General features: G+C 36.5%; 3 protein-coding genes and 2 long non-coding RNA genes across 9 annotated transcripts in view; 3 read left to right on the top strand and 2 right to left on the bottom strand.

Annotated features, from left to right (window-relative positions):
• LOC147488093 (uncharacterized) overlaps window positions 1-2,142 on the bottom strand; it is a 2,617-nt gene extending 475 nt beyond the window's left edge. The window contains exon 1 of the mRNA XM_086571560.1: window positions 1-2,142. This exon is cut by the window's left edge and continues 97 nt beyond it. Coding sequence (XP_086427686.1) covers window positions 1,007-1,867 — 861 coding nt within the window. The 5' untranslated portion in view covers window positions 1,868-2,142 and the 3' untranslated portion in view covers window positions 1-1,006.
• Window positions 2,143-3,639: 1,497 nt separating this feature from the next.
• On the top strand, window positions 3,640-5,247 carry LOC147488092 (hypersensitive-induced response protein-like protein 1). Of its 2 annotated transcripts, XM_086570916.1 has the most exons (3): window positions 3,646-3,978; window positions 4,149-4,313; window positions 4,695-5,247. In XM_086570916.1, exons 2-3 carry the CDS (start codon window positions 4,295-4,297, stop codon window positions 5,084-5,086), a joined length of 411 nt encoding a protein of 136 aa, XP_086427042.1. In that variant the 5' UTR covers window positions 3,646-3,978; window positions 4,149-4,294; the 3' UTR covers window positions 5,087-5,247. The 2 variants fall into 2 exon arrangements, 1 of the variants encoding a protein (XP_086427042.1); XR_015201143.1 differs by lacking the exon at window positions 4,149-4,313 and having other exon boundaries at window positions 3,640-3,978.
• A 25,800-nt stretch (window positions 5,248-31,047) lies between these two features.
• On the top strand, window positions 31,048-64,605 carry LOC147488089 (mexicain-like). 4 transcript variants are annotated; one of them, XM_086571019.1, is made up of 11 exons: window positions 31,048-31,323; window positions 35,087-35,125; window positions 52,518-53,031; window positions 53,135-53,272; window positions 59,625-59,706; window positions 59,775-59,853; window positions 61,027-61,064; window positions 61,171-61,357; window positions 62,260-62,367; window positions 63,916-63,971; window positions 64,320-64,605. In XM_086571019.1, the coding sequence occupies exons 4-8, from the start codon at window positions 53,259-53,261 to the stop codon at window positions 61,183-61,185; spliced, it is 228 nt and encodes a 75-aa protein (XP_086427145.1). In that variant the 5' UTR covers window positions 31,048-31,323; window positions 35,087-35,125; window positions 52,518-53,031; window positions 53,135-53,258; the 3' UTR covers window positions 61,186-61,357; window positions 62,260-62,367; window positions 63,916-63,971; window positions 64,320-64,605. The 4 variants fall into 4 exon arrangements, 3 of the variants coding, with proteins under 3 accessions (XP_086427145.1, XP_086427143.1, XP_086427144.1); XM_086571017.1 differs by lacking the exons at window positions 59,625-59,706; window positions 59,775-59,853; window positions 61,027-61,064; ... (2 more) ...; window positions 63,916-63,971; window positions 64,320-64,605 and adding an exon at window positions 55,106-55,386; XM_086571018.1 differs by lacking the exons at window positions 35,087-35,125; window positions 59,625-59,706; window positions 59,775-59,853; ... (3 more) ...; window positions 63,916-63,971; window positions 64,320-64,605 and adding an exon at window positions 55,106-55,386 and having other exon boundaries at window positions 31,118-31,323.
• On the top strand, window positions 31,403-34,012 carry LOC147488091 (uncharacterized). The gene is made up of 2 exons (XR_015201361.1): window positions 31,403-31,882; window positions 32,989-34,012. It is a non-coding gene; the product is annotated as an uncharacterized LOC147488091 (long non-coding RNA).
• LOC147488090 (uncharacterized) lies at window positions 42,464-43,713 on the bottom strand. The gene is made up of 2 exons (XR_015202584.1): window positions 43,382-43,713; window positions 42,464-43,060 (listed from the first exon to the last, which is right to left on the bottom strand). It is a non-coding gene; the product is annotated as an uncharacterized LOC147488090 (long non-coding RNA).
• Window positions 64,606-72,089: the final 7,484 nt, after the last annotated feature.

The following is a 72,089-nucleotide window of genomic DNA, read 5'->3' as shown; positions in this document are numbered from 1 at the left end:
TTTTGGCCAAAACAACAACCGTTCTTAATTCGAATTGTTAGAGATTTGTTGGAGAAACTCGAATCGGGCACTCGAATTGTTGGAGATTTGTTGGAGATTTGAAATTCGAATTTGGGGTTAGGGTTTCGAAGGGTTTGGGCGAAAGAGACGACCGGTAATGGTAGGTTGTTGCCGGTTTCGATTTGGTGGGGGGGGTGTATTGGGCTTTATTGTTTGGGCTTTGTTGTTTGGGCTTGGGCGGAGGCTGCCCGATCTAATATGAGTGGCGCCCAATACAGCACTCCTTTTTTATCCTCTTTCCAGCTACCTTCCAAAAATGTCATCACTTGAAGGACTTCAGCTTCAACCTGTTGCTGGGACGCTAAAAAAGCTACCATTGATTGAGTTTCTGTCTCCATTTGGACATTCGAGTCCAAATTTAAAATTTCTTCATCTTGCTAGCAACTCAAAAGTATTCTTCTCTACAGCAAAATGCTGAGATTCATTCTCTCTGTTCACACTACTATTCACATTAATTTTAGATACTTGTGTTTTCTTCTAGTTGCCCTGCTTCTAGAGCTGAAGTGTTTGCTACTCTCGTACCACATGTGTTAGCAGTAGGAGTTTTGTGTTGTGATTGAAAGTTGTTAGTCCTTGTGACACGTGAAGGAATAGTAATTCCACCCATTCCAGAAGCTTGATTACTCTGTGAACCACCTCTTCTTACACTAATCCACTCACCCCCTAATTGATCTTGCAAGGTTTGATTACCACTGAAAGGAGTGTTAATAACTCCATTACTGTTAGTCATATGGTGAGATGAACCACTAGGGCCCTTCGTTCTCAACTGAGGGCCTGATCCTTGTACATTAACAGGTGCAACACTCTCTGACCTACCATCATAAAAGTGTCTTGTCGCCGTAGTATTAGCAACAGGAGTACTAAACCCCTCAGTTACTCTCCTCGCTGAAGCTTCAATAGCTTGCACATGAGTTCTAACAGCCCCCACCAAATTTTGATCATTGGTTTACAAATGACTAGCATTTTGAATAGGCACTGCTGGAGAATTTTCTTGCGCTTGGACAATTGCTTTTGTATCTACCCTCACATTAGGTGCTAGTACTTCTGTAGAAACTAATGCCTCATTTAGACTATTCTCTGCTCGAGGTTCCCACACATTCACCACTTCATTATCACACTTACTGGTTATATGCCCAAACATATTGCATTTAGAGTATGCTGGTGGTTTCCAAGAGTATTCCAGCCCAACGTTAACAACTCTGTTATCAACATCAACTGGTACAGAACTAGGATCCTTAAAAGGATCGGAGCTTGGGATGGTTACACATACCTTAGCAAAGCTAAGTATTTCCTTCTTAGCAGTGGCATCATCCATGCATGGAGGTCCACCCACCAAGTTAGCGAGGAACGATAATCCATTCAAGGTCCTGAGTTCCTTAGGAACGTTCGGAAGCTTAACCCATATTGGAACTGTCTGAGTTTTGTTTTGAAGGACCTCGACTTCTACTGACCAAGGCCTGATTACAAATATCTTGCCTGCAATAAAAAGAGGATCACCCTCAAGAACCATTTGCTTGTCTTCATCAACTGAGAAGTTAATGAAAAACAGGTCACCGTCAATAGTGATATCCATAGTACCCTTAAGTTTCCAGACTTTTTGAAGAAAACTTTTCACATAAGGAAAAGCTAGGCGTTTCTCCATGAAATAGCCTACAAGGACATCCTTCCACTCTTCAATACTTTCATCTATGATATCTTGTGGAGCCAAAGCAACCCCATCAGTATATGAAGGCGTGAAGCTTTGAAGACAAAATTTTCTCTGAAATAGAGAACTCCATGACAAAGCAGAATGAGAATTTCCTTCCATGCTCTAGAACAAAAGCTTGTTCCTTTACCGTCTTGTTTCTGAAATACTGTACTATAAAAGGAAGGTTTAAGCTACAAAGGAAAGATAAGGATCAGTCCATAGTTAATCATAGCAATTTTCTCCCTTATAGCAAGCTCCACATTAAAAGGATCAGCTTAAATCATAAATTGGAGTTTGAAAAGCAACTCCTGGGCCTCCATGACTTTAGAGTGAAGAGTGAAATAAAGCTTTGACCAGTCTAAGCTTTAATTTTAGAATCTTCAATTTCTGGAGAAGAATATACATAAGATTCGCTATGACTTGCTTATTGCAAACTTCATGTAGGATATCCTTGGACTTATGATGAAGCACCCCAAGAGTTAAAAAATCTGATAAGGCTAGCCTTCCGTTTGAAGTCAAAGCACTGAAGAAGAATAGGACTACAATCCTGATAGGGTTATATACTAAAAGCATTACTTTTATATTAACTCTAATTCTTTATATTTTAAATGAAAATCATATGAGCAAATGTTATGTATATTATATATGTTATTAGTTATATGTATGTGTCTAATACTTTATGTTGTAGATGATATAGTGTGTGGTGACACACAAAAGATCATATCATCAGTATCTTATAAAGTATAAGTAAACGTTCACAATCTAGATGAATTTGGACAAACCATTGGTATGGTTGTAGTATAATCTGGTATTAGTCTATCTTGACTATAGGATTACACTAGTACACTTTGTGTGTATTGAACAGGACCAAGTAAGATTGTTTATTTTTATACTGACTATATAAGAGAACAAACACCTCTGTTATTATGGATGTTTGTCGTCTTAATCCGGATATAATAACGGGCACTTACGTGCATTATACATTGCTTTAAATCATCAATAAGTGAGATTTATTTGTGAATCAACAAACTCGATGGATTGGGTAATGACATTGTATATAAGGTGTGCTGTTGATTATAGAGGAAATCCGTGTCCCGCAAGAAGTCGGGTTGATGATGTCCCCCTTTAAGAGCTCATAAAGATTGTCATGTAAACCCTGCAGGTGGATTTAATCCGACATGACAATGAGGTTGAGTGGTACTACTCAAGGACATAAGAAGTTGATTAATGTAGTTGTCAGTAACTTGACTTAATCAACGGGCATTCGATATCTTAACATGGGGAGATCAACGAGCATATAATATGGAGCCCATAAACATAATACATGTAATTTGAAATTATGACGGTAGTGCAACAATGGCCTTTAGTAGAATAATCTATTTGTTGACGGACTTGAGCCGTGTCTTCTGGGCGAACATGGGAAACCCAAGCCCGTCAGGAAGCCCAACCCTAATTTCTCCTCATGGTCCTTGTTGTAGCCTATAAAAAGAAACCATTCTTCTTGCCCTTTTTTACATCAAGAAAAAACTCAGGATTGCTCAAGAAAAGTGAGATCCAAAATTCGGTTCCAACTTTGTGAGTGAGAGAGGCCAAGAGATGAAGAAGGGATTGGTAGATCGTTGCCCACACAATGTCCATTCCAAAAATAAGAATACAATAGAAGATCAAGAGGTTGCTGATACGTAGAGCTTGAATTCTCAGAGTTATCACAACTGATCAAAAGTATGAATTTCTAACCAAAATCGTGAACACCCTTAATTCCACTGCGTATGGGTTTTCACGGTTTGTAAATCATTCGATGCAACCATAACGGTTCCAACAAATCCGAGACACCATGGGGTAGGAACTCAGTTTCAGTGGCCACAAACTAAGACAACCACCGAGAGTTTACCAGACACCTGTCAATTTTAGACATAATTGTTGCCCTACCAACGGAGTTATTACACCATGTGAAAAATAAGCCTGTAAACTTCAAATCAAGAAACCCAATTCCTGATCTTACTCGCTCACATACATATATATATTTTTATATTTGATCGTATAAAAAATTACAAGCATCTTCAAGATTTTAAAACCAATACTAATTGAGAAATATATGGTGGCAAACTATTGATGGAAGACTCGGACTGTTGCCTTCAGTTATCAGGGCAACTGTACCAAAGTTAGACCTGGATTCAACCTTTGAGCAGAAGAGTGATATAGGAAAAGCTGTCGAACGCGATCTTGAGAAGGTAATGTCTTATTTGTTTCCTTATTCTTCTGTACTGATAGAATGTATTTTATTACTGATCAAAAAATAGATTGGCTTTCAATAAAAGTTTTTTTTTTAAATGAAAAGATAATATAGGATGGAAATGTAGCAAGATTTTGTAGTTATCTAACCACCAAACAATTTGTTCAGCATGCCTTTCAAGTCTGAACTTATATTAAGAAAGAAAATTCGGACTTTGTCGATATTGCAAATCATGTCTGTATATGGTTATGAGATAGTCGAGACTCGAGACTCTCATTGTGGATATTGAGCCAGATTCACATGTGAAGAGACCAATGAGTGAGATTAATGCAGGTAGGCTTCGTTGCTCAGTTTATAGCATTGCCAAGTTCTTCTTCTTATTCTATTATATCCTCTTAATTAAAGTTTCCTTTCACTTATCAGAAAACTGTTATGTTAAAGGAAACTTTAAATATGAAAGATGAAATACTATTTATGCCAGTTCACGATTATCATTTATATTTAGTTTTGTTGTGATTTTTATATGAACAAAAAAGAAATGATAATGTGATCAATTAAATGTATTTATGTCGTGTGAAATGTGGAGAAGATTGAAAATTTATCTCTGGGTACTCGAAAAAGGAGTCTTAGGAGAGATTCCATTTCTAGATTTATTATAATCTCCAATGAATTAGAAGTGAAAGGTTTTTCCAACTAATCTTGTAACTGTCACAGCTGGTAGACTTTGTGAGGCTGCAAATGATAAGGCCGAAGCAGAGAAGATATTGCATATCAAGCGGGCTGAGGGAGAGGCAGAGTCCAGATACCTAACTGGGGTTGGTATTCGCCAGGCTATCGTGGACGGACTGGGGGACAGTTTGCATGACTTCTCTTCGAGTGTCCCAAGAACATCATCCAAGGAAGTCATGGATATGGTGTTGATGACCCAGTACTTTGACACAATGAAGGAGCTTGGGGAAGGTTCAAAGTCCACTTCGGTGTTCATACCACATGATCCTGGTGTGGTTAAGGACATTGCCACACAGATTAGAAATGGCGTGTCTCTCGGGCAAACGTACACCACCAATGACCACTATGGTATAGATACTGTATGGCTTTCAAATTGAATGGTTTTTTCCTTTCTAGTTTTCTGCTCACATCTGAATGATATAGTTATGAAATACGATGAATCCTCTTGTAAGTAGAATGGTAGAAACAGGTACAGTTATAAGAAAGAAAGAAGTGGACATATGTGTAACTGTCTAATGATTAATTTTTGTGTGGACAAGACTGTTGCATGGTTTCAATTCCATGAAGAATCTGGAATTTTAAGAGTAGAGCTAGATGTGTAATTGTGTATCCACTTGATTGGGTTTGGGTAATGGACATGGGCGTCTGCGTTGGAGTTTTGAGGAGATGACTACGAGGTTTCCAAGGTGCATTTGTGTTGTTGGCATGTGCATTGCAAACAACTGTGATTTTTACGTCTGCAAGTTCATTTACTACTAGGGTATGCCCGTGCCTACGGCCCGCGAGGCGGTCGACGTGCCTGCGGCACTACCTCAACGCGCGACCCCCTGACACTGACAAATACCTTGTTAAAACAGTGAAATAAAAACTCCTCTTAGTAGAGGTATTGGTTTGAAGGATCCTCGTCTGGCACAGACAAACTCGACGCGCCTTCGGCACTAACTTCTTCATTATCTTTTGACATTATCGCTTGGAGGAAAAACAAAGTGAGCAGACATGAACAATGCACGAGAGGCTTCCTCAGCAGCTCTACTGGACTCATTACCTTGATCATAATGAATTGACTCAAACCCTGCTGGACCAGGAGCAGCTGCTGAAGCCGTTAGAGACACAACTTCCCATTGACAAAATCCACTTATAGACCCAGCCAATTCGAATATATGATTGTTTTCAATATCCAATGATAAGGACCACAATAACTGGTAAACCAATCCAACATAGATTGCAAGGCATGCACATACCGATTAAATTTGGTTGACTCGAGAAAATAAACACAATAGAAGAAAGTTCAACAAAAAAAAGAAAGCACACCTGCTATTAACTAATTTCCTAAATCTAAGCCTCTGGCGGCCAACACCAACAACGCCTGAAGTCACTAAAATAACCTCAAACCCTCGCTAAAATAACCTCAAAGGCTCAAACCCTTGAGAGTGTAAATCTTTAAGCTGCATGTCATTTGGGTAAAACAAGAGGAAATAAATTATAAGCTAATTCTGAAAAATTAAACTGTTCCAATCCGAAAAAACGTAATAATAGTGAGTTGTTTAAAATGGCGACCGTTCATGCAAGTGTTTTGTCATTTTCACAGGGACAAATTAATGAACTCATATCAAACTCATTACATGTCATTTCTCATTTTGTTGTAAGTTCTCTCCATAGATGGAGTAATACAATGGATAATTACAATCTGATGGCGATCAGATCCACGGGCATGAAGCGAAATTAACCTAGATTCGTTCTAAAATTTCTTGGATAACACTCCCAAAGATTAAGCTAGATCACACTTACCACAAGTAAACATAACTGAAATCTCAAAGAGACAATTTAAAATAGCTCATAAATTTACATTATTTGCATAAATTCATGGTCAAAGTCTAGAAATTACCATCGGACTCACTAACACTTTACGGAATCCCGGAGACATCATCATCATCTTGAACGCAATTGTTCGCCATTGGTTCTGCTTTCTTGTCTATTTTCCATGGAGCTGGTGTCACCTTCCTTCATAGCCGACAACGCCATATTTATATCGATCTCCCTAAAACCGGACTTACAATTTGTCGACGTTTAGGTGGTAGTTGTACCAACAAATGCTCTTTCAAACGCCTTATCTATTCATGAACAACAAACGAAGTTGCTAATCAGATATTACTTTAACCGGGTATAACATAGCAACCCTAAAAAATAGTCTAGGCCAGGGGCAGACCAAGGAATTGAGTTCAGGTGGGTGGGGGGTGTTTAATCGACATGCAAAACCCAATAGATGATGCCGGTTATTAGGCATCTTTTTCGTGATATACTATAGATTCTTATCTTCTTTAGTTGCCACTATCTCTGAAGTTGGTTTTTTTAGGTTCAGGCGTGGAGGTTAACCAAAAAACAAGGATTTAAAACTTTTTTAAAAGTTAAAACAAAGTTTAACAAAATTAAACATTAGAAACCAAATACATAGAAACAAAATTCTGAGCTGATTTAAAGTATTAAGTATAAAGAGGGATTGTATCAAAATCATTACCACCATGTACCTTTTCAAGAAATTAAATGATCTCATATTGTAGCCCTTAGATATAATATGTAAGATTCTAAAAGGGGGGCTAAATATCTACTTTGATGTCATTTCCAAAATCCTTAACATAACTATGCATACAAATCTAATTAACAGCTTGAGGATGGGCAGCAAAACATTTTCCTTCGTAGGGTTTGCCTCTGGTTTTAGGGGAACAACCACAAACTTTCCACTATACCAGTTGGGGGGATTTAATCTGGTCCACTACGACTGATTTGACAAAGAAATCAGGATCAATCTTCAACCAAGTAACTAAGTAAAACCTTAGTTACTGAATGATAGTAGAAAAGAAATCCAATAGAGAGACGTAGCACACCATGACAGTTTGTGTAAGTAACACATTCAACTCCTCCAAGCTGTTAATTTTGCACAAAAATACCATTGCACCAAACTGAACAGAATTAAAATAATATTAATATCAAAACCACATGATTTTTCAATTTTATCTTTTTTAACTTTTCACAGCGTCTCAGACTTAAATGACAATAAAAGTGGAAAATCAGCAGATTGAATTTTTCTTTTGGAATAAAGGAACATACAACAACAACAAAAAACCGCCATATGCAAAGCTCACGTGCTTCCATCAACTCTAGTGGAATACCTGGAAAACCTTCCCTTGAGCACCTTGAACCATTTTTGCTTCACAGTATGTTTTTGCAAACTCATATTTACTCATTCCCAGCAAGCTAGGCCTACACAAAGTGACATCATTGTTAATGAACGACAGAGGACATCCAAAAAATATAGAAAATAAAAAATTCATCTAGGTTAGTCATACTTCCAATATAAGGCACATAAAGACTTACCATAACATATCTAGCTGATGAAATATGTCATACGGCCTATGATCACCTAGGAGGAAACACAAAATAGAACATAATAACGCAGCGTGATAGAGTAATGTTATATAATGTCAGAATCTTTGATTTGCTAGGATAGAAAGTTGACAAATGGTAGAAGGGCCTGTCAACCTGTATTTTTCTTATTCTTATTTTAATTCTAACAGTTGCCAACTGCGGGAACATTTTTTTCTCATATTCTTCATGGCTCAAGTTATTTTGTTTATGTTAATACCTCAATCTCGTTGATTGTTGACTATCTACACTATTCCGTATTTTCATAGATTGCCGACAAGATGAGAAAAGGGGTGGGAGTGATGCGGCGGTTAGGGCAAATGTTGGAAAGAGATTAGAAAAGAATATATGATCTCATGGATCCAGACGTTATGGATGGAAATAGCATACCAGCTAGGAGTCGTTCTTTTTGCCATGTCACAACTTAGAAAAGACAATGGTAACCACTGGATGGAGTCCCTGTGGGCCCTACACTATTGTGTTTTATTAGATAGATGTAGGATTTTGGCCCAGCTCTGAAGTTCGTACTTTGAATTGGGCTCGAGCTCGGGCAGACATTAGACCTGGGCTGGGGAGGCCCAAAACCATTATCAATGTCTAACTTTAAATATAGAATTAATTTCGGCTTTATAAACGGGGATGCAGCCCGGACTAATTTAATATAATTATCAAATTAAGATGTAGAAGTAGGTAAATATAATATTTATCCCAAGTTTTCCAGGTTCGAATCCTGCTGCATCCCCAATTAAGATGTAGAAGTAGGTAAATATAATATTTATCCCAAGTTTTCCAGGTTCGAATCCTGCTGCATCCCCAATTTTTTTTCCCCATTTTTAAATAAACTGTTCCGCTCCGCAACCAACATAACACAGACTTCACTTGCGAACTCCCTGATCACTCATTATCAAGAACTGGAAATGTCACATACGTATGTGCCATTAAATATTTCAACCTTAATCATGCAAGATACCCTAAAATCAAAAGATGGAAACATACGGTACTCCAGTTAGTTAATCATAATTGAATGTCTTCATTTCGAAACTGATAATCAGTTGGTTAAATAACAAGAAACTGGGAATACTATATTCAACCAAATAGAAATAATTGTAAAAGTACAGTTTCTGATGGACAAGCACCCAGTCGAAATAAGACATATTAATATCCGAACTTCCAAAGTTGGGGAGTATTACATTCCATTGGCGATTACTAAGAATAATAGGGCACATAGAGGGTTCAGAAAATACCCAATCAAAAAATTAACAATGCATCCATTACACAACTTCAACTATGTTTAAGACTGCCGCAGTGGATCCTCCAATCGATTTATTGGAAAGAAATATTTTTTGACATTTCACGAGGTGTCCTAGATAGTAAATTCAGCCAGCTCTTGGTATGAGATAACCAAGAGGTCGCGGAAGAGAAACCATTTGACGTTCAATCTCAGAATGAAGCAGAGGTGGGGCCTATTTTTGATATGGTAAAACAGACCCTTAAGCTGGAGCATTGTAAGACCCCAATTATTTTATTATTATTTCGTAACAATATTTAACATTTCAGAATTTGATATTTATTTCTTGGTCAACGGGCTAGTAAACGTGGGCTTGACTTTTTGATAGAAAGAGAAAAGAGAAAAATTTAGTATTTTGAATTTTGTGTAGAGATTTTTAATTATTTGGAAAATTTTCAAAAGATATATTAATATAAGGTATGTAATAAATATAATATTTATAAGAGAGAAAAATATTTCATAGTTAGGAATATAGATATTTGGTAAAATAGGAAGTTTCTAAAATGTTAATCATAATATAAATTCTTTATAATGGAATGGTTTATCAAAAAAAAAAAAATTAAGGGTTTTCAGAAAAAATAAGTTTTTAGAACTAAACCGCTAAAACACAAAAAAGAATGGAGACAGAGCGGATTGTGCAAGCTAGCTTGGGATGGGTTTTCTCGCGTAATTTTTCTATATACACTTTTCCGTGATACAAGGTGAGTAGTTATATTTTTTTAAATCTATTTCACCAAACCTACGGGTATGAAGCTTTACTGCTGTTAGAGTTTTGTTTCCGCTCAGTATATTTTTGTTATGCTTACTGTCAATAATCTTTTCTTCTTGTCGTATTGATAAACTGTTAAATCTGAAACTCTGGATTGATTGTTGAAGCTTATGGGCTGTTAATGGCATCGCGAGCCCAAAATAAAAAAAATCGTCCTGATTTTTTTTTTTTGAACTCTTTTTTTTTGTTGTGGTTTTGAATTTGTTGGTTGATGTCGGGGGTTAAGTGTTTGATGTTGGTTGTTGGTTGATTGGATGGGGCTGTTGAAGCTTGAAGGAGCGTTAATGGAGGTGCGAGCCCCAAACATCATCTGTCCTGTATACTATTCCGAACTGTGATACTGTTGTGGTGGTGTTGGTATATTATTTGAACTGTTATATTGTGTTATGTGTTGGTTGATTGCTGATTGGTGGTGGTGGGGGGGTTTGAGTGTTGTTGAAAACTGGAATGAGGTGTTAATGGCGGTCAGATCTATGATTAGGGAGTGATTTCGAAGTTTAAATATTTGAGCTTTGTGTTTGTTAAAGGGGCAGGGTTTTTCACTAGGACCAAAACCGCTGGGTTGAAAGGGGAGAAAGAGGAGAGGTGGTGGTGGCAGGAACGTGGTGGTGCACTGGAGAGGGTGATTGCAATCGCGATCCAGTGCACCCAAATCTATTATTTTTAGTTTAGCTGTTTGGTTGGTTGGGCTTGGGCCGAAATATTTGTTTTGTTTTCTTTGGGCCAGTTCCTTTTGATTTGTTTTTGGGCCGGACCACCTCAGTTTTTGTTTCTTTGGGCCGATTCTATTTTCTTTTGTTTGGCCTGGGCTCACATGATTTAAAGTGGGTCAAGTTGAGTCATTTAAATCTGTTTTGACTATTGGGGCCACGTTATAAAAGCTTAGGCCTTGGTTTTGGGCTGTGTTTTGGTTAGTTGGATTTGGACCATGGATTGAAGTGTTTTACCTACGGGTTTGTGATAGGACTTGTTTGGATGAATACCGAACTGTTGACTGTTGAGTGTTGACTGTTTATTGTGTTACATTGTTATATTATTTTTTATGGACTAATCCCATAGTAGAATGTTATGGAAGCCTGTATAAACTGGTTTATCATTATCTAAGAAAGATTTGACGTTGTTATTGTGAAATTTTTGACACGTGACGAGATTGAAATTTTAGGAGACATAATATTCCTAAAACGCTATAAAAAAATGTTATGCGGTACATTTGGAGCAATTGTGACATTATATGGTATGTTGAAATTATTGTTCTGTTAAATGATATCATATGTTAGGATATCTATTAAATGCAATATCTTTGAGAAATAAATGTAAACGCTCCATCATTATATCGGTGAGATGCTACTATGAGGGGTAGTATAATATTTGTGGATATTTTCCAAGGGATTGTGGCTTAGTGCAATAATTTATTTGGCACGTAAAAGAATGAAAGTTGTTATGAGATATATACATATGATACCTGAATAAATTACGTAACGAAATTCCTAGAACCTAGCTACCACAACTCATGTAATTAGCCCATGTGAAGGGCGTATGTGATATGATTGGCCCTTGTATAGGGTGTATGAGATGTTGATTGACCCATGTGTAGGGCAATCGTAGCCGAATAGTGGCTTGATTATCTCGTTCGCAAAATTAGAACGAGACGCGCGATATTTTATGGCAAATAGTGGTAGTACCCACGTAATGACGTTCGTGTGGGGGTTACCTGGTATGCGATATCCCGTTTAGGGTAATTACGCATGGAGTGGTTCATTACGTGAGCAGAGGCATGTGGATGTACATGTTCGACATTGGGGAGCGATTGTAGTAGCCAGGGAAATTAGGTAAGATATAGAGACGACGTGATTCTAGAGACACTTGAAGAAACTCTAAACAATAATTGTGATGATATATCAAAGTGTATATTAAATCTATAATAAATGATTTATTGTAAGTTATGTTGCATTCACAATGGTTTTGTAGAAGGGTGGGTTGAATTGATTATTTATGCAGGTGTGACCCATTCTGTGATTAGGCTTACACTAGTGTAAGTATAGAGTAAGTTTTAGTTTTGTTATTTTATTATTCGATACAGTTGTTTTAGTACGGTTTGAAGCTAAGGCGCCTCAGTGGAGGAACTAAATGCCTTATTATTATTGAATTGGAAGCTAAGGCGCCTTAGTGGAGAAACTACCTGCCTTAATTATTGTAATTAAGAATGTTGTATTAGTCGTTGGAAGTTAAGACGCCTCGGTGGAGGAACTAATTGCCTTATGGATTGTGTATATATATATATGTATAAGTATATTTTGTATTTTAGGACTACTCATACCAACATTGTTTATAATGCTGACCCGATTTGCATGTTTGCTTATCGGGTGTGTTCATAAAATGAACATAGTCGATGAGTCTTGACAGGATTAGTGTTGAAGAAGGTTGGTTGCTGCTTGTGGTTTGTGTTAGCGTCGCATTACAAGATATGTTTTGTTTTCCCTTAAGGTGTAATAGATTTTCAGTTGAGACAATGTTTTTGTATTTTCAGTTGTAATTATAATTAAAGAGTTGTTGAAAGAAAATTTGTAACTTAATCCTATTTGTGAATTTTTGTAATGAAGAGGACTTTTGTTTATTTGAAATTTTTTATGGGTTTTTGGAAGTTGAGAGTGCATCACACCTCGAAAATCGAAGAGTCGGGAACAAATATTGTTTTTCTGATTTTGTCGAAATTCGGGGTGTGACAAGCATAGACTTCTTTTTTATTATTATTATTATTAAAGTTTGAGATAGAGGACCACCAGTGGACAAGAAGCATCTAGATTGCTTATGTTTTCCCGGCCCGTTGGTTACATAACTCTGCAAAAGCACATCAGTAACAACTAACAACCATTGGTCTATTATTGTCATATTGTAAAAGAGGTAGGGAAGGCTGGGATACGGAAGAGGGGGTGGGGAATTGTAGATGCCAAATGTACATTGTGCTGGCTATATTATAATTGTTAATATGCTTACGTAACCTACAGTTGGTGATAGAGTAAGAACATAACTTGAGATTGCCGGCCAATCATGTCCTATAGATAATATATAAGTTGATAGGTTCTCATGATACCTAAGAATTACTTTTGATCAGTGCAATGGGAAGTAATTAGCAAATGTCTGGGAGGTGTTGTTACATGCTACTCAGAGTACAAATATTCAAACTTGAAAGGGCGGAAATGTGAACAATGTTTGAGTCAGGTATATATGGTACATGAGGTTATTTTTTGAATTTTGTTTTGGCTGTGTTTTTCTTCTGCTTGATATGTTGGAAGTAGTAGAGTGCTCACGAATGTATAAAGGAATGCCCGAACGTCAGTTTCTTAGTGGTATCAATGCTCAATTTCCTCGTATAATCTCTTTAGGTACATCTATCATCTATTTGATTCTTAATATTTCTTTGAAATCGTTCGACAATCTTATTTTACTCCCTGAAGAGAAGTCGGTGTGGATTGTGGAATGACAACTTTTATGCTGCAAGTGGTATGACTACTCTAGGTCCCTGAGTTGGTACTGGCCACCGTTATGAAGTTGGTGCGTGGTTCAAATTATCCTCATGGATGCTGAGGCGCAAACTTTGTAAGTGATTATTGAAATTAACTGTGTAGGGGCTGACATTGAGAGATGGATCGACTAACCAACTGTTGTGGGCAAATCATTCTAGTTACAAGGAATGATCTTCTCTTTTCAGTAATGCTTGAAGGAGATTAGGAAGTATTATGGTTAATTTGATCAAATTTGAAACTTTGTGGAAGGATGTGTAGAAGCAGTTGTATATCTATCTGTATATAGATTGACGTTGTTTCCCCCCTTTGGCATGAATAAGTTGATATACGTGGTTGGCTCTTATGAAGTACGGATTATAGCTTTACCATCATTCTCGGGTGCAGCATGCCTAACCCATGCACATTGTTGTTAGTAAACCCACTTTTTTATTGGGAATAATGTGGAGTGACAGCAGGGTTAGCCATAAAACCTTTCAGAAACTCGTCTCAAGAGTTGCACTATGACGTCCTTAGAAAAAACAATTGCAAGTTTGTTATTAGACTCTATCGAAGTTGCTCTCTATGCTAATTCATAATCCTCAAGCACCCCAATCTTCTCAATTGCCTTTCTGACATTCTGACCTCCCTTGTATGGTGATTCTTCGTGAGACCGTGAATGTTGTGAGATACAAGAAGAGAATGCTAAATATCAACTAAGTTTTTCTTTATTCTTTAATGCTAGTTTACAATGTTTTTTCATTCCTCTCTGGTTTACATATGAGAAAATAGAAAAATGAAGTGTGCAAATGAATCTCCTTCTCTCTTTCTGCATCTAGTCTTTCTATAGTTTCTCCACATGGTTTTATCCAATAGCTTTGTAATATGTGTCCATCATCTTCCCTTCTCTTTTACCAGCAACTTATATGAATATCTCGACACTCTTACTGATATTGTATTAGACAATAATTGAAATAATGGGCAATATTGTTAGTGTACGATATTTGCCCACCACATCGCCCCCTCTCGAAATTTTCAAATTTATAAATGAAAATTTGAATATTTCGAGAAGAAATATAAAGTAAACTTGAAAATCATTTTTTTTATTGTCCATCCGATATTGTTCATAGATACTACACATCGGCACTGTGCACCCGATACTGTTCATCAGCATTGTACACCCCGACACTTTTCGTTCGATATTGTTCATAGTTAGCATCATCCGTTCTAATAGAAACAAATTCAAGGTTTCTTGTTTGAGCGAATCTGATCAAGAGAAAATTGATTGGTCAATTGAGTTTTTTCTTACTTTCCACCATTAAAACTTCTTATGAAACCTTCAAATTCCACCATCAAAACTTCCAAAAACCAATTTCCCAATCTATGTTCAAGAATGATTCAAGGAGTATTACTGGTTCGATCCAGAAAATGAGATTGGAGAAAAGTTCTTCGTAAATCAAAACTAGCTCCGAAGCGAAACTGGTGATAAGTTTCTTCCAAACTTTCGCAACAAGGAGTTGATGAAGATAAATCACCCAATAGAGAAAACTGGACAGATAAGTTCCTTGAACTCTTTCTTAAATACGATTTCTTTCCTCATCACTCATAATTAAATCCGATTTTCTGTATTTTATTTATTTGATGGCTTCTTGAAGAAGATTAATTAAGATGATGAATTGATGGAGCTACGTACTAGAAACAATGATTATGCATCTTGGTTGAGAGGATGGGGTATCGAAGACTCACTGTCGGGCTTAACAGCTCAAGTAGTTCTCAAGTCTTGATAACCTTCAGAAATTGAACGAATCAAACAACCAAATTTGATACCAAACAAAATTTGATTGAGTTTAGAAAATTCGATACTAAACCATTGCAAGATCTTTTTATGGTATCTCTTGTTCTTGTTATAGTTCATTTTCCTCTTGTTGTTTGTTTATAATGGTTAATAATGGGAACAAAGTGGACGAATCCCCACAGACGGCGCCAATGTGAGATACAAGAAGAGAATGCTAAAGATCAACTACGTTTTTCCTTATTCTTTAATGGTAGTAGATAGAGAGTAGAACAATCTTTGATAAATATAGGCATATAATCTTGTTTAGTTTTACTTACGTTTTGAGTTTCATCACTTTATTCATTAGTAAAACTAGCAATTTTATGTTTTATCAAATGGCGCCGCTGCCATCTTAGTTTCACTTTCGCATTGTTTTCGTAGTATAAATACTTTTTTTAAAGTCCCATTACCCACCCACACTTGTTTGATTTATACTGTGGTTGTCCGTTTCAGCATTGAAAAGTTCCGCGAAAAAATACACGGAGTGCGACCGCACCCAGACCGAGAGCACCTGCGCCCATAAGCCTGGAACCTTGAGCGCGACCCGCCCTAAAACACTGTAACTTAGAGTTACACAGAGCGATCACGCTTCTAAGCGCTTACCAGCTACCGAAATGACTTTTGCCGAATTTCCACAGGTTTGATTCGAACTTTGATTTTTCAAGTTTTTCAGTGTTCTAACTAGTTATATACACTGAACACGCGTAAACAAGACGTTATTCATAAGCGAAGCAAGGAAGCAATCAGGTATTCCTTTCTTCCGCACCTCGCATCTCCTGTTAGAGGTTTATACTAGTATATCAGAATTGTTTGAAGTGTTGATGTGTTTAGCTAAATTTGGTCTTAGCCTTATATGAAATTAAGGTCTGGTCGAACAAAAACACAACAACGTCAACAAACGATTCTATCTAGTATACCACCTACTACACCTCTAGCTACTATTTCACACACACCACCTGACACAATGCCCAACGAAGGAGAGACTCCTCTCTCGGACTTTTATAAAGCCTTGAGCGATAGCCCCAAATCTTGCATCGTTCTAGCAGACCCAGTGGGGGATTTCCGAATCCCCCCAAATATTTTTAATTTGTTACCAGTTTTTCATGGTCTACCCGTTTTTCACGGTTTAGACCATGAAAAACCCTATCAGCACATGCGTAGGATTGAACAAGTCCTAACAACATTCCACCATCCTACGGTTGGTGCGGAACAAATTAAACTCAGGGTATTCCCTTTTACCTTAGCCGATAAGGCGGCGTCTTGGTTAAGCGCCCAAACGCCTAAATACGTGGACTCGTGGGCTAAACTTGTTCAATTTGTTTATGGAACATTTTACCCACCCCTAAAGACGGATGAGATGCTTTCCAAGATTCATTTCTTTCGACAAAATCCTCATGAATCATTTTGAGGAGGCTTGGAATCGTTTTCACCGATCTCCTTATAGAATGTCCACATCATAACTTAGCTTAAAGACACGTTAGTTCGTGCCTTTTTCAAAGGACTTCTACACCACCATAAAGAAGTCCTAGACATAATGAATGGGGTAGTTTCTTAAGCAAAGGAGCCCTCGGAGGCTTATAAATTTTTAGAGGATCAAACTAAAGCTTAAATAACAACCGGGGGTAGTGGACGATATCCACCGCTCCGCTTAGTTCATCAAATACAGTTAAGGCCGCCGGTATGTTTGAAATTAAACACGATCCCGAGCTTAAAACTCTAATCGAATCACTCACTAAAAGGTAGAGGCCATTTACGTTTCAACAAAAGCCTATCCCCGTCATGAATGTAAATTCAAATCCATGTAGTTTCATTTGGAGCCCTCAAAGATCCCGAGCTTAATCGGTCCTATAGCCTATGAACGGGCTTGTTCCATTAATAGTGAACCTAACGCCCCTTGGAGACAAAATCCCAACTTCGGTTGGAGAAATAACCAACACGTCACACCTCCAGGGTACAATAATCAATATGTTAGGCCAACGCACAGTTTCAACCAAGCTCCACCACGACAAGGACAGGGTCATGGTAATTTTAATAATTATAACAACCAAGTACAACCTCGACAAGGTCAAGAACAAGGTCAAGGTAGTTATAATAATTATAATGCTAATAGAAGTATCGTTCCGGTAAATAATAATTATCAAAATCCACCCATAAATAATTCACGTGAAATAGTTCCAGTCACACCACCCGGGACTACTACACCCACACAACCGGATCGTCTTGACACCTTCATACAAGTGAGCCAAAAACTTTTCCAAACCATGGCTCAATCTAACCAACAGCTTCTACAATCCGTTAATAATTTAACCCAACAGTTGGCCCAAGATAAAGCCCAACCCAAATGTGTGTTGCCAGTCACTTAATACCTAATCCTAAAACAACAAACACGCCTTTGAGGTAATCGATAATACTAGTAATGAATATGAAAATGTAGGTGAGCTAAATGCCATCACCACTCCGCTCGCAGAGTGGTTGATAACAAAGTAACTATGCCTATAGTTACCCCACCAAGATAGCCCCCTACAACCGCTATTTTACTAGATACCGAAATAGAAACTCAAGAGCCTACCACTGTAGAGGTACCAGTTACAACACAACCTAAGAAACAGAAAGCCATGGTTAAACATCCAGGTGATACCATTGCTAAATATAGACAGAAATCACCGTTTCCACAAAAATTAGCCATGTTAACTAGGGATACAAATTATGAGCAGATTAGGGACGTTTTCAAGAATCTAACTATAAACCTTCCCTTCCTCGAAGCTATTAAAAAGCTACCACACCATGCTAAGTTTCTTAAGGAGTTGTGTACTACTAGGCATAAGACCAATATACCAAAAGACGCCTTTTTAACAGAACAATTCCCAACTCTATCTGAACATAATGGAATTGTTAAGTACAAGGACCCTGGTCATCTTACTGTACAATGCACCTTAGGAGATTCTTATACGACGACCGCGTTATTAGACCTGGGGGCTAGTGTTAACTTACTTCCGTTTTATTTGTATAGACAAATAGGTCTAGACAAGATGCAACCTACTAAAATGACGTTGCAATTAGCTGATCGGTCTATTAAGTATCCTAAGGGTGTGGTTGAAAATGTGCTGGTAAAAGTTCAGGATTTTTACTATCCGACTGATTTTGTCATCCTCGATACAGAAGTCGCTAACGACTCTGTCCCGATCATCTTAGGCCCTTTCCGGCAACTGCCAATGCGCTCATTAATTGCCACAATGGTTCGATGTCCATGTCTTTTGGCCATCTTGCTGTTGAAGTATATGTTTTTAAAACAAAGACACATTTACCAAATTCGTCTATGGATGGAGAGGTTAGCATGATCGAGAGCTTTGCTCGAGATTATTTCAACAACACGTTCCCTGATAATCATATGCCCAAATTTCTTTCCTTTGGAAGTTCAGACTCTAACATTTTCATCCCTACACTAGTTGATACGCATATTACGGATGAGGATGACATAGATGACTTTCTCAAAGATATAGAGGACTATCATAGTAACGTGGATATGACCAATCTAGATGAGGAATTCGATGAGTTTCTTAGAGCAGGTGATGATTCACCCTATCAAGAACTACTTTGCACAACAGCCACCTCGACTCCCCTCCTTCCACCCTTTCAAAGGAATCTCGAGTTTGCACTCGACCCTTTTGTTTCTTCTGTGCTTCATAATTTTTTAAATCCACCTAGTAAACAAATACTTCAGAAGAACAAAGCATTTGACACCTTCATTTTCAGACTTGAAACAGTCCCTACCTACACCATGAATGAGTTTTGTGCTAAACCCACATCCTCATTGTTTACATGCTTTCCTTCTACAACTTATCCATATCCACCATATTCTCCACAACCATTCACTTTTCCACACTTATTCACTAGAACACCCTCTCGTTCAAAAATGAAAAAGAATGTGCATTCTAGGTTACGTTATAGGGTTATCCGACTTTGCTTTCATTTCACTAGGTTGCGTAATAGGAAATCTTGGTGCTTGATTGTGTTTGGATATGTTTTCTGTGATATTTATTTATGGAATGATCCACAACTATTTCGGTTGTTGATATATGATAAACTGCATGTTCATACATATGTTAGAAAAAGTCTCGAGTATCTGACTATAAATGACTCAATTTGTTGTGTTTGGTGCATTCCTTTCATTTCCAGATATTGGTGAGTGCACCATTAAGGTAACCGGGCCCTCCCTATGGAGTGTGTGGCTGTAAGTACCGGATCCTAAGTCCACGTTTAACATAATTCACGTTTTCCATTCTTGCATGTTTTCTTGGATTTTTGAGTCATGTTTCTCTATGGGGTGAATTATATATATATATATATATATTAAATAATAAACATAGTAATCTAGGAAGTCTCGGGAATCTGACTTTAAAAGACCCACTGCTAAAAAACAAATTTTCTAAGCTTTGTTGTAAAAATTTGTTTGGGGGTGGGGTGTTCGTGTTTCCGTCCTAGAATGTTTTATGTCTCATTAGAGTTGCTTAGGCCGTTTAATTGTATTTCGATTCGGGTTGACATAATCTTGAATTTACAGTTCAGTCGTTCGCATAACGTACGTCATGCACGCACTTCGAGGCGTTTTCCACTATCTTATATGTCATTCACGGTCGGAATAGAGTGTTTTATGGATCATTGGATTGGAAATTCTCTCCTGATCATTTCCATTTCTCATTCGCAAAAATCGGACAGGTAACGAAGCGGCAATTTTAGTTTGAAGTTTCGCGAAAAATCGAAAAATTCAAAACTTTCGAATTGGGCTTGGGCCCAACCCGCGCGCACCGGCAGCGCACCCGCGCCCTTACCTTTGCCCCAACAGTCGCGTTCATCCTTCCAAATCGCCATTAACGACCACCAAAGCTCCAAACCTAAAAAAAAAAAATTAAAAAGAAACCTAATTAAACCAACGCCCACATTCAAATCAACTTCAAATCTTCTATAAATCATTCCACCACCACCTCCACCAAGTAGAAAAAAAGCCAAAAACCACCGGAAATTTCAAAATTTGTGAACTGTCGCACCACCACCGCGCCACCACCACGGTTTGTTTCAGTCGATCGACTCAAATTCCAACACCACATCCCATTTAAACCCCCACTATATTCCAAACACTAAAATGGCTCAACAACGTCAAATTTTGCCGGAGCAAGCATTTACTGGCGACCACTTCACACCATTTTACGGTGAAGAAATGATCAGTAGAGACTGGAATAGCTTGTGGTACTCTATCGAAGCCTTTTACCACGAAGACTTAGTCCGACGGTTCTACAACACGAGGGAGTTGGAGGGGACTAGAATATTTGTTATGGTGGCGAAGAGGAGGAAGGAAGTAACTACTGGGTTGTTGGCTGAGATTCTAGGCATTCCGCCTAGAATCCATCTCGATGTCACGTTACAGGAGTCCCAATATAATGGGGTAGAGCCGTTGATGCACGTGACAGTTACCGAAGGGAACTACAATGCGAGATCGCATTGTGTTCGCCAGGCATCCCTCAGAACCAACCAGCTGGCTGCAGCTCAGTGGATTGGTTGGAACGTCCTGGGGAAGGAGAAGGTCAGCGACATCGGTCTGAACTGCCTCAACATTTTATGGATATTCCAAAAGCAGAAGTACGAGTTCTGTATCTTAGAGTTTTTGCTTAGCATGATTAGGGGAGTGGGAAAGTTGATGGCACCTCTCCCTGTTTTAATAACCAAGATCATGTTGAAGTTGAGAGCAACTCCGGCGTCTGATAGGTCTTACATCACCCTACACCGAAATCCTCGCATCTATAAGGATTGTGTCCAACGAGTTTGGAGGTTGCCTGAGGATAGAGAAGAGGAAGAGGAGGATGGTGGAAATGAGAATGCCGAGGAGGATGGGGGAAATGATAATGCCTCGGAGGATGAGGAGGACTTGACTTGTTTTGATGCGGATGCCCTGGAGAGGTGTTGGTCAGATGCAAAATGCATGGCCGTAATTCATTGTGGCATGCGTTCACTCAACACTATCTGCGAAGACCTCCGGACTCAACAGGCTACTATCCATCATAACTTCGAGATCCGTACCCAGAGGGAGGACGAACGGTGGGAACAGATGAGGGCCGAGCTAGAAGCTCAGCGCCAGTTCCGGGCCGACATGCTTGCACGATTCCCACCTCGCAGGGATTCTCCTTCTGAGGACACACCATCGAGACACGAGCGCCGTCGCCGAAAGACGAATGGTGCTGGCTCATCGGGAGCTCAGGAGCCATCTCCTGAACGTGTGCCCTCCGCTACCAGTACCGAAGTGGTTAGGGATAGTATCATTTGATGTTTTTTTTTATTTGTAGTTTCATTATTGTTATTTATTTTAATGTAAGTTTAATTCCGTAATTTGAATTTTGTAGTGAAATGTACTTCGAATGAAAATTTTAATATAATGAGGTTATTTTCATTGTGCGTGGTTGTTTAATATTGATCCCACCCTCCCAAATTGTTTGGGGGTGGTGTTATCTAGTCCAGCATGATTTTTATATGACCCTCGTTTTAGAATTTATTGTGGAGTCAAGGTGAAAATATAGCCGATTAGGCATATCTATGAATAAGTATCATAGTAGAATGAAATCTCGATAAAATAGGTAGATTCTATACTAAATTCAACCTAAAAGATACTAGGTTTGTTTTAGAATCAAGAATATGAGTTGTTTCCGTTTTCGGGTTTGGAAATTTTAGGATTTCCTGAACCGCCGAGAAAAACTTTTTGGCAACTTCCGATCCGTTTAGCAACTTAAAACCTATATAAACTTCATTCATTCTACACTCACAACTCACACTACACCTAACCTCCATCACTCACCTTTCACTCCCACGATTCCCGTTTTCGCCTCATTTTTCGATCTTCAAGACCTCTCGGGCCGCTTCAAAGAGGAGACTTTCTCGCGCTCGCATTTTTTTTCAGATTTTTGTCGAGCGACTTTTCGCTTAAAGGTGAGCGACCCGCTCAAACACTGGAATTCCAAAATCTTCAGAGCGCACTCGCGCCCTAACTTCCGTGGACCAGAAAAATTCCAGTTTTTCTGCGGGGTGTTCCCGGATCATTCGCAGCTATTTCAGAGCATAATTTTGAGATGACATCTCCTACATTGATACCGGAACAGTCTTTCGAAGATTTGTTCCAAAGCACTACTTACGGTGCTTGGTTTCGCGAAGCGATCACATACGTAGGCTGGGAACCGCTTATGGTAAGACCTAATGCACTTTATTCTCCAACACTAGCATCTTATTTTTACGATAACTGCATTTTCTTTGAGAGACCAGATGGGGAACACTTGTTCTCCATCAACATTGATAATGAACCAATGGAAATTTCCAGGTTCTTGCTAGCATTTGTTCTTGGACTTGCTATGCCCGCTGAAATACAAGACCCATGGTGTTATTGGGTAGATAATATGTATGTCTACACTTATGAGTTTTTGCATGAGTCGTATGGCGCAGGCATTTTCCGTATCGAGGACCAAGGGAAATATAACGTCGCCTTTGGTAGCCTATCCATGAACATCGGAACTGTTATGTTTTGGATCATGCTAAACATTTTAGGGGAATGGCGTTTTTCCGTGAATGATGCCACTTGCAGCGTCTTCCTTGCTTTAGCCACGGGACGTATGTGTCATGACCTTCCCGAACCTTGATGTCTAGTTTAGCTCGATCCCATAGCATGAGGCATAAGTACCTTCTTATGCCATTTCTAATTTCCGTATTATGCTATGTTTCTTTCCCCTGTTTTTTTATCGTACACGTTTTCACGGATTGGATTACGGCCGACACCGTAGTAAGACCCACAAATAGTATTATTCGATCTTTCCGTTGGTAATGACTTGGCAAGGGTGGAGGATACAACCTCATCAGGTTGCACCCTACACCCCATCGGACCAAGTGGCTCTTAATAGGTTAGCAATAATAGATGATAAATGGCGGAAGCCCGGCAAAATTATCATGGCATGGCAGATCTTGAAGGAACCTCACTTCTTTATAGAAGAAGAGGATGAGGAAGATGATGAGTAAAGCAGGAGATAAGGTAAGTTTTAATTCTAGTTAGTGTCTGCTTATGTCCCAAGCAATTTCATTCTTGTTAACCCCATAATGGGTAGAACTCGGATAGAGTTAAGGCGTCAATTTTATTTCCTATATTAGTACGCTTTTAACTTTGTTTTCATAGATGTTCCGAATTTCACGCGCGTTTCAATGATATTTTTCCTACCCTCTTTATTTAAATGCTTTGAGGACAAAGCATGCTTCAAGTTTGGGGGCATAGAAACACGTGTAATTAAGGCATCTGTTAGGATATAGATATGTATAATATGCATTTGTTTTCTAGTTAAAATTTTAAAAATTCAAAAATATAAATAAATAAGTTATGTTATACACTTAGGAATATTGGTATTGTTTTCTTTCTCTATGATCTTAGCAATCTAGAAGTCTCACGTAGCTTTTGCATCAGAATAGGGGGGGGGCATAGAAACACGTGTAATTAAGGCATCTGTTAGGATATAGATATGTATAATATGCATTTGTTTTCTAGTTAAAATTTTAAAAATTCAAAAATATAAATAAATAAGTTATGTTATACACTTAGGAATATTGGTATTGTTTTCTTTCTCTATGATCTTAGCAATCTAGAAGTCTCACGTAGCTTTTGCATCAGAATAGGGGGCATAGAAACACGTGTAATTAAGGCATCTGTTAGGATATAGATATGTATAATATGCATTTGTTTTCTAGTTAAAAATTTAAAAATTCAAAAATATAAATAAATAAGTTATGTTATACACTTAGGAATATTGGTATTGTTTTCTTTCTCTATGATCTTAGCAATCTAGAAGTCTCACGTAGCTTTTGCATCAGAATAATTTTTAGAAACTTAGGTTAATATGTAGGTAATAATCTTTGCATCTATTTATAAATATATTACATGAGTATCGATGATTGTTAGCAGTAAGTTTCTGAAATCTAGGCTAGAGTACTTATTCTACAAATCCTGTGAGAATATAGCCTAATGCCTTATATGAGCGAAACATTTGAGAAATGACACAAGGGAGAAGTAAAATCCGGATAGAGATATCACACGTTCACTTGCTTGATCACTAAACCATATCCTCGAGAATTTAGGCCCTCTTTGGATCGATATAGCCGTAAATTCAAACCTATGAATTATTTTTTCGCTAGTTAAGCCCCTCTCGAGCCATTCTTTAGCCTTTCATAAACCACAAATCCTTTTACCCTGCATTACAAAAAAAAAAAAAAAAAAAAAAAAAATCAACCTACCCAATTTAGATAAGTATGAGAATAGAATGAGGAAGAAAAAAGAAGAGAAAAACCTGTGTAAACAAAAGTTAGTTAATTGCTTCAGAAAATAAAGAAAAGAAGTTTCCATCCAAAGAAAATAAAAATAAAAATAGAAATAAAATAAAAACTCCAAAAAAATAGAATAAAATGAGTCAAAAGCCAAAGAAAAAGAAAAAGAAAAAAATATGGCTAAGGATGGAAACAAAGTGTAGAAGCAAAGGTAAATAACAAGGTTTTCTCTAGTTATATAATTGAAGACTCTATTATCTCAGACTTGTCCTTTTTGAATATCCATTTCCTTCCTTCTTAAACCATCTCCTAATCCCCGCAACACCTAATAAAGACCTCTAGCTCAATTAGAAATAGGTTAGTGTGATAGTAAGTGGCAGATGTGTTTGATCGACTCAGGCTTCCTTGTTGTCATTGAGATTATAAGGTAAAGTGTGCCTTGTACGCATTAATCGGAGTAACGGCTTGAGTGGAAACATCGAGTGTTGTATCTTGACTATTATTGTGAGAACCTACTTAGGGACGCTTATTCCGAAGTTTCAGAAACGGACCTGCTAGACATTTCATAGTATTACTCATTGTATATATGTTTATTATAGATGATTGATTATTATGCATATATTAGTTTAGGTTTTTTTACTTGGTTATTCTTGTTCATAGCTAGTGATATGTATAGATAGTTTGGAGCATGAATAAGGAAACAATAGTTTTATTTCTTTAGATTTGTAGTATAGATGAAGTTTGTGAGTACCTTCACTGGAAAACTCTCACGAGGCTATAACTCGTCCACTAGGGAATTCCTAGTGGTTTAAGGCCTTGTTGCATATGGTCAATGCAATCGCACTCAACGAAACGAGAGTAGTTAGAACTCCATTTTTGGTCACTTATTCTAATTTCTCATCTTTGCTTGAGGACAAGCAAAATGCTGTTTGGGGGTGAGTATTCCCGCCTGTCACGCGGTTGACCCGGGTTCGATCCCCGACAGCGACGCCATTTGATAAAACATAAAATTGATAGTTTACCTACGAAATAAACGATGAAACTCAAAACGTAAGTAAACTAAAATTATCTTATGAGCCTATATTTTATCAAAGATTCTACTCCTAGTCCTTCCGCATGCTGTGTTCTCTACGTATAATTACTCTAAACTAATCTAATGAGAGATTTACGAAATGGCAACTAGACTACGATGCAACTACCCACAAGATGCAACTAGTCGGCTATTAGAACAACTATGATATGGGAATGCTACGTTGATTCTATGATAAGGAGTTAGAGGGGGATTGATTCCACCTTAACTCGACTTAACCCTACTAACGACGAATTGTCGTAATCCGAATTGAACTGCTTCGCAGAACAATCTGGTTACTCCTAATCCCTAATTACACATGGCATTTTTACCAATTCATAACTAGCATGTGAACGATTACACCCATTCTCATGGTGAACTAATCGTTTCTAGAGTGGAAAGGAAATTACGAAATTTACTCTACGACGATAATCGGAATCAAGCTTTCATCAAGGCTTCTCAACCCCCTCAATGGAGGTTTAGCCGAGAATCATCACGCTATCATTCCCAATGGAATTCAAACAAGTCATGATATAAAGATTGAAACTTTGCTTATTTAAACTTAATTCAAAACTACTAATGCAATAATTGAATTTAACTAATAATGACAAATAATTAAATCTACGAATTGAAATTAAGATAATTAATGGAAATGAAACTAGATTATGGAGAACACTATTTTATTAATCTAATGAATAATAAAACAATGATTCAAATACTAAATTAATAATCTAACTAATCTAGGTCTAGCTATCGACGTAATAAGGGAATTTAGATCTACACAATTGTAAATGACAAGAATCGAAATTGACAAACTAGCTATTTTATTAATCAAACTAATTAAGAATAATGATTCTAAGAATTTAATCTAAAACAATAATTTAATTTAAACTAAACTTAATTTTATTACATGAAAACTAGATCTATAATTATCTATAGTTTTAGGTCTAACTAACTACCATTAACAAAGAGTTAAGCTTTTGTTTTTATATGTTAAGATCCAAAAATCGTGCATGGGCTTGGAGCCATGTTTTGGGCCAGAGAATCAGGCCCAAAACCCAATTCTTTCAGTCTAAAAAGGCCTTTTCAGCTGCAGTTGGCTTCAACAGACTTTTTGTCCACTTTTGCTCCTCTGATTGGGTCAAGGCTTGGACCATTGGAAAGCTCTTTCCGAGCCGGTCGTTTTGACATAAGGTAGGCCCCATTCCGAGGTCTGAGTCCAAAGATATGGCCTTCGGAAGTTCTCACGACTTTGTGTGTCAAGTTTTCGTCTCGTCGACTTTTTAGCTTTTGACCGGGCTTCAGAAAGGCTTTGTCTTCTTGAATCTTGGCCTTTAATCATGGAACTCCTTAGTAACCGACCTTTGCTCCTTTATCTCGCTAAAGTGGCACATTTCTGCATATAATGGACTTTGAAGCCTGAAATGCATAAAAACACGTAATCAGTGTTAACTCTTAATTATTACTCACATAATTGGTCTAAAAGTATGACTGTTACAGGGTTAAAACTACAGTTTTGGGCTCTTATCAGTAGTTTACAATGTTCTCTCATTTCTATCTGGTTTACATATGAGAAAATAGAAAAATGAAGTGTGCAAATGAATCTCCTTCTCTCTTTCTGCATCTAGTCCTTTTATAGTTTCTCCACATAACTTTATCCAATAGCTTTGTGACATGTGTCCATCCTCTTCCCTTCTCTTTTACCTGCAACTTATATGAATATCTAGGCACTCTTGTCGATATTGTATTAGACAATGATTGAAATAATGGGCAATATCGTTAGTGTAACGATATTTGCCCACCACAAACGTGTTTTCATGTCTCTTAACTAACTAGTTAAACCATTCGCGGCATTGCCTTTTAATATTTTTAGTTTATTTTATTGAAACAATGGAACCATATTATTGTTAGTAGTATACTAAAAAAGCAATGCTTTGAGTATAAGTGGGAGATTGATAGGGTTATATACTAAAAGTATTATTTTTGTATTAACTCTAATTCTTTATATTTTAAATGAGAATCATATGGGCAAATGTATGCATATTATATATGTTATTAGTTATATACATGCGTCTAATACTTTATATTGTAGATGATATGGTGTGTAGTGACACACAGAAGATCATATCATCAGTACCTTATAAAGTATAAGTAAACGTTCACAACCTAGATGGATTTGGACAAACCATTGGTATGGTTGTAGTATAATATGGTATTAGTTTATCTTGACTACAGGATTACACTAGTGCACCTTGTGTGTATTGAACAGGACCAAGTGAGGTTGTTTCTCTTTATACTGACTATATAAGATAACAAACACCTATGTTATTATGAATGTTTGTCCTCTTAATCCGGATATAATAACGGGCACTTACGTACATTGTATATTACTTTAAATCATCAATGAGTGAGATTCATTTGTGAATCAACAAGCTCGATGGATTGGGTAATAACATTGTATGTAAGGTGTGCTGTTGATTATAGAAGGAATCTGTGACCCGCAAGAAGTCGGGTTGATGATGTCCCCTTTAAGAGCTCATAAGGATTGTCATGTAAACCCTGCAGGTAGATTTAATCCGACATGACAATGAGGTTGAGTGGTACTACTCAAGGACATAAGAAGTTGATTGATGTAGTTGTCAGTAACTTGACTTAATCAACGGGCATTCGATATCTTAACACGGGGAGATCAACAAACATATAATATGGAGCCCATAAACGTAATACACGTAATTTGGGATTAGGGCGGTAGTGCAACAATGTCCTTTAGTGGAATAAGTCATTTGTTGATGGACTTGGGCCGTGTGTTTTGGACGAACATGGGAAGCCCAAGCCCGTCAGGAGGCCCAACCCTAATTTCTCCTCATTATCCCTGTTGTAGCCTATAAAAAGAAACCCCTCTTTCTTGGTCATTTTACACTAAAAAAAACTCAGGTTTTGCTCAAGAAAAGAGAATTCCAAAATCAGTTCTAACTTTGTGAGTGAGAGAGGCCAAAAGAGAAAGAAGGGGCTGGTAGATCGTTGCCCACACAACGTCCATTCCAAAGATAGGAATACAACAGAAGATCAAGAGGTTACTGATTCGTAGAGTTTGGATTCTCAGAGATATCACAGCTGCTCAAAGGTATGATTCCTAACAAAATCGGGAACACCTTTATTCTGCTGCGTATAGTTTTCACGGTTTGTAAACTGCGACCATAGAGGTTCCTACAATTATACATACCAATTTGATATGTTTACAATCCCTGTTTTGTGCAGCACATAGATTGAATTTTGGTTTGGATGTTTAACGTAGTAGGTAGGATCATTGGAGGCTTATCCTATGCACAAATTCTTAGTTATAGAACTGCAACATTTAGCTCGACGTTGTGTGCGACTAAATGCGCATTGCAACAAGACTTTCACTATACTAGATGCGAAAATCTGGAATTAATAATGTGTAATTCCGGCAACAACATCCCATCCTCGACTGATGTATGTATATAATTTTTTGAAAATGTGGAATATGATGTCATAAATAGCCATATTACCTTTCTGCCTCTATGGCCTAGAGTAGCGTGTGAGTTGCGATGGTGTGTCGACGCATAGGCTAAAGATAAGGGTGATAATTTGGCCCTCAGGCCCTCAACCCGCCCCTCAAAATTGCATGTTCAAGCCCTCAAAAGTTGGCCCTCACATATTTGAGGGGTGGGGCAGCCCGACCCTCGTGCTTAAAAGGGGCAGGTTAGGGCCTAGATTTTGAAGCATGAGCCTGGCCCTCATTAAGCCCTCACCAACTCTCACTTGGCCCTCATGCATTTTCTTGTTATGTTACATTATATTTATGTATCATATTCTAATTATCTAAGCTGTATAAAAAAACATTTTTCTTATTATTTTACATTATATTTATGTATTATATTATAATTATTTAAGTTGTATAAAAAAAAAATACTAAATTAGTTTTCAATAGAAAATAAATTAGAACGTACATAACTTAACATATGGGCGTTTTTTGTAATTGATTGAAGAATAGGTATATAAGTCATACATAAAAGCAAGTCCAACATAACACATCATAGTTAAGTATGAAAAATGTAGATATTTTAAGAGTATTATCTCTTCCACCATCTCTATCTTTGTTTTTTGTTTTTTTTTTCCTAAAGGCATCAGAATTAGTTTTGTATACTTAGTTAAAATTGATATACATAATAAAAATATGATAAAAATAAATAAAAAATCACAAAAAAAAAAAGTAAACTAGTAAAATATAATTAGACCGGGCTTGACCCGGCTCTCATTTGGCCCTAAAAAATGAGGGTCGAGTCGTCGAGGGGTGGGTTAAAGGCTTGAGTTTTCATGTTTGACCCTACTCGACCCGACCCTCAATCCAAAATAGAAATAGACTGATCCTACCCTTAATCATGAGGGCTTTTATGGTTTGAGGGTCGGGCTAGCACGTCCTTGCCCTTTTATCACCCCTACCTAAGGACACAATCACACAAGGAATGAAAATGGTTACTAGGAGCGAAATAAAAAAAATGTCCGAGTACACTACAATTAGAAAAAAAAAAAAAAATCCAAAGGAGTCTCAGAATGACCTGAACGTGTTGTTAAAATATAAAAGATTATCTTTGCAAAAAAAAATTAGTAAAAAAAAACAACCACTGAAATCCATCGTCCAATTTATCTTGCTTTTTTTTTTAAAAAAAGAACGATAACGCATTAACGTGGCACGAAAAGTCAAAGTAGATTACAACGTAACACTAAAAGAAAACACAACGCGAGAGCAGTGGATAGGCTCTCTTTCTATATATAGATTTTTTTTTTTATGAGAGAGAAAGAAGGCGTGGGGGGTTAGGCTTTGGCATCCGAGAGAGAGAGAGGCAGGGCGGTATAATTGACTTTAGTATAGATCTAGGGTTTGAAGTTCTCTTTGAGAAGATGAAATTGAGTCGATATGGAGTTTATTCATCCCAAACAGAGACGATGGTGGCCTTCTTTGTTCTTCCGAGAGAGCTGGAATTAGAGAGATCAAGCGGGCGAGAAATCTGCACTCTTTATTGGGGTGGAAGATGAGTCGCCCTCGAAGGGTTCTATCAGGTGCGTAAGAACAAGATTTTCTCAAAAGAATGGATTTTTTACACATATTTCATCTCAAACTGAGGCGGTGGTGGTGGTATGGTTCTTGAAAGAGCCCGCGGTTCAGAATTTATCGAGAAGAAAGCCGGAGAATAAAATTGGAGTCTTTTAGAGGCAAAAAGAATGGTTCTTTATTTGTTTCTTCTCAAGCGGGGGTTGTTTAGATTAATAATCAATATTCATTTAATTAATTTCATGGAGGAGCGTGGAATTACTTAGAAGGGTGTGAATTTTCTCAACGATGGACCTTTCTTCTCAAACTGAAACAAAAACGATGGTGAGTTCTTCTTTTCCTTTGACACAGCAGTAATGCCCTTTCTTTTAGCTTAAAAGATATTGAAGTCTGTTTCTACCTTTAGGGTGTGTTTGTTTAGTGGCAAATGAGGGTGGCAAATAAAATTTTCCCACTAGATGCACCATTTGCCAGTGTTTGGCTGCATTTAAGGGTAGTGGCAAATACTATTTGCTATTTGCCGGCAAATGAAATTTTCCCACTAGAAGTGGGAAAATAGAATCTAGCTCCCCCCCTAAACTCTTTTGCCAGCATGAAAATCACTGAAATTTTCCCACTATGACCAAAACATTTGCCACCATCAATCTATCGCACTCATCTTCTTCTCTCGCTCGCATCTCTGTGTCTCGACAAGTAATCTCTCTCTCATCTCTCACTTCGCTCAATTTCTCACTCAAATAATTCAAACAACAATCTCTTTAATCAAACAAATAATTTTGACTCAAACAAATAATTTTCTCACTATTTTTTTTCTCTCATTCTCAAATTTGGATTCGTTCTCACTGTAATCTCTCTCTAGCTCTCGCCAGCTCGCTGCCATCAGGTATGATTTTGGATTTGATTTATCTTTTGGGGTTTTGATTTCGTTTTTGGTTTTGATTTCGCTTTTTCTTGTTTATGTTTTATCTTGAATGGTTCAATTTTGCACTAGTATATCAGTCTCTCTTAACATTATATCTTGATTAGTATTTAACAATGTTTTATCTCTGTAAAAAAATTATGATAAGATCATCATCATATTATAAAGATTGTTTCTAAGTCTTGGTTGTGGGAGAGAAACTGATCAGAAATTAAGAACACCATGCATCTCGAAAACGAATCTTTTTCTCTCCACAATGTGCAATTAATGTGACATTGGAGCTCGCATGTTTTTCCTTTAAGATGATGAAAGATGTCTGTTTTTTCCCCTTGTTTAATAAACATAGATTACACCACATAACAAGGTTCTCACCCATTTCATGGTCTCTCCTTCCTAGAGACAGAGATCAAATATTCTGAAATTCACTATTCAGTATAGAATGCACAGTCATTATCGAAAAAAAAAAAAAAGTATAGAATGCACAGACATATGCTCACAGCTCATATATGATGCCTAACATTATACGATGTTGCTTGAGGGTTTCCATTTGATCATGAAGTTATATACACTAACTATAATATGCATAAAAGGAAACTAGTTGAGAGCATAAAGTTTTAGAGAAACTAGTCGAGAGCATCAAGTTTTAGCTTTCGTGAATTATTATTATTTTATGTTTTTTCCTTTCGCCTTTATATCTTCTAGTTTCCCTTTCGTGATCTTTAGCAAATGATGGGGTGTTTTAGCCCCTAACATTGCCTTTTTAGCACTTCGCCGCGGTGCATAAACAATGAGAGTAGGTTCAAAATATATCCGATATATAACCCGGTAGACCCCCATAATTCTGTGCACCATTGTTCGGAATCTTTTTTTACAAGAAAGTAACCTTTTCGCTTTAAACTATTAATACATGCACATCGCCAGTCATAAAGTTGAGCATGCCCCGCTTCAATTTCACACCCCCAATGAGTGCTCGCCAAAAGCATGAACAACATATGATGTCTGCTTTTTATAAGCTATAATATTTTGTTTCCCTACTGCATTCCATTTTCAAAGGTAACACCTGCTTTTAGAGGGTTGAATATACGCTTTGTGAGGTTACACTTTGGAAAATTTTCAAAGACTAAGGTGGTGGCCAAGGCGCTTGCTGATGTGTGTGTTGAACCGGGTGGAGTGGGTGTGTTGAGTGTGCTGGACTAGTGTTGAGTGTGTTGTTTGTGTGTTGGACTGGTGGTGTGTGTATTGAGTGGCCGGACTAGTGGTGTGGTGGTGACCGTCTTTGCCGTTGTCGCCGGTATTGTTGGGTGATGTCGCTGGAGCCGATTCGCTGGCGATGATGCCGCCAGGCTGAGCGCCGAAAGTGCCGGGTGGTGTTATGTGGTAGTACACTGGTCAATGGGTGTTTGTGTGCAGGTTGGTTTAGGTGGTTGGGTGAGTGTTGTTGCCGCCGCAAGGTGCTAGGTGTTACCGGAAGGTGCCGGGTGTCGTTGCCGAGCGTCTTTGTAAGATCTTTGGGTGCCGCTACGCTCGGTGTTGTTGCGTGCTAGGGTGCTGGCGCGTCGGCCGGGTGATGCTGCCTGTGGTGTTTGTTGTGTCGCTGCGTCCGCCTTCCGCCGGTTGATGTGAGTTTGCGGGTGTGGTGTGTGTGGGAGTCCGCCGCTATTGGTGTTGGGTGGTGCTGTTGTTGTGTCTGGCCGGTGCCTCTGTTTCTGCCTGTTGGGTGCGCTACGTGCTCGTGTTGTTGCTGTTTGGTGCTGCTGCAAGGCGTTGGGTGTTGAGTGCTGCTGCAAGGCGTTGGGTGTTGAGTGCTGCTGCAAGGAGCTCTTTTCAGTTTGGTATTCCATGTTTTGCATATATGAGTAGAGGTTTCAAGCATTTAATTTAATGGGATGTTTGGTTTTTAAAATTCTTATGTTGGACTAGGTTTTGAATTGTCCAATTTACTAGCTTAATTTGGTAGTTCCATCTTTGCAATAGTTGATGATCCTTGGTGATGTATCAAGATGATGAGTTAATGAAATGGTGTTGTAGTATGTCAGTGGTGTGATGATGCTTATTGAGCAGTCGGGATATTGAAATTTGAGTTTGTTTCTCCAATGGAGGTGTTTGTTCACCCGCCATACTTAGGAAGTTCACGTAGTTGGAATTCAATGTTCTTTATATTTTTATACTTCATTGAGTTTGGAAACCAAAAAAATAATATTTCCAAAAAGTTAAAAAATCATTTGCCACGAAAAAAAAACCATGTAAACAAACGCTGACAAAACTGGCAAATTTCATATTTTCCCACTATGAATTTTTGTAAACAAACACTGGCAAACTGAAATTTTCCCACTACAAATTAGCCTGGCAAAACTCTAGTGGGAAAATGCTGGCAAATCTAATATTTTCCCACTAGAGATTTGCCACTAAACAAACACAACCTTAAAGTCTAAATTGAATATGATCATGTCTTTTTATTTATCTTTGAAGAACTGGAAATGGCAAATGGCACTTTAGTAAATAAGAGGGGTGGGGTTTCAATTTTCTCCGGTATGCTAAGTTATCATTAATCAACTCTCTCTCTCTCTCTCTCTGTATCTTTTTTGTGGGTTCACTCAAATACTGGGCTTTGGGCCCCTTCTTTTTTCTATTTTCTTTTGGGTTCATATAACTATACGGTCTCAAAAACATGGACCTTAAGCCCAAGCAATTGATCTATATCATCTTGAGCTTGCTCAAATACCGGGCTTTGGGCCCCTTCTTTTTCTATTTTCTTTTGGGTTCATATATAACTAAAGGGTCCTAAAACCTGACCTTAATCCCAAACAATTGATCCAAGGTCAAGGTCCGGGGCTTTGTTGCACCTGGTCCACTACAAAAAGAACAACCCTTAGCTAGGTAGGATTGTGGTTCCACCACTATAAATAAGAACCTTTGCTCATTTCTAGGGTTGCTCACCCCATTTCTCATTTTAGAGCTGCTAGAACCATTTGTTCACTTCTAGGTAGATTTCCTTTATTGTTCCTTTGATTTGTTGATTTTTTTTTTTCCTACTTGTTTCCTCTGTAGGAAAAGATTTGTTCACTCTTTTCAATGAAGAGTACTATAATACTTTTTTTTTTTCCTACTCTACCCTTTTACAAGTCTTTGAACCATTTGTTCACCCTTTGTAGTTGTTTTTTTTTGTAGGGTTTGAGCTACTACTGAGCTACTGTCATTTTTCAATGGGTACTTTCCATCTTTAGTTTGTCCCTTCAAAATTGCATTTTTTTTTGCTGGTCTATGTAGCTTTTCTTTTTTGTGTGTAAATGAGCAAATTGTTCCTCCCAAAGGAACTAAAGTCAACTATGTAGTATCTATATAACTAGTGAATGCCCGTGCCAGTCGGCACTCTAGACACATTGCTTTTGAACAACACCCCAAAAGAGAGACCATCTCTATGGTAGCATTGGATCGATGATATAACCATTTCCAACAGTTTTATACTTCATAACCATTTCATACGCATACTCAAGTGAGTTTAATTATTGCAATTCTATGTATTTCATTTCTCACAAACCAACTCATTACACATACCCTTATACATTCATTAATTCAGTACATATCAGAATAAGAATGATGAAAATAAAGGGAGAGAGACTTCAATTAAGAGCATCATCATTTTTTTTAAAAAAAAAAAAATTCAGCAGAGTCTCCTTTGTATTTTCAACATTTCAAAACCTAAATCCTGGTCATAACCTGAAAATCAAACAATACAATTCTCATAGATCAACCATACCAAAATATATAACTTCATATTTATACATAACACAAATTACTTCTAAAACTAAAAGCCAACTCATTAAATATTAAAGAAGACTTTGCATAATTTTGCACTGGGGCTAATTCTAGTAATGAAATAGAAAAATAAAATAAAATAAATACTCCATTTCCACTTATCGAAGTTCCTCATTTCTCTCATTCTCCCTTTATGCATACTTTTCACACCATTCTGCTACCATATGGATAAATGCCCATAGAGCAAAGACTACAATCATGTTCTTTGAAAAATTATGGCAATTTAACTTTGTACCGCAAAACAAACCACATACACATTTTTTTAGACTTGATACATTTAGCATATTGTTTACAAAAGAGATGGTTCTCAAAATAAAATAATCTCTATTCTTATTTTTAAGTATCCACGCTTATCATAAAAAAAAACCTACCATAAAAACTTACATAGCATATATATGGATACAACATATTCTTTAATTTCTAAACCAATAAAAGTAACATTCTTTAATTTCTCACTCACCTTTTCTCATTGGTATCGATGTTCTTAGAGAAGAACTTCGGGTATAATGACATTTGTGGTACAATTTCTTGCATTAGGTGGAAGAAAACGGATATTCTTTTTGAAGAAGTACATCCGACATGGCCACATAGAGTTGCCCATGACTGAAAAACCGGTGTCCTCAAATCAATGCCAACATATTTCATCGACCGACCTTTTGCGACTTATTAATTGTCATGGCATAAGCTAGTCGAGCAGGAATTGTCGCCTTGATAGTTTGAAAGGCAACTCTGAATTTGAGGGAGCAGAGATATTCTTGGGATGAGTACCGATTTCCAATTTTCTCTCGGTCAAAATTTTGGCTTGAAGGACTTTATCTGCGACATTGAAGCACCATAAGTCGCGGTCCCATTGCAAAGGCCATCTTTAGGTGCTATGTTCTCCCGAAAGCAACATTATAGGGCATCCAGGTTTTAACTTGAGATTGAAAGGTGGTAAGCTAGAAGGGTCGAGGGAGTTCGTAAAACTTCGGTGGGATAGTGAGCCCCACTTGGATTATCAATATCATCTTCGATAATTTTATCTGCAGCCAAATACTCAAGCCGCTTCACCAGAAACAAATTCAGTGCAACCTCATTAATTGCACTCACATCATCATTACGGGCAGCAAGAATAGTACGATCAGTTAAGAAATTTGGAGACGGTGTGTCCATAACATCCAATTGGGGATAGACAGAGAATATGAGTTCTTGGATATTGGTACACTTGCGGATTCCATTCGGCAATTGTACGCATTCTTTGGGATTCGAACCAATCTAAATGAATCAAAGCAAAAAATGAATTCATTAGTTTCTAAAATAGTTCGTTTATATATGGAACTAATAGAGAAAAACCATTATAATTAGAAGGCATTAATAACACACCTCCAACAAAAAATCGGCGAATTCGACATTCTCGGACTCCGCCATTTCAAGCCGCATGTTCTGTACCAAGTGCAAAACTTCTAAATAACTCCAAAGGAAAGAGCGCCGTAGTGATGCACCAACAAATTGCTCTCTCTGGCCTAACGGGTATAAGGTAGTGTTTGTCTAAAAATCACCACCAAGAACTGTAGTGATACCACCAAATATCTTCTTGTTTCCGCAAATATCTTGAAGTGTTCTATCTACAGCCTCAACACAGTATCTATGTTGCATGGGCACCTCGTCCCAAACAATTAGTTTTGTTTCTTTAAATAGGTCACCAAGGTCGGAATGTTTAGCAAAGCCGCAAAAAGTGGTATCCATCACATCAATTGGAATTTTAAATGTAGAATGAGCAGTTAAGGCCCACCGCATAATAACAAAGATGCAATTTCGATGATGCCACCATGATAACAATAAGGCCCATCTTTGCAGTGGCCTTTGCAATTGTATTATACAAAAAGTTTTTCCTGCACGCCACCGCTCCATTCAAAAAGAAAAGTTTGCCCTTGTCACCATATATATAATCGAATCACACGCCAGTTGTAAGCATGAAGTTGTTCGTCATTAAGGCGACTCACATCAACCGCGGCCCTCTTCTCCTATGCCTTCATGTGAAGTTGGCGTTGTTCCCAAATGAGCCTATTGCCAACAATTTTGCTCTAATCCTCTTTTTGCTTTGGATGGGCGGGAAATCTTCCAATGTCTTCCCATATTCTAAAAGGATTTGTTCCACCAAATATAAGCCGTAATCTGTTATTTGCTCATCAGTTGGATCTGGGATGCCATGTTTTGTTCGAAGTCAGTGTCCAAGATCATCACATATACTCGATGCAAATTTGCTCCAAAGTAGATCTGGTCGTAACGGATGACACTCTAAAAGAATTACACAAAACAACCTCCGCAGTTGATATCCAGTTTTCATTATTGCCGTCTCTTCTAGGCATTGTATCCACTCATCATCGCCTTCCAACAGCCCACGGGCAATACATGCTTCTTTGTATGTGTTGCATACACGATATCACCGACTTTATAAAGATATGCAAAGGAGGTAGGCCCTTTACAACAAAGTAAGTAGTAAGCGTAGATAAAACCGGCTCCCCGCATTAGGGCTTGCAAAATACATCCTACCAATGGAAGGTCCCCGAGTCCTAGGAGTCCACTCTTCGAGAGTCTTTGTGGAAAACATAGTGTCGTGGAAATTTTGATAGGTATATGCTCGTGCATCCGGATCTTCAAAGACAACGCTTTAAAGAAAGTCATGTGTGTTGAAGTTTGGTCTCCGGCTCGGGCAAGAATTGCATCCATAGGTTCTTTGCTATTGAAAATAACCCTATGCATGCCTTCCAAATGAAGCGCCAATCGTTGGACACTTGGAAACTCTTTATGCATTGGATTCTGAAATAGATGCCATGCAGCTGGTTGGTCCAATGTACCTTGCATCGATATATTCTTTGAATCTCATCATTTGTTCCCCGCCGCCACCATCATTTGCTTTGTCATAGCCTTTGTAGATGTACTTGTTAATATATTTAACAGCTTGACACGATGCACAAACTTCAACATTGATATGGCAAGTCAAACATTTCGCATTGAGATATGCATTGTAGGGAACAACATCTCCATTATCAACTTTAACCATTTTATTCTTCCTCTTCACATAATATTTCTTGCCAGTGTCGCGCCTTCGGTAAATGGAGTACCCTTTTTTATCCATAATTGTTTCCTCCACAAACTCTTTTGGATAGCCTTTGGTGCATCGACCATTTTCCATACATGAAGCACTCGGATCTCGATCACCACAGGGGCCATGAACCATGCACTTCTTCACTGTTTCAAACAATGCAGGGTGGGTGTCGGGGTCTGGGAATTCGGCACATACAAATTTATCCACTTGCTCACTATTTCGGATCTTGTCATCATGTGCGAGAAATAAAAGGCAATGCATGTGTGGAAGACCGCGCTTCTGAAATTCAATGGTATAGACATATGCAACCACCCGCCAAGATATCATTCTTCAAGATTTCTTTCATAATTGCTTTTCGTTTTATTTCGAATACCCGTGCAACTATTTCAGCCGGTGTCGTCGGTCCGGTGTTCCTTGAGCGATCTTTAATTTCCCGCCAATTAGGGTTTGCGTCACCGTAAGAAAAATATCCGGTGCTTATAGTGTCGGGTGATAGCCATTGAATCTTGAAAAATCTCGTACATGTGCCTTGGACTTCCAACATGCGAGGAAGGCAAAATGAACCGATTGGCCAATTTGATCGGGGACTTAATCCCTCAAGTGCAACATCAGTCAAGCACTTGTACACATCGAACGGATGGTGTCTTGATTTAGTCTAATGTATCGCAGACGGTTCTCTGTTCATATATGCAGCCCAAGCATCAACCAAAAATTCATGCAACAATTTACACCCTAGCAAGATGGATGAGTACTCTGTGGGTCGTTCAAACAAACGGTAGGCGTAATACAATAATTGGGTGAGTCTTGCATTACTTGGAGCATTTCTCTTGACGTCCCACAACTTCAAATCAGGTGACCAACCCAAATCCCCATAAGGAAACAGAAGAACATAATGCAAAGGCAAATAAGCGGGATGACATTCGCTTATCCGTTCCAACTCATGCCCTCCTCTCAAGCCGTACAATATCACGCATGGCATCAACCTTACTCCCATCTCCAGGCAATATCACTGCAATCTCATCAGTTGTCGGAAGATTGTACCTTCGTCTATCTGAACGCGGATCATAGTGTAGATGGACCGGAACATTGTTATTCTCAGAAGCATTTTCAGTTAAAACCTCAAATGCTTGCTTATAGATATCACAAAACTTGTGGGTCCGGTAAGAGTTTCTTGTACAGTTTTCAACACTTCTCTTGACAAATTCGGGTTGCGATTGTGGCGGTGATCCAAAGCAGCTAGGGGATCATAAATATAAAGTTTAAAACTTAGGTTCCATCCCCGGATCAGGCAACAATGAACCGATTTGGTGCCGCGAACTCCCCATGGGAGTGAATGAGGTTGGACCACGCCCATGTAACACACGATCGTTAAATTTGTAAACTAAGACTGGTAAAGGCATTACACACATTGTATTGCCGAATCTGCTCACGGAATAATCTTGCACGTTTATTAGATCCTTCGAATAAAGATTTAAGTGCCGAAGGTAGTGGAGAAAGAAGCGGTAGCTTAACTTTTCCTTGTAAACAGCAAGTTCCAAATAAAGGTCGGTTGCGCCTTGATTTCGATAACTGTTCATCTTTCCAATGAAGGGCCGAACAAAATGGACAAAGAACATCCATCTTTCCCAAAAAGTGACGGCGATTTGGAACTGGAAACGCATGACCTCTATGAGAATTAAGAATTTCTTCTTCACTTTCGTCAAATCTAGTCATATCATGATCACTGCAAAAATAGACCTATGATATATCACGTTTTACGATATGTTGAAACCTAACATAAGAATGAGAACTTAAGCGCTTAACTTACATAGTGTTATCCTCACAACTTTGCATTGTTACATCTTTTGTGACTGGAGGCTGGCTTTCTATGTAAGAGATATCATACATTGATGAAGATGACCCAACTTCGTACGTTGACCTCGTCTTCTTAAAGGAATCTGCAATGTAATCAGACATAACATCTTTTTCTCTCTGTCTCCGATTTTGTTGTGCTATAGTCATTTGATCGTGATTTAGAGGCACTTGCATTTCCCTTTCTCTTCGAAGACGTTGTGCAATAGATCTCCGATTAGGAGGTGCAATAGATCTTTGACTGGGAGGCACAACAGATAACATATTGGGAACCGCAATAAAACTTCGATTAGGAGGCACAACATATAGCCTAGTGAGAACTGCAGTGGATCTTCGATTAGAGGCACAATGTGATAGCCTATGGGGGAGCTGCAGTAAATTTTCGATTAGGAGGCACAACAGATAGTCTATTGGGAACTGCATTAGATCTTCGATTATGAGGCACAACCGATGGAGAAGGAGTAGATCTTCGATTATGAGGCACAACAGATGGAGAAGGAGTATATCTTCGATTATGAGGCACAACTGATGGAGAAGGAGTATATCTTCGATTATGAGGCACATCGATGGAGAAGGAGTAGATCTTCGATTAGAGGCACATATACTAAATTGGGGGCGAGCATATCTTCGATGGGGAGGCACATATATCGGATTGGGAGGCGTAACGGGATGTCGCTCGTGGAATTGATCGCGGTGAATTAACTCCTTTCCCCTCTCTTTCATTTCTCCGGTTTGTGGTAATGAAGCGACCTAAGATACACCCGTTAATATGTTGATATAGTTGTACTCAGTAAATAACAAACAATCAATATAATGATAGATATGTAACTGGACAAATATATATGTGTGAACAAATATATGTGTGTGATAGACAAAGTGAAATCACATATAATAGTATTTCATACTGTTGCAATTCGCTCTTGCACAGCTTGAATTCGCTCTTTCACCATGATTGCCTAGGAAGGAAATTATGCAGAAAGTTAAATGGTATAATAATTGAAATGATGGTTTAATAAGGGGAGTTCTGAGAACAAAAACGGGTGAAATATTATACCGAATATTGGTTTAGGGATTTCTAACCAATTTCGTGGAAACTCAAGAGAAGCTCATGAATATCCTCCCGAACAAAAAAAATCAAATTAAGTTCAAACAATGTTGTAATAGACTGATTTTCATGATAGACAATATTCAAATAACAAATAATCAATATAATGATAGATATGTAACTGGACAAAAGGGGGTGAAATATTATACCTGGAATATTGGTTTAGGGGAGCTCTAACCAACTTCTGTGAAACTCAAGAAATTCATGAATATCCTCCTGAACAAAAATCAAATTAAGTTCAAGCAATGTTGTAATAGACTGATAGACTAATTCTCATGATAATCCGAACTACACATGGTCATCAATCTATAGAACTTGCTTCTTGGTAAGAACAAGTGTAGATGGATAATTGAAATATCTTTTTCGACGACAGAAAGTGCAAAGATGAAAATCCATCGTTCGAGTTCCATTTTAAAATAATAACCTAGGAAGAAATTGGTCACCCCTAATGTGAATAGTACAGAGGCATCTCCAGCAACAGAAGATTTCAGTGACTTTACTGATAGATCAATATGATCCTCTACCCCTAATGTGAATAGTACAGAGGCATCTCCAGCAACAGAAGATTTCAGTGACTTTACTGATAGATCAATATGATCCTCTATTTCTTCCTTGATTATTACAGTTGTAACACTAATGATTGTCAACCCACCCAGCTTCTATTGACACTACATGAATGATACTGTTGCAACACTATATAAATACGACCTTTATTTCTTCCAACAGTTGTAACACTACATGAATGCCACTACATGAATGATACCCAGCTTACATAAATACGACCTTTGCTGTAACACTACATGAATGAATGATACCCAGCAGTTGTAAACACTACATATTTATTCCAACAGTTGTAACACTACATGAATGATACCCAGCTTCTAAAACATTCAATTCTACTCTTGAAACATTCAATTCTTAAAATGGACTCACGTAATTGCTGCCTTCTTTGCTGGTAATCAAGCCTTCTTTGCTGCCTTCGCGGGCCATTTGAAGCAGCCTATTGGACCGAGATTATTGGGTGGCTGATCGTTAAGTCGAAAGCAGAGCTTGTGATGCCTACGGGATTCCACTTCTTTGCAGCACCGACTGAAGCGGCTATTGGATCGGAGATTATTGGGTGGCTGACGCGCTAAGTCGGAAGCAGAGTTTGTGATGCCTAGGGATTCCACCCTTCTTTGATGCCTTTTTGCGTACGAAGTCGGAGATTATTGGGTGGCTGATTCGCACTCAAGCAGCTACTATAACCAACCTCACAGATGTCGTGGCTAATGTGGGTGAACTGCAAAGCAACATTAGAAGATAAAGCTATCTACATGTGATGGTGCAATGTTTCCACATTTCAACATACCGTTTCAAATACATTTAGAGAACCGTTTTTACGGTCTAAGACAGAGTGCAAATAGTGTATATGTGTGGACTGGTTGTTGATCGAAGTTTGCAATGTTTTAAATTGCGACATGGATCACTAAAGAGTCTATGAACAATTTTGACAACTTAAACCCTAATATAATAACAAAAACAATATTGTCCACCTTGGGCTCATTATAACATCATAACATGATTAAAAACAAACCTTGATCATTCTAAGTTTCAGACTTACTTGAATCGATGAATATTCAACCCTTCATCTTTATTTGAATCGAAAAGGTTCGGGTTCAGATCGAAAAAGGTTCGGGTTCAGATTTTATCTTTACTTGAATCGAAAAGGTTCAAATTTCAGATTTTACTTGCTTTGCAAAGACCTTGCTTTCAAAGAGGGGAAGAGAAGGGTTTTTCTAAAGAGAAATTGTTGGGTTTTGCACAGCCGTTAGATTTGTCTAAAAAGATCTTGACCGTCCTTTGTTTATTATTTTGTCCTGTAGCGCCAAATAAAACCTTAGCTTATCTATATAGATACTACATAGTTGACTTTAGTTCCTTTGGGAGGAACAATTTGCTCATTTACACACAAAAACGGTTCATTTTGCCTTCCTCGCATGTTGGAAGTCCAAGGCACATGTACGAGATTTTTCAGGATTCAATGGCTATCACCCGACACTATAAGCACCCAGATATTTTTCTTACGGTGACTGCAAACCCTAATTGGCAGGAAATTAAAGATGCGCTCAAGGAACACCCGGACTTGACACTTCGCCTGAAATAGTTGCACGGGTATTCGAAATAAAACGAAAAGCAATTATGAAAGAAATCTTGAAGAATGATATCTTCGGCCGGGTGGTTGCATATGTCTATACCATTGAATTTCAGAAGCGTGGTCTTCCACACATGCATTGCCTTTTATTTCTCGCACATGATGACAAGATCCGAAATAGTGAGCAAGTGGATAAATTTGTATGTGCGAATTCCTGCACCGACACCCACCCCCGCATTGTTTGAAACAGTGAAGAAGTGCATGGTTCATGGCCCCGGTGTGGTGATCGAGATCCGAAAGTGCTTCATGTATGGAAAATGGTCGATGCACCAAAGGCTATCCAAAAGAGTTTGTGGAGGAAACAATTATGGATAAAAAGGGTACTCCATTTACCGGCGCGCATAAATCGGCAAGAAATATTATGTGAAGAGGAAGAATAAAATGGTTAAAGTTGATAATGGAGATGTTGTTCCCTACAATGCATATCCTGTCTGAAATGTTTGACCGCCATATCAATGTTGAAGTTTGTGCATCGTGGTCAAGCTGTTAAATATATTAACAAGTACATCTACAAAGGCTATGACAAAGCAACAGCTGGTGGCGGCAGAACAAATGATGAGATTCAGCAATATATCGATGCAAGGTACATTGGACCAACGTTTTGCATGGCATCTATTTCAGAATCCAATGCATAAAGAGTTTCCAAGTGTCCAACGAACGCTTCATTTGGAAGGCATGCATAGGGTTGTTTTCAATAGCAAAGAACCTATGGATGCAATTCTTGCCCGAGCTAGAGACCAAACTTCAACACCGACAGCCTTTTTTAAGCTGTTGGTCAAGATCCAGATGCACGAAGCATATACCTATCAAGAATTTCCACGACACTATGTTTTCCACAAAGACTCTCAAGAGTGGACTCCTAGGACTCAGGGACCTTCCATTGGTAGGATGTATTTTGCAAGCCCTAATGCCGGGGAGCGGTTTTATCTACGCTTACTACTTACTGTTGTAAAAGGGCCTACCTCCTTTGCATATCTTTATAAAGTCGGTGATATCGGTTATGCAGCACATACAAAGAAGCATGTATTGCCCGTGGGCTGTTGGAAGTCGATGATGAGTGGATACAATGCCTAGAAGAGGCGCGATAATGAAAACCGGATATCAACCGCGGAGGTTGTTTTGTGTAATTCTTTTTAGAGTGTCATCCGTTACTACCAGATCTACTTTGGAGCAAATTTGCATCGAGTATATGTGATGATCTTGGACACTGGCTTCGAACAAAACATGGCATCCCAGATCCAACTGATGAGCAAATAACAGATTACGGCTTATATTTGGTGGAACAAATCCTTTTAGAATCTGGGAAGACATTGGAAGATTTCCCGCCCATGCCAAAGCAAAAGGAGGATTGGAGCAAAATTGTTGGCAATAGGCTCATTTGGGAGCAACGCCAACTTCAAAGATGAAGGCATAGGAGAAGAGGTGCAGTTGATGTGATGTGAGTCGCCTTAATGATTTAACAACTTCATGCTTACATCGCCGCGGATCGATTCAAGATATGGTGACAAGGGCAAACTTTTCTTTTGAATGGAGCAACGGGTACAGAAAAACTTTTTGTATAATACAATTGCAAAGGCCGCAAAGATGGGCCTTATTGTTATCATGGTGGCATCATCGAATTGCATCTTTGTTATTGTCCGGTGGACGACCGCCGCATTCATTCTACATTTAAAATTCCAATTGATGTGATGGATACCACTTTTGCGGCTTTGCTAAACATTCGACCTTGGTGACCTATTTAAAGAAACAAAACTAATTGTTTGGGACGAGGTGCCCATGCAACATAGATACCGTGGTTGAGGGCTGTAGATAGAACACTTCAAGATATTTATGGAAACAAGAAGATATTTGGTGGTATCACTACAGTTCTTGGTGGTGATTTTCGACAAACACTACCTGTTATACCGTTAGGCCAGAGAGAGCAATTTGTTGGTGCATCACTACGACGCTCTTTCCTTTGGAGTTATTTAGAAGTTTTGCACTTGGTACAGAACATGCGGCTTGAAATGGCGGAGTCCGAGAATGTCGAATTCGCCGATTTTTTGTTGGAGGTGTGTTATTAATGCCTTCTAATTATAATGGTTTTTCTCTATTAGTTCCATATATAAACGAACTATTTTAGAAACTAATGAATTCATTTTTTGTTTTGATTCATTTAGATTGGTTCGAATCCCAAAGAATGCGTACAATTACCGAATGGAATCCGCAAGTGTACCAATATCCAAGAACTCATATTCTCTGTCTATCCCCAATTGGATGTTATGGACACACCGTCTCCAAATTTCTTAACTGATCGCACTATTCTTGCTGCCCGTAATGATGATGTGAGTGCAATTAATGAGGTTGCACTGAATTTGTTTCCTGGTGAAGCGCTTGAGTATTTGGCTGCAGATAAAATTATCGAAGATGATATTGATAATCCAAGTGGGGCTCACTATCCCACCGAGTTTCTGAACTCCCTCGACCCTTCTAGCTTACCACCTTTCAATCTCAAGTTAAAACCTGGATGCCCTATAATGTTGCTCAGGAACATAGCACCTAAAGATGGCCTTTGCAATGGGACACCTAACTTATGGTGCTTCAATGTGCGAGTAAAGTCCTTCAAGCCAAAATTTTGACCGAGAGAAAGTGAAACCGTACTCATCCCAAGAATATCTCGGCTCCCTCAAATTCAGAGTTGCCTTTCAAACTATCAAGACGACAATTCCCTCGCTCGACTAGCTTATGCCATGACAATTAATAAGTCGCAAGGTCGGTCGCTGAAATATGTTGGCATTGATTTGAGGACACCAGCCAGTCATGGGCAACTCTATGTGGCCATGTCCAGATGTACTTCTTCAAAAGAATATCCGCTTTTTCTTCCACCTAATGCAAGAAATTGTACCACAAATGTCGATACCCGTAAGTTCTTCTCTAAGAACATCGATACCAATGAGAAAAGGTGAGTGAGAAATTAAAGAATGTTACTTTTATTGGTTTAGAAATTAAAGAATATGTTGTATCCATATATATGCTATGTAAGTTTTTATGGTAGGTTTTTTTTTTTTATGATAGCGTGGATACTTAAAAATAAGAATAGAGATTATTTTATTTTGAGAACCATCTCTTTTGTAAACAATATGCTAAATGTATCAAGTCTAAAAAAATCATGTGTATGTGGTTTGTTTGCAGGTACAAAGTTAAATTGCCATAATTTTTCAGCAACATGATTGTAGTCTTTGCTCTATGGCGCATTTATCCATATGGTAGCAGAATGGTGTGAAAAGTATGCATAAAGGGGAGAATGAGAGAAATGAGGAACTCGATAAGTGGGCGTGGAGTATTTATTTTATTTTATTTTTCTATTTCATTACTAGAATTAGCCCCAGGTGCAAAATTATGCAAAGTCTTCTTTAATATTTAATGAGTTGGCTTTTAGTTTTAGAAGTAATTTGTGTTATGTATAAATATGAAGTTATATATTTTGGTATGGTTGATCTATGAGAATTGTATTGTTTGATTTTCAGGTTATGACAGGATTTAGGTTTTTGAAATGTTGAAAATACAAAGGAGACTCTGCTGAATTTTTTTATTTTTTTTAAAAAAAAAATGATGATGCTCTTAATTGAAGTCTCTCTCCCTTTATTTTCATCATTCTTATTCTGATATGTACTGAATTAATGAATGTATAAGGGTATGTGTAATGAGTTGGTTTGTGAGAAATGAAATACATAGAATTGCAATAATTAAACTCACTTGAGTATGCGTATGAAATGGTTATGAAGTATAAAACTGTTGGAAATGGTTATATCATCGATCCAATGCTACCATAGAGATGGTCTCTCTTTTGGGGTGTTGTTCAAAAGCAATGTGTCTAGAGTGCCGACTGGCACGGGCATTCACTAGTCTATCTAATAAGTTAGGGTTTTTTTCCCCACTACAAGACAAAATAACACACAAAGGATGGTCCAGATCATTTTGAGTAAGATCTAACGGCAGTGCCGAAAGCGGATCAATTACTTTTATTTGTTTTCGAATTCTCACTAGCGAAGCCGCCAAATCAGCTCGCTTCATTTTCACTCTATTTCACAACAACACAAAACAGGTTGAAAGAGGAGAGAGCAAAAAAGATAAAAGACGAGAGTGCAAAAAGAAAAGAAGCCCAATTTCTGATTTCGAGTCTCTTCTCCTTTTTCAATGATACACTCACAATCGAATGAGGCACGCTTTTAGTTTGGGTTTTGTAAAACTAAATTGATTAGCGTTATTAAATGTTTGTTTCGTTTCAATTTAAAGTTTAAAATTTGTGTTGTTGTAATTAATAACATAAATGATGAAGAGGGAAATGAGGAAATGTGTGAGTGTTGTTGTAATTAATAATATAAATGATGAAGAGGGAAATGAGGAAATGTGAGTGTTGCTGTAATTAATAGTGTAAATGATGAAGAGGGAAATAAGGAAATGTGTGAGCATATTTTCTACATTCAATCGACCCTTTTACAATATTCTTGATGATTAAAATGCATGTTTCCAATGATTAAACTCATGTAATCAGAAGCGAGATTATTGCACACATCTTCACCTGCCACGGCAAGATTACGCATTACATCTTCACTACCATCAGAATACAAAGTCGTTTCACTTAAAAACGGTCGGGGATAGAATGGAATATTAAAACCCTATATGAAGAATCAAACGCATAAAGATTTGGACTTTTATTAATCGACTTTGAATGACAAGAATTTGTGAATCCAGTCAACTTGATGAGCAAAATAGAATGAAAAACGCAGAGATAACGTATTTTTCTCCATCTTCGCAGCCTACATTTGTTACAATTATGGGTAATTATGCTGTTTTTATTTGTAATAATACTATTATTAGTCTTATGTTAAATTAAATGAGTATGACAATGCTATTAAGTTTTAGAAGTAATTATTGTTATGTATAAATATGAAGTTATATATTTTGGTATGGTTGATCTATGAGAATTGTATTGTGTGATTTTCAGGTTATGACAGGATTTAGGTTTTTGAAATATTGAAAATATAAAGGAGATCATGCTAGATTTTTTTATTTAAAAAAAAAATGGTGATGCTCTTAATTGAAGACTCTCTCCCCTTATTTTCCTCATTCTCATTCTGATATGTGTTGAATTAATGAATGTGTAAGGGTATGTGTAATGAGTTGGTTTGTGATAAATGAAATGCATAGAATTGCAATCATTAAGCTCACTTGAGTATGCGTATGAAATGATTATGAAGTATAAAACTGTTGGAAATAGTTATATCATCAATCCAATACTACCATAGAAATGGTCTTTTGGTGTGTTGTCCAAAAACAATGTGTTTAGAGTGCCGACTGGCACGGGCATTCACTAATCTATCTAATAAGCTAGGGTTTTTTTTCGCACTACAGGACAAAATAACACATAAAATAACGCACTACAGTAGAGTAAGGAGAGTTGGGAGCAAGATCAAACGGCGGTTGAGTGCGGATCAATTATTTTGTTCAAAACTCATCGTAGAGCACTCAAACTCCCAACTCTCCTTACTCAATTCTTCATCTTCACTTTTCTTCTCATCCTTCACTGAAACACTAACCCCACTTTTCAATTTCCAAAAACGCACTTCCTCATCTACGCATATTATTCGTTTCATCTCCATCTTCGCTGCCCACCGTGACGACAAATTTCTAGAAGATTTCTTACGATATTTAATAACTGCCTCGGCCAAGATTTCGGTCTTGCCAGATTCTTTAAGAGGTAATAATTTTATTTTAAGGTTTTGGATTGTTGAAATTTTGGTGATGGGTTTGTTTGTTTGTTTGTTTGTAGATTATATTGAGGTTGCCAAATTCATGTTAAACACCTTATATAGTTAATTATGTTGTTATTTTTTTAGGTATATTACAAGTTTATAACTGTTACCCCAAATCAGTTTATAATATAATATAGGCCCCTGATTCGACTAAATATGACTCGACTGCGTGCTGAATAAGATGCTATTTAGTCATGTTTTTATGTTAACTTGAAAGTCCATTTTCACAAGGTTTGGTAAGTAGTCTAGCCTACAATATACCATTATGCAGTTTAATTGCCATCAGAGTTTTCGATTAATCTGTCAGAAAATTTTAAGCTATGTTCCGTGTATTCATGTCTTCCGAGTTGCATTAGTGTGCAGAAACCACAAATTTTCATATACACTTCGTCCAAATCCTTCCTTATAATTGCTCAGCACAGGAACATATACTTTCCCATTACTTTTATACTAACTCTAATCACCTCCTTCATTCGATGAGCCAGTGACTGTTTCAAAAATATGTGAGCATATTTTCTACATTCAATCGACCTTTTTACAATATTCTTCAGTGATTAAAATGCATGTTTTTAATATTTATTCTCTTCTTTTTTCCAATAATTAAATTCTTGTTGTAGTATATTATACACTTACTACCACATAAAATTGACTTAATAGAGTGAGTTATTCCTTAAACTTCAGGTCAGTTAGGGTTATTTCAGTTTGAGCAAAAGATAACAAAGTTTATGTTCTACCTGAAGAGAAGTATAAGTTGATTATCAAACATAGCTTCTGACTTTTATCAAACCTTGTTTTGACAAGCGTTCGACTTTTGTGAAGGAATATCACATTATGGTACATATTGTACTGTATCAGACTATCGGTGGATTTAAAAATTCCTGTTTGTTTCTTTATTCAACTGTAAGTTTGTTGGTTCATACCTGTGTAACCTTTTGGTGGACTTAACTGGTTCTGTTTGTAGTGTAATTTTAGTTTTGGCCTATTGGGAACATAATTATCATGTATGTTTTGTTACAAGTTTTGCTAGTAAATTTTTCTTCCCATGGGTACTAGTGGATGAAATTGCAAACTGTATGGAACATCAGTATCAATTTTAATGTGCCGTTTTGGGGTTATTTTATCGCTTTTCTGGTGTATGAGAAGTTCTTTTTTGTGCAGGACTATCTTTTACACAGTATTTGACTGTTATTTCATTTCTGAAACAATCTAGTTACGTTAACAATCCAAGATGTATAAGAACAAGATAATGTAGATGAGTTCTAAAAGCTCTTTTGAGGTCATCTTGGAGACTAGAAAACTTGCTATTAGGGTTAAGGTCATGACTGGTCAGGAAATAATTTGTTTCCACTTTTTTTGTGTCTTGTTGTGGATTTGGTACTTGAGCATGTATTAGGAAATGTGGATGTTTTAATGGCCTTATCTCTCATTGTCACGTTAGACAAAATTATGTCTATTATTTGCTTGTTTGGTTTCTAATTTACGCTCATAAGATATGTGAACTGTCTATGTGATTGTTTCTCTGTAGTTTTTATGCTAGTATATGGATTTAAATGTGATGTAAAACAAGGTTAATGTTTATCAAATTACCAACTATAAGATGTTGTTTGTTTTTTTTTTTTTTTTTTTTTTTGAAGTGAATATTAGGGTAACTTAAAAAGAAAAAAAAAAAAAAAAAGGTTTTATTTTTTACATCTTATAAGACCCTCTTATAAAATTATGTCTTATAAGTTCCTCTTTTAACTTGAGCCAAAACAAGAAGCACCCCCCTTAGTGTAATCTACTTCTATTAATTGCTTCGAAAGTGATTTGTTTTTGCTGGTGTGTGTGTACCTTGTCCTTATTTGTGTGTATTCGTGTAATTGATTCTCCCACTAGCTGAACTTTGTAGTATAAACTGAGCATAGCCAAGCAAATCCTTAGTATTTACCTTGTTTGTAAAGATAGGTCTCAATAATGTCAAACAATGTGTACTACCAAGACTAATTTAGTAATTTCTTATTTTGTGGTGGTGCATTTAGTACATTTAAAATCGTGTTGTACTCGATGCATTTATTATGAGAATATTTGATACATTTGACAAATTAGAAGAAAAGTATTTTCGTATGACTTGATATTGAAGTGGAATTGATGTAGTGGCTCATAAGGATTGTAGACTCAGTGCCAGACTTAATAGTGTCAGACTGTATATAGGGGTTAATGTATAGTTATATTTTTACTACCACAGAAATTGAGTCAATAGTGTCAGATTTATTCTTTGAACTTAAGGTCAGTCGAATCTGATTTTCACTTTGAGCAAAGGCTGTCAAAGTTTGTTTTCCCGTTGGCCGAATCTGTTTTTGAGGCTGTAACATAGATTCTTGTGTTCATATTTATTTTCACTTCAAGAGAACAGTCACTAAAGAAGGCAGAAATGTCGTACTGTTTTTATTTTTTGGTGGCTTAGTGGTTTTATTCATGCATTATCAATTCTGCATCCGTACCTCGTCATCCATTTCACGTCCAAACCATTTCTATATTACATTCTAAGGGCTAGTTTATTCTTAATAGTGGATGCTTATGATCCCCAAGATTATTATGCAGGCAGTGGGTTAATAATATAGTCATTATCTAACAGTCAACAAGAGTGACAGGTCAAATATTGTGTCTTATGGATTTTTGATAAGTGCTTCAGTTGCCGATGTGTGTTTAATGGGTTTATAGATTACCACTTCAGTAGCTTGTGTAAACTTGTTATGCTGGTTCCTTGTCAGGTACCATGTCACGCTTGATGTTGAAAGGTTTTACCAGGATTGCTGCTGTTGGCCTGCTGAACAGGATGAATGGTGACAGTGAACGTTTGCAAAAGCCATCAATGCATGTGAATCCCGGTGGACTGGTTGCCAATAGGTTTTCAGAGTTGAACCTATGAATATCTTGCCCTTCCCTATAGCTAACCCTGTTCATGATTGGCCACTCTACCTCAATTTGAGGGAGAGTGGTGTGGTGGCTCCTCCTAGGCAAGTTATCCCCCAGAAGTGCCAATGTTGCGGGTTTTACCAAGCAGCATATGTTATTGAGAGTAGATACTTCCTCAAAACAGGAGAGAAAGTAGAACTGTCTATTCGGCAAGGTATTGACTGCTCAGAAACGTTTTCTGGTGTTGATGGTATTGGAAGTGGTGATATGTGGGAATATATCAAAGCCAATGGGTTGTATATGGAAAATGACTATCCTTACCATGACAAAGTACATCCTTCGCCGTGTTACTGCCAATCATTGAAAAATGTAATATTTGTCTCTTTTATTGTTTTTTGTGCTTTGTATGTTACTTTTTACTTTTATTTGCTTTGTATGATAAAAATGTTATATTATTTGGTTTTGTTCATAGATGTTGAAACCGAGGGTTTTAATCAAGGATTATGTCTATGACTCTCTTTCTTCTGTGTTGAAAATTATACTTGCTCTTCAAAGTAGCCCCGTTCTAGTTGCCGTGGATTCTTGGGACATCCATTATGATAACTACCACGTAAGTTTTATCGTAGTAATTTAGTATTTTAGCAATGTTATTTAATTATGCATATGTATTTCTGTATTTTTTTTGTTCTTCTTTATTTTGGTGGGGATAAGAAATTTAATTGCATGATCTTTGGAGATAAGGTCAGATTGCAAGATTGCAGTTATCTTGTTATTATGTTTAGGAAGTAATAACAATAATCGTTTCGGTGTTTACAATAAGAGAGCTGTGACTTGTATCAAGTTGTGTATATAATATGCATATTTTATTTAATGGATAATCCTTAAAAAGTGAATCAACAAAACCTATAGCAGTATAGTAGACTTCATTAGGGGCTTCCCAAGCATGTAGAAGTAGTAGTAGAACAATGAATCATCACACTAGGGGCTAGGGCAATTAGGTTCCAATAAAGAGGTCATTCTTTGATCGATTATTCACCTTTCTCTTTTTGTTACAATTTTCTTTTTATTTTCTGTTATTTATCAATTGCATTACAGATGTACCACTACTATGTAAAACTCAGATGTTAATTTTCAAATTAGACTTTGAACCTTTCTAGAAAATCTTTCCAATTTATTTTGGTCACCAATTGTTAATAAAGAGAATTGTTTTTGTTGGAATGGGGTAGCCTCCAATGTTGCAATCTTGAGTTGATACTCTTTCAAATATTGGTACAGGTGGATGTAGTTTTAAGTGTTTCTTTAAACATGGTTTGATACATGTATCTTGAACTAGTTTTCGAACCCGTTCTATGAACGGGTGCCGTTATATACAATTATTATGAAAATTATAATACCTATGTGGAGCTATGAGGTATAAATATTATCTTGGTTTTTACTTTATTTTTTATGTGTGTTGTTCTTTGTCTTTTCCAGTTCGGTTGTGTAACTGTTATCCACATATTCTATGTAAAGCTATGAGATATGCATATTATATTTTCTTTTACTTAATTTTTTTATGTGGACGGTTCTTTATCTTCTTAAGTTCGGTTGTGTAACTGCAGTTATCCACATATTATATGTAGAGCTATGAGATATGAATATTATATTGAGTTTCACAATATTTTTGATGTAATTCCTATGAATATCATCAATTAGTATATCTTGCTGTCACGTAATATTGTTTCAATCTAGTTATTAGATAATGATACTTGGCTACACTATGAATAAATTATGATTGAGCATTTAGTAATGGTTTCTTACTTTCTAGGAAAAAAGTGTTAATCTTTTCAAGTTTGCATCCATTATCAACTATATTTTGTGTGTTTATGTAAATCAATTGGGAAATAATTGATTATGGACAGAGTAGAGGTGTCAATTAAAGGTGGTCGAAAACTGTAGGATTTGAGGAGAAAGGTTATTCTGGGTTGCATTATCCCACAACTCTTTCGTTGTACATAGAACTTGTTGTTGATTGGAAATGATGTTATTTTTCAATTTTTTAATGTAAATGGTGTAAATTTATAAAATTTTGTAATGGCTGAAAGTAAGAGCAACTAACAACAGCTGCACAGAAGAAATGTTATCAATGCATCTCTTTTGCTATTTCTGATTATGTATGATCTGACTCTATGGTAGAGTATTTCGTGTATAACAAATGATATTGGACCACGCCCATGCAATACACGCATGTCTGGATTAACACCAAGACTTGTAAAAGCATTACACGCATTGTATGACCGAATGTAATTTAAATGACCTCGCGATTGGCATTAGATCCTTCATACAATGATTTAAAAGGTGATTCAGAAAGTAAAGGCAATTTGATCTTTCCTTGTAAACAACACATCCCAAATAGAGGTCTGTTTTTGGTTGACTTTGATAGTTGTTCATCTTTCCAATGTAGGGCAGAACAGAATTCACATTGCACATCCATTCAACCAAGATAATGTTTTCCTTTCTATAAAGTAGGTACATCTACATCCATTGGAGAGGTGAATACTCATTGCATACGATTCTTTTCTTGGCGAGCGTGTTGAGCCAATTGTTGCCGAGTAGGTACTAACCCTCGTGAGATAGTATGTTGAGAAAGAGTTGAAGAAGTAGACTTCTGAGAAACATTGTAAACGTTTATGTTGTTATTTCTTTTCCTTCCTGAATGCTAATAGAGAAATTAAGTGTCAAAAATTGATTTAAACAAACATATACTTTACAATATAAGGAATAAGATGAAAAATATTTCTTTTAGAAGAAGAAGAAAAAAAAAAACATGAATGCTAATATTAATACATGCATATGAAAATTGTCAAAAACTGTTTTAAACATTATTAATAGTTTAACCAACAACTTACAAATGAATAACTATAAAAACAAACATAGAATATGAAATGTTTGTTTCACAATATATAGAATAAGAATTCTCAATGCATCTTCGTAGTATTAAAAAATTGATAGCATGACATGTCCAGTAGCAATTACCTCTCAATTATTAATACATGATGGTTAATATTCCATGAATTAGATGAAAAATTCTTCATACTACAGTAGAAAGAAACAATTATTTTATAGCTTAGTTTACGAAAATATTATTTTTTTTTACTTTTTCGACTGTAGAGGCTAACAAAAGTACAGAAGAAGTGGATGATTAAAAAAAAAGATACCTCAATATTTTCAGCATTTTGAACGCGGAATTGCTCCCAAAGTCTTGCTCTATGAATTTCTATTTCCGTTTGGTGTACTATGAGATGGAATGTTGAGAAAGAGCTGAAGAAGTTGAATTCTGAGAAACATTGTAATCGTTTCTGTTGTTATTTTTTTTTCCTTCCTGAATGCTAATAATAATACATTCGTCCAAAAAGTGACAAAAATTGATTTAAACAAACAATATAAGGAATAAGATAAATAATATAAAAAATAACAACTCATAATAAGTTTGTTACTTTTTAGACTGTAGATGCTAACAAAAGTACAGAAGAACTGGAGAAGCTGTGCTATGAGTAAAAAAATATACCTCAATATTCTCAGCATTTTGAGCGCGCAATTGCTCCCGAAGTCTTGCTCTATGAATTTCTACTTATGTTTGTTGTTCCATGATGATTATACCTTTAACTTAAAAAATAAATGGTAATCGTACTTCAATTGATTAAAGAGATGCAGCGAAGAGAAGTTAGAAAATTATTGCTATTCACCTATTGCTTCAAAATTACTTGCTCTGCTCAGTCACAATGTGGTTGAGTTACTGTCTAATTATCTATGATTAAAGAACCACTATATAATCAATCGAGAACAAAGAGGGTACCTATTTTCTTCATTGTTTGAAGACGGCTACTGAAAAAGAGTTGAACTTGGAGTGCTTTTATGGGAGTGCCTCTCTTTTACGTATTCGTGAAAGGAAAAATAGGGGTGAAGTGAGTGAGATGTCTTTAAACAACTGAATAAAAGTTCAAAAGCAAGCTTTAAGTTTGTGATAGAAATCTCAAAGTAAAAAAAAAAAAAAACTTTGAAGAGGCCTAACTTCATTCTGTAAGTAAACCAACATGAATATTTTGTGCCATGACACTTACCTTATGACCATGCTGAAATCACTGGCCTCACTATGTTGATAAACTTGGCTTGAGGTTTTATAAGGAATGGTGAATTTATAAGTAAGGGCGGGAATAATTTGATGCATTCTAGGCAAGTGTTACCTCCTTGTACATTCTAAACACAGTTTTATGTGGTTCAATATACTTTACGTCTATCTTTATGTTTGTCTATGGAGCAAAGAAGTACGCATATATTACTCGGTGTCATTTGCCAACAGGGCATAAGTTTGTATTTTGGAGCAACATTACTATTTTCCTTTCTATATTGGTACTCGATGTTTAAATTTATTTTTTCGGTTTATTTCGTTTATTTCATTTGTCATTGGTTTTTAAGTCTAACGAATGGTGGGTTGTTTGAATTATTAGGATTAACAACTATCTTAACTTTGATGTATAAATTTGCACTTATTAGGAGTTCTGATACATCAGTAGATTTAAATAGTAGGTTAAAATGTTAAATAAGTGGCTCGGTGCAGTGTAAATTTACTGCTTTGAAAATAAGACATTGTAAACATTTGTCTAAATATGATTTTATGATGTTTGAAGTTTGTTTCGGTTAAAGTGTAGAATTTATTTCGTCATCATTCTTTACACCTCCAGCTACAAACCAATTTTCCCTAAACTCCTAGTTGTCGCTCTCTATTCTTTTGGTTTCATATTTATTGTAGTCTTACTTATCTACTACTGTAGACGCCATGGATGGGTAAGTTTCTTTAGTCAAATATTGTTTTAGTCCAATTGCTTAAGATACTTAAGAGAAAAATAAAATTTGAGTTGTCTATGTGCATGTGTTGGGGACTTGGGTGTTATCTTTATCCTAATTTATGTTTTGGGTGAATTGAATATTTTATGTTTGATTTGACAGGTTTAATAGTGGACCTGCATCAGTAGTAATATTCCAGATTATGGATTTGGAATGAGAAATACTAACTGCTGTTTTCTTAGTTTTAAAAGCTTGTTGTTGTTAGTTTTTATGTTTTTTTAGGGCATTTTTTTTTATGTTTTGAAATGTAATATGTCTTGATACTTTGCAAGTTTGAAAAAAACTTATACCATGACATATGCTTATATTATTGGATATAGTTTGGCTACTGGTAAAGTATATGGGAAATGGTTTGCTCACGATCTTTGAAGACGAAACAGATAAAAGAGCACTGTTCTTGATCTTTAGGCATTCTTTTAGGCCCATATATATTTCTAAATATGTTTTTTTTATTTTTTATTGGGAGATGATGTTCGGAATCCTCAAGATTTAATTTTTCATTGCTTCCTCCAATAAATTTGGATTAATGTCCGTCTATTTTTAGGTTTATTCGTTTTAGGCATGAACTTCAGTGAAATTAGAAGACTTCTTTTGTAATGGTGTAGTTCGAATAGCACATTAACTATGAATATATTTCAAAACAACATTATTTTGCTACAAATGAAGTAAATAAATGAAATTAATGCATATCTAAAGTTTAAAATAAGCGTTTAACAGAAAAAAAAATATTATGTGACCAACATAATAAAATTTTGGTATTCAAGTACTAATTCTCATGGGTTTCTTTTCTTTATTATGGAACTCTCTATGCCCTTCATTTCTTTAATTTTTTATTCGAGATAATGTATTTTATCTTTGTTGTGTTTATCATCAACCAAACAATCTAGCATAATATTTTTGAGGATGTCAAGTTGATTCTGTTTCTCTTCAACTTCTATTTTTTTCTTTATAAATTCTTTGAAATTGAAGTCTTCAATTTCCATATCACGTTCATCCTTTATAAACTGTATTGTGGGAAAAGCTGCTGAATCCTCTGCTTTTGCAACAGAATATGTGGTGCTTCCATCAATTTCTTTAACTATGATGTCTTCATTGTTAAAGAATAAGTCTTTCGGTACCTTTAATGTTACAGTGCTTTTGAATCGTCTGCTCTCTAATTTTGTGTTGTAGACCGGATCTTGTTGAATGTTAAGTCCCGTTTCTAAAATTTCCTTTAGCATTTTTTTTTTACATAAGCTGCAATTTTCATACGTCATTATCTGTAATAGACATAATAAAATGAAGTCAATAAATAATTGTAAATAATGGAGAAAATGAAGAAAATAGGCTACTTGGTTTTTCGATATGTGTAGTTCAATTGTTTTTTTTAGGTTAATAGATTATGTTTTACTAAGTGATTGAAAGTTCACTTTTAGTAGGGTTCTAGTTTTGTATATATCTTATATTTTGATATTTTGGAACAGTGAGCTTCTCCTTTTTTGCAGCTTCCACTCTATTAGGACCCAAGATTATGACACATGTTGGGTAATTTGAAATGTGGATTTTGAGTTTTATGGTGTGGGCACGTGTAAAACGTGAGTGGTAGTTGTGGCATTTTGAAAGTGCACAACACCAGACACACCACAATAGACGGTCAAACTTGGTAAATGATGGTTAACTAACGATAGGGTTACCTAAAGCTAAAAAATGTAAAAATGTGGGTCTAACGTTAATACCCATATTATTGGGACGACTAAAAAACTAAATCACCTTATTTTAAATTAGATTGTTTGTTTTTTTTAATTAGGTAGAAGCTTTTGGGTTTTAGAAATCTCTATGTTTACTATTAGTGTTGGGCCTAGGCCCATCAAATTTCGTAACATATGTTTTAAGCGGGATTGTATTTCAAATTTGACCTGCTACACTACACAGCCACTCGATTACTTGAAATCGATAAAAACTTGAGACCAAAGAAATCCTATCCATGAAAATTCATTCTGTATTTTTTGAAACGTTATGACTCTTTAAGTTTCAACATTCATGGCGTTTCAAGCTTAAGCTAATGTATCGTTTCCGTCTCCATTCGTTCGACATTCTAGATTCTCAGCTTCTCCATTGAAATTCAATTTTGAGAGGAAAAATCCCACACTGAATTCTAAAGCGAAAAAAGAAGACATAGAGGTATTGGTTTTCACTCATTTTCATTATTACTGTTGTTGAAACTGAAATTGCTATTGATTTTTTGCTAGGATTATTTGATTGATGCACCTGTTTCTATTGGTGATGGCTTTTCTTTCAGTGGATGTATTGCTTATCTTCATGAGGACTGTAAGCATCGTTTTTCTGATTTATAAGTTTTAATTAGTTAACCCAGAAACTTGTGGTGGTTTATACTTTATAATCCATAGGTGGAAGCCTTTACGACCTGATCCTTGGACATGGTTATTTGAACACATTTCTGTTCAGTTCATTATATCCATACACATTGTACTAACACAAATTAAAAAGATGGAGCATAAGCGTTATACATATGACCCAATCCTGAATGTGCAGTACTTCTTACATATGTTGCTGAGTATAGTAAATTATATAATGGACGATTTGATGTTGAAGTTTTTTAAGAAAAATTAATTGTGGTGTTGGAGTGATTGACTCAGTAGCTTCAACTTGAGACTTGTCTTTAATATTTAATTTTTTTTTTATCATCAGTTGAATCATAAAAAAGAGAAATCAACAAAATTATTAAATAAGATACTGTAAAAAAAATAGTTTGCCTTATCCATATTTGTTAATTCTTTCTGAAGCCTTGATTGAATATCTTCTATGGGTCATTCATTTAGAAGTGGGAGGACCCTTTTGAAATTTTTGCTAGATGTAAATGAACGTAAATTAGCTCATTCTTATAAATGAGTCAGTATCTCAGAGTGAATCCTGGGCACCCTATTGCCTTCCACTACACCAAAACAGGATATTTGTAACGCACACATTTTTTAATTTGTAACAGTTTTTTACCGTTAGTGCATTCCTACTACTTTTTTACCGTGAGAAATGATGGTAAAGCGTTAGTTTAATTGCGAGTGAGATTTGAATTAATTTCTAACGGTTTTATTTATTTTGGTCGCGAGATTTTATCGTTAGGCAAACGTTAACAGTGTAAAAAAATAATAATAATAAACTAAAAATTATAAATTTGGGAATGAGGGAAATTCTGGGAAGAAAATAAAAAAACTCTCAAGCTAAAATAAAAACTCCTCTCTCTTCTCAACCTTCTAAAATCTCTTATCATCTAGGGTTTCGCCGCTCGTGCTCTCCCACTGCGGCCCCAAGTACTCCTTCCCCCTCTGTCTTCTTTTTACACTCACTCTCTCACTCCCACAAATCTCAAATCTCCTCACTCATCGCACTCACACTCAACCAAATACTAAACCTCTTCTTTTTTCGGTTGTTAAAATCAAATTATGATTTCGTATTTACTAATCTTTTGTTTCGGTTATTTTTTAGATTGTTTTGTAACACTTCATGAGGTTGAACCCATCAAGGTAAATAATTGGGTTATTTAATTATTTTCTAATAAATTTTGATGATTTATGAAATGGGATTTAGTTAAATTTTGAATTTTTCCTTTTGCATTTGGTTTTTTTGTAGTTGAGTTCAAGGTAGAATACTCTAAATCTGCCTTGATATGACAAAATGGCAGAGAAAACAAGCAGAGGTCTAGTAATATCTGGAGATGAATTGATGCCACTCATTTCTCCATCTCATACCCATATTCATCAATTCACATCTCGAGGTACCTGTGGCTTTTTATCTCTCCCTCATTCTCCACCTTCAGGTTTGTCCTCTTTTCTTGTTTATGTATGTTTAAATGGTTTATGATTCAAAGTACATGAATGGTGTTGTTTTAATTGGTTCATTAGTTCCCATTTTAGATTTAGAAATAGCTTTACTCAAATACCCATGTAGTTTGTTTGTCTTGAAAAGTAGACTAAGTTATCCTATTTGATCAGTGAGCTAGTTTTTGTATATTGGATTCAAACTGAAATTGGGTTTTTATATGATGACATTACTATTTTCTTAAACCATTAACTGGGCTAGATTCTTCTTGTAGTAGTACAGTAATAAGTAAGGCACTTGGGGAACTTATTAAGTTATTGTGACTTAGAAATATACAATTTGTCAAGTCATTGTTGAAGGGTTGTGCGACATCATTTTATCGTTGATATATCGTTTTGTACATTATAGGTCTCTAGTAGCTTGAGTTGTAGTGGTGTTTGTGGCTTTTGTTAGGTATACTTGATTTGGAAAATTTGATTAATGATATGCCAGTCAACCATCAATTTTCTAGTTTGTCTAAATATTTGAAGGACCATAAATACTTGAATACCATCTATTTGTAATCCTTAGTATTTCTAGGCAGATGTCTCATTTTAGGTAAAAAGAGGTTTATTTGAGGTGCTTTCTATTTGTTAATGGTGTTGTTGGTTACCCTCCCGTACTTCTTGGTTTACGTCCAATTTCACTACTTATTTATACATTAATTAGTCCAACAAACCCCCCTATGATGAGCTTTTACATTGTGTCCATTGAGCTTACTAGATATGAAAAAAAAAGAAAAAAAGAAAATGAATTCTCAATGCTTCTAAAACTGTTACTTTCTTTTGCTAGCTTATTTATTGTAATCTTGGGCTAGTCTTTTGTCTCCTAATAACCCATCCGTGTATTGACTCCTTATAGGTTGATACTCAAGTTTCTATTCTTGTAACAATCTGGGTAGACGATTATATGGGTCAGATGGCTCTTTCTCTAGGCAACCTCTCCAGTCTGGAAGATTTCGTGCACCAGGTATCATCATGATCTCACCCGTGGATTAGGTTCGCTATATCTATTATTGAAGTTAACATTGCAAATTCTATTTAAGATTTTTTCAGCGTAACATGCCATAAGTAGTTTTTTTTTGCTCGGTCATGCCATAAGTAGTTGCTCTCAGTCGGTACGAAATGAAAATTTATCTTTTTCTTTCATTGGGCATCGAATTTTTCGAAGGGTTGTGTAAACTTAATGGTTAGGTTTTTTTTTTTTTTTTTTTATCACTATTATAATGAAACGTATATTTCGTATTTTACACTACCTTGGGTCTTTACGCAAGTGCATATGAACTGTTTGAATAAACTTCTAATAGAAATATGCCTGGGTTCATGAGCAAAACGGTGCCTCATACGCTAAGACTCAAGGGGCGCTCTAACATAAAATAGAGTAATCAAGTTTAAACACTTTAGAGTTGTAACAAGTAGTGAACTTGTTTGACACTAAATATAGGTATATTAATACATGCACAGCATTCTGGAATTTTCAAGTTTACATACATGCACAAACTTGTTATCTGTTTAGAGATAATTCTATCAACTATTTTCTATCAAATCTTGCATTGACCAGGAGTTTTCAAGTTATTTTACGTTTTTTACTTTGTTTGAAGTTACGTTCCTAATCAAGCGGGGCTAGTTCTAACATGTAGAGTGCAACCTGGCCCGCACATAGGCCCCCGCCACCTCACCTATATTTCAGAACAAGTCTTAATGTTATCTTCTTTCCTAGCATTAGGTCAACATGGTTGCCAATGAGAGCTTAGGTTATATCTATCTTTAATTATGTAGGTACAAAGTGATCATATATCATCCAATGTTGCTTAGTCAACCTTGTGTTAAATTATTTCATGTTTTCATTCATGTTTTACTTATGGTTCTATTTACTTTAGAAATGGGTGTATGCTGATTTATTTAGTGTTCAATTTTGATTGACAATTGGAGCTATTTATCCGTTTAGGTGTATTTTTGTGCTTGTGCTCTTTGTTATTGATGTTTTCTAGAACAAAACTATAAGTTGCACATTATGCAACAAATGCAAGGTGTAGAAGAGGATTAGTTTTGTTCTTAAGGGTCTACTATAAACTTATATATTATAATGTGAGTGAAATTGGAATGTGAATAACAGCATGCTTGGTTTCTTTACCTTGCATACTCTCGGTTTGACATGTGGCCTTTAAACATGGCGATCTAAATCTTTATCACATGTGATTTTGTACACATTCAGTTCCTATCAAACATGTTATGTAAGTTATGGGATGATATATTTTTAAGTGCACACTACACCAAAAGGGTGATTTAGTAACGCGCTCCTTTTTCACTTAGTAACGTTTTTTCACCGTGACACACTTACAAACGTTTACAAAGCGTAACTATATAATTTTTCCGTTACTTAATTTCAGATAATTATCGAATTAATTTCTCACGGTGAGCTAACACATTGATATCGTTAGAAAAAACAAATTAGAAAAATAAAAGACATTCCAAAACCAAAGGATGCCGCACTCATCTCTCACTTTCTCACTTTCAGAGGGCCGAGATGTGGATAGCTCAAATCTAGACAACCTGATCTAAAAAGAATTGATGGTAAGTTATTTGTCTTCTTCTTCTCTTTTTTGGGTTTGGAAAATTTAGATTTTTTATTTTCGCTCCTTCCTCTTGGGTTTTTCTCGTTATTAGTAAATATTCTTCAATTCTTTTCTTGGCTTGTTTTCGTTATTGGCGTTGGGTTTAATTGGATTTTAGATTTTTGTTTTAGAACGAGGCAGGGGTTTTGTCAATGGTACGCTCAACATTTCTGATTGGGTCAATTAATTTTGCTAGGGGTATTTGAACACAAGTGTGTCGGTTATCTCTTAATATTAAGCTGAATATTTTAAATTGTTTCATAAAAATTATGGCGTTGTTCAAAAGTTCTATTTTTCACCCTTCCAGATGTTGTTTCAATCTCTTGGTTCTAGGGAAAAAGGTACGAAAACGGTGGAATTTAGAATTTTGTTGTTAGTTTTAGTGTGGATTCCCAATAGATTTTTCTTGTTGATCTTTGATTAACATGGTTGTAGACTTGATGCGGAAACAGTGATAAAATGATTCTACCTCCTGAAATAGGCCGTAGACATTATCTACCATACCTTTAGATATGGGCACAGAGTCGTAGACACATAGATTGGATTGTAGATTGGATTGGATTCCAATTAAAATACGTTGTTCGACGATTAGTAAGACTGCATAAGGCATGCGGATCGTTGTTCGACGAAGAAGATCTGCAGAAGGCATCTTTGGATGCAATTTTAGTGGTTAGGGATCTAAGGGAAACTTTGTCACGGAATCAACTATTTCTGCTAAAACAAGAAATTAGAAGTGGAAGGTTATGTCCATTTGTGTTTTCCCAAGGCACTTAATGGCTGGTGTTTTCGGTGGTAGTATTTTTTTGAGAAGTTCAGAGAAAATGCTAGATATAAGTATTGGAGAGCTGTGTCCGGCCTTAAGGAGCAAAAAGTACTGTTTTTTGGAAATTTTGTAGCTCGAGATCACATCAATGCCATGGTGCAACCTCCATGCTTTTTAAGTATTCTTGCTGCTCTTAAGGATGGTGAGGTTACTAATTTAGTACCTTTTGCTCCTGCAACATCTGACATCCTTGGTGTCCAAATTTGATAGGTTTTAGCTCTTGATACACAACACATCTTGGATCCCCTCAGACTGTAGCAGCAAAGCTTCACTTGGCCTTCTAAATTCCTAGTAATTCCTCCCATCCTCAGCTTTTGACTTGTTATGTGTCCATCTGCATTTAGCTTCACGGTACCATCCTCTGGCTTGCTCCATATGCACTGCCTAGTTTTTTTCCTTGTATATTCCGCCTTTTCCCTAGTCTGTTCAAGAAAGACCTTAACTGGTTAGTGTCTTTTACTACTGATAATTGTCCTTAAAGGTATACCCCCATGTTATTCACCACTCTGCTTCTAAAAGTCGCCAATCCGAAAGTACCGTTTCAAAACCTCCCACGTAGTTTATTTCCCAACGAGTCACCTAAGCTAGTAATTATTTACCATTGTAAGACTGGAATTTTATGTTGAAGATGATCGGTGACAAAGCATCCTTTGCTCAATCAATTGCCGCGCCTAGTACAAGATTTTCACCTTCCTAAGTTTAGTGGGAAAAAGTCGCGGACCGGTGATCTCTCACTTCTCCAACAAGGAGATGGAAAGAGATAACTTATACCCCTCGATCTTCACATCGGTATGAATTACTCGACTAGATTCATGGTGGGAAAGTGGCAATCTTTGTCCATCGACAGATTTCATAAACCAACCCCAAGAAAAATATATACATAAGTAAAAGTAGATTAAGGGTTTTGAGCGAGGCATAGTTTTTAATTATCAAAGAAATAATTTTATTAAAAATATTGTAGATTTATATAATTCCGCAAGTCCACATGCATCGATAAAACAATCTAAACATTAAACACTTAAAGATCAAATCTCTAGCCATCGGGCCAACTTTAAATTCAAACAACGGGATGTAAGATCAATAAAAATAATACTTTCGAACCACGGGTTAGACACACAAGACCAATGAGCGTCAAGCCGGACCGGCGTAATCGGTTTGCATATCTTAGCGTTGAACAATGGTAGCCGCCTTTCTCAAATCCCGGTTTGGATCCACCAGTTCTACAAGAGGCGTTGAAGGGTTTTGTAATCTTAATCTACGTAGGTAGGCTGAGAAAGCGGTTGCATGATCTAGTAGAATCATGATAAAATTGTCGTTCAATCTGTTCTTGTCTTGTCATTGAAGTTAGCTTCACCGGTCACGCCGCCCAAAGGCTCAACAGCTGCAGATTCTTGGCGAGGATGCCGAGGATGAGATCTTTGCTTTCGAGACAGTTGGGATGAGAAAATTAGACCATTACTACCGGCTTCACTAGTGGTGGTGTTGGTGTTGGTGTTGCACTATGCGTCTGACGAGTTGAAGTAGCGAAAATAGACACTATTATTAGGAACGCCCTCGTGACGAATAGGTTGATGAAATTCTTACAAGCCGCAGCCATGACAAATTGCTTTCCTAGGAGGAGTAATCTCTAATAATAACTTGTGATGCTGGTGTGTACCTATTCCAAAGGAATTGGTTAGCCTCATCAAGAATGATACTAGTGTATTACCTCGAATAGGTGCATATAAAGAGATTTCTTTCCTCATTTATCTATTTATGAGTGACAAGATTTTTTTTTGGTTTTGGATGATAGTTTATATGCTTAACAGTGATCCTCTATAATTTGGGGTGTGAACTTGCAGATGAATTTGGAGTATTTTGTCATAGATAGTCAGGTATTGTGCTTACAACTTTTGTTAGTTACCTTCATTTTGTGTCCATTCAGACTGGGTGAGCATGTAAACGAACACCTAATTTCTTTATTTAGAAGAAAAAGGTTTAAAAGGACATATGTGTATTTGAATGAGACTTATCTTTAATTATGTTATAGCTCTAAATGATGATATAGTAGAGGAAAGTGTGTGACCTGTAATAACAGTTTGCTATCCTGTAACTGATACTATACTTTCAGTGGATCCGTATATCTTTTAAGGGATTAATTCTAAATCATTGATATTCTTTTGAGTTCTTCTGTATGGTATTATCAAAGATAATAAGAGAGCAATGGAGGAAGTTTTCGGGGGGAATGTTGAGAATTTTCGCCACTATGATGTCTGTTTGAATGTGATGGCGGTCGCATTCTTTGCGGTTTTTGTGCTTCAATAAGGGTATGCATTTGTCGAGCTGAAATTGTTTAATTATTTTGACTTTGGTTAAGTCTTGTGATGTCTATGGTTGGTTGCCAATATATTGTCAAAGGAGGCTTATATGGCGGCTTTTTTAGTGAAAATAGTTGTAGGATATTTTGGAAACCCAACGCTTTGCGCCTCTGCCTCGCCCTTTAGAGGGATCAGACTGCTTGAAGTCCATTTTATTTTTTATTTTCCCACTTTTTTGGTTACAGAATAAAATCTTTGTTGTTAGACCTCTTTAACATACTCTTTTTGTTGAAACTTGTTTCTCATTTTGTGAAGAGTAACCTTTAATTCTATATGAAGATTAACAGTAGGCTAGGAATAAGTGTTTTTTTTCTTGGGTAATTGCCTTTCGAGAAATTGAGGGAATTTTTGGCATTTAAGTGTTCACTGAAAGTATGTATGAGAGCATAAAAATTGTTGAAACCTAAGTCAGATGGACATTTCATATTCTTGAAACCCACCCACCCCCCTAAAAAAAAATCGTTGAAGCCTAAGTAAGATGGACATTTCATATTCTTGAACCCCACCAAAAAAATTCCCCTTCCCCCTGCACAATTTGTAGTCTATTCCGTTCTAAAAGTTGTCTAAATTCCTTCATGCAGTCTATTCACGAGTTTTGTTTTGGAAGATGGGTTCTTATATGTGAGTAGTGTGAATGTATGGTGTATATATATTCGAAGTGTGGTATCTCGGGTTGGAACTAATAGAAGTGTATAACACTGATATAAGTGGAAGTGATGTATATGTTGTTTTCATTTTAATTTTGGTATATAATTTATAGTGTCTTTTTTATTCGAGGATTGGTTATTTGACTTAACTGGCATTGGTCGAGATGGTTAAGTAGCTGGTTCTACGAATCAATATATTTGAGTAGTTAGTTCTAAGAATCAATATATTATTTGATTTTCAGGTTATGACAGGATTTATGTTTATGAAATGTTGAAAATACAAAGGAGACTCTGCCGAAATTTTTATGTCTTTCGTCAAGGTGTCTGACAAGGTTATAGGGTTTTGGAGAGTTACTTAAACTTTCATGTCTATACTATGTTTCTATTGCTACTAGCCTACTACCATATTCTCTTTTATGAATTTCGTAGTTTGAGTATAAGGAGCTACTACTTAAGAATATGATATAAGTATATATCTATACATATTTGTTTTCTACTGCCTGATTCTTTTTTATATATTTCTATTGGTGTATAGGATAAAAGAGACTTTTCTGATGATACCATCCCAAAATCATCTCCTGATGCTTACAACTATTGAAGGTGCTAGTTCTATACAAATGACGTGAGAGTTTGAGTTTAAGAACAAGTCTCATTGATTTGGAAAATAGTGTGTATTTCATTCGTGGCAAATCCTATTTATGAAAGATGTTTTGGTGATGTTATTTTAATAAAAGATTATGTGATTGGATATACTTATGAGATTAATTTCTTGTTTATATTATGGACAATTGTAGAATACTCAATAAGTGGGGGTATTTTTGGCGGAAATTATTTTTTTTACATATCAAATAGTTTTGTAACGGTGGAAAACCGTAACTAAGCTTTGCAATGAGTAACACTTACGAAGTAGCAAAACCGTTACCAAAAGAAAATTAACCGTTACAAACTTTATAAATCAGTAACGCAAAAAAGCGTTACTAATTTTATAAAACTGTTACTTATGTTAGAAAATATTAACACAAAAAAGCGTTACTGATTTTATAAAACCGTTACTAATGTTAGCAAAGAGTAACACTAAAAAAATGTTACTAATGTTATAAAACCGTTACTAAATGGTAATACAATTGAGCAAAGAAAACCGTTAGTAAATATTTTCAGTTACGGAAAAAACCGTTAGCAAAATAATGTTTTGTAACGCTTTTAAACCGTTACAAATATTTGTAACAGATTACCCACGCCCAAACTGTTATGGATAAAAAGCGTTACAAATATTTTTTGTAACGGTTTTTGACTGTTAGTAATAGCCTGTTATGGTATAGTGTTCACTATATATACAACCTTGTACCTTTGTTTTTGTTGTTGTTATACTTCAAGCTTACCTAGCTAAACAAAAGCGCTATTTGCATTGTGATTGAGCCTTCTAATACAACCCATTGGTTTATGCCAACTTAGCAAAAAAAAAAAATTGGTTTATGCCAAGACAGAGATGATGTCAGCTATGTAAGAAAGACAAACCTGCAGTTTAGTTAAGGATCTTATACGGAAATATTAGAATAGACGCTCTAAGATAAAATGAATTCGGGTCCTATGTAGCGAGATTTATTGATGAAGTGTCATAATATTTTCGTTAATAAAGTGTCACATTATTAGAAATCGATAAAAGATATTTCTCCATCATGCAACAACATATAAGCAACTAAGGATATCAACATCTTTGATCCGCCAAGAACATACATTGGTGCACAACATACAAAGAACATACATTAGCGTCACCATCCAAATGCCTCATCCTTGCAAAGTAGGTGTATAGCTTAGAGCGTAAAACATGGTAAACTGATAAGTAGGATGGGTATTCATAGTTACACAATGAGGAACTTACCTGATCTATGATGAATAGATCTTGATCTAACCTCCCTATGATAAAGCCAAGATTAAACTGCCCAATGACCTGTGAAAGAAACAAAAGAGGTATCCATGTCATCAGTGATATCGGCTGACTGAAGATCAAATGTACTCAAGTGAAAATGCTAGTTGATAAAACAAAACAGAAGCTATTAGATGACATGTAAACGAAGTGGCCAACAACCTTCATTCTACCAAAATCTTGTTTGTTGAAGAGCCTTTCCAACTCGATTGGTTCTCTTTGCTAGAGCCTTTGCTTTTCGTTCCTCATTATCACGGTTGAGAAAGCTCTAATGTTGCGGCCTGTAAAACACGATACTATCGGTGAAAGCAAAGAAGCCGACATCGGGCAAGAGAATAGCAATATATAAACAACTTACATCATTAGTTCTGAAATTTTAAAATATAAACCACCACAAATTTAAGTTCATTACCTCAAAACCACCACAAATTCAAGGTCAATTTGAAAAAAGATTAAGCTTAACCCACTTACATCAGCTTGCTTTCGAAGATAATCAACCCTGCCGGATCCCTTTCAAACTGATATCCTCCACTTTTTATGTTTACGAGCGGGGCAAGTTACAAATCAGAATTGATCCCGTTGAAAATAAATAGTTACCTAAGAATTGAGATACTTGGCAATATTCTGAGTAGTCTGATCTAGATGTCCCAAGGTAATTTGTCACTACTGACATTAATTTGTCACTACTAACATTAACCTATATTGTTCATCACTCGCATGCTTGTAGCAGATCATGATAATCAAGTCAAATAAAAACCAAACCTGGAAAGATGAAAATTTAACATTCACTGTTCTCTATCGCCAATTGTGAGAATGATTTGAACTTATTTACTCTATTTATATCTGATTTGGCGGTATTCCCTCAAGTGGAAGTGCGATATGGCTGAAAACAAATCCCATTTTTTGTCAATGGTCCACATATGAAAATTACCGCCAATACAATCACAATTGGAGAAGTCTAAAACATAAATATGAATATGAATCATCTCCGATCATGTATTCCTCGAGCAATCAGCAAAGTAACAACTACCAACTTAACATCAAGATCGAAAACAAATAAATAAATGGCTACAATAGACACATGATTTGTAATCGGTGAGATATCTTAAGGTTTTGGTGATCCTTAGTTCCTTACTATGATAAAACTCTTGACCGTGATACTTTCAACTCCCTTTTTCTCCTTCTCTTACGACTTTTGCTCTAGTCTCTACAAAGAACCCAAATTTTCATTTTTCACAGAGATTTCCGCTAAGGTTCCTCAACGAAGAAGTTTACAACCAATTTATCAGTCAAATTCCAACTAATAATCACTTCAATCTTTTTATCACATCTTCCTTCGCTTCACCCCTCGGTTCCTCCGGTGATCTTTATTCATACAAAGCATCCCTTGCCCATCCCGCATCGGTTAAAACCAAACTGTTAAGCGTCGATGCTTTCAAGAATTATAGGTCAGTAGCAAATAATGCCTAGCCGAAACAGCAATCAAAGAGCTAATAGTCCAAACCACTCGCAATTTCAAACCCCCATTTGTATAAAACGATTCAGGAATACTCCCATTATTATTTGAACTATTACCAACAGCCCCAATAACATTATTCTCCTTAGGAATAACTGACAACGCGCCTAAAATGAAACAGTGGATGAACCAAAATCCGCTCGCCATTTCAATAAAATAGCATCACCTATCCCCAATTCCCAATTCTAAGACTATGAATCTCGTTAAAATTCTTCAACACCTGTGTGGGTGAATGATGAGTCACACCACTTGATGAGTTGATGATGATCCAATCTCATCATCCGACGTGGAAGCAGTAGTCGAATTTATAAACCCACCACTCAATCTTTTTTCGAACGAACCAAGAAACCGGCCCAATATATTGTAGTGGCTTAACAATCCCACCGTAAAAGAATCTAACAAAACTCGAGAACACCCCTCGAACTGAAGTTGAGGTTGAAGAAGTACTTACTCGTAAAGTTTTTTCTTCTTTAGAGAAGTAAATTGGTAATTCCTGATTTCTCGTGACTATATTTGAGTTGATGCTAATTTACTCCGATTCGATCACCTTTGGTGGTAATCATAGATTTGGTAAAATATCAAGTAGAAATTAGTAGAACACTCAACACTTTGGAGAACTCACGACACTGAATTTAGATAGTATGATGACTTAAAGAAAACACATGATTGAAATAAGAGCAAACTCACCAATATGGTTCTCGGATCATAAGGCAGCAAAAAGGAGGAGGAACCCCTATTAGCAAGAAACCCGATTCCAAGTCATGCCTTTTGCATCGTAACACTCGTGAGTTCTACAAAAACTTTAGGCTG

This window comes from Coptis chinensis, chromosome 7, assembly GCF_015680905.1.
Source record: "Coptis chinensis isolate HL-2020 chromosome 7, ASM1568090v1, whole genome shotgun sequence".
Classification (NCBI taxonomy): domain Eukaryota; kingdom Viridiplantae; phylum Streptophyta; class Magnoliopsida; order Ranunculales; family Ranunculaceae; genus Coptis; species Coptis chinensis.
This window is presented reverse-complemented; position numbering and strand designations above follow the sequence as displayed.

Excerpts from the sequence above, each read along its gene's own strand:
- LOC147488089 (XM_086571017.1), top strand. The coding sequence starts at position 52,672 with ATGAATATCTTGCCCTTCCCTATAGCTAACCCTGTTCATGATTGGCCA. Across the intron at positions 53,032-53,134 it reads ACTGCCAATCATTGAAAAAT|ATGTTGAAACCGAGGGTTTT; the intron begins GTAATATTTGTC and ends TTTTGTTCATAG. Across the intron at positions 53,273-55,105 it reads TCCATTATGATAACTACCAC|GGCAGAACAGAATTCACATT; the intron begins GTAAGTTTTATC and ends TTTCCAATGTAG.